General features: G+C 35.3%; 3 protein-coding genes across 5 annotated transcripts; all 3 read left to right on the top strand.

The window, feature by feature from the left end:
- The first annotated feature begins 26,012 nt into the window (after positions 1-26,012).
- On the top strand, positions 26,013-28,392 carry LOC110797385 (cationic peroxidase 2-like). The gene is made up of 4 exons (XM_022002496.2): positions 26,013-26,795; positions 26,907-27,086; positions 27,201-27,366; positions 27,714-28,392. The coding sequence occupies exons 1-4, from the start codon at positions 26,559-26,561 to the stop codon at positions 28,121-28,123; spliced, it is 993 nt and encodes a 330-aa protein (XP_021858188.1). The 5' UTR covers positions 26,013-26,558; the 3' UTR covers positions 28,124-28,392.
- A 640-nt stretch (positions 28,393-29,032) lies between these two features.
- On the top strand, positions 29,033-31,167 carry LOC110797383 (peroxidase 57-like). The gene is made up of 4 exons (XM_022002494.2): positions 29,033-29,442; positions 29,561-29,740; positions 30,179-30,344; positions 30,604-31,167. Exons 1-4 carry the CDS (start codon positions 29,191-29,193, stop codon positions 31,011-31,013), a joined length of 1,008 nt encoding a protein of 335 aa, XP_021858186.2. The 5' UTR covers positions 29,033-29,190; the 3' UTR covers positions 31,014-31,167.
- Positions 31,168-42,779: 11,612 nt separating this feature from the next.
- On the top strand, positions 42,780-49,577 carry LOC110797394 (protein NETWORKED 4A). 3 transcript variants are annotated; one of them, XM_022002506.2, is made up of 5 exons: positions 42,780-43,060; positions 45,293-45,374; positions 46,115-46,223; positions 47,213-49,172; positions 49,264-49,577. In XM_022002506.2, the coding sequence occupies exons 2-4, from the start codon at positions 45,360-45,362 to the stop codon at positions 48,883-48,885; spliced, it is 1,797 nt and encodes a 598-aa protein (XP_021858198.1). In that variant the 5' UTR covers positions 42,780-43,060; positions 45,293-45,359; the 3' UTR covers positions 48,886-49,172; positions 49,264-49,577. The 3 variants fall into 3 exon arrangements, with proteins under 3 accessions (XP_021858198.1, XP_021858200.1, XP_021858199.1); XM_022002508.2 differs by having other exon boundaries at positions 42,844-43,060; positions 46,120-46,223; XM_022002507.2 differs by lacking the exon at positions 42,780-43,060 and adding an exon at positions 43,133-43,839.
- Positions 49,578-72,089: the final 22,512 nt, after the last annotated feature.

The following is a 72,089-nucleotide window of genomic DNA, read 5'->3' as shown; positions in this document are numbered from 1 at the left end:
ATTATGGTTTGGAAAGCCTCCAAATGTGTCTTTTCTTAAGATTTGGGGATGTGAAGTTTACGTCAAACGATTAATTTCAGACAAACTTCATCCAAAATCTGACAAATGTATCCTTGTGGGCTATCCAAAGGAAACAAAGGGGTATTACTTCTACAATACATCTGAGAACAAAGTGTTTGTTGCTCGAGATGGTGTCTTTTTGGAGAAAGATCACATTTCCAAAATGACAAGTGGGAGAAAAGTAGACCTCGAAGAAATTCGAGTCGAACAACAAACTCTAGAGAATGCTCAAGATGACATTCAGGATGAAACTCAGAGATCTTTAGAAGAATCTGGTGAGAATCATGGTCAATCTAGAAATGTTACCCCGCGTAGATCGCAAAGATATAGATCTCAACCGGAAAGGTACTTAGGTATTTTGACGAACGAGAGCTATGACGTTCTATTACTTGAAAGTGATGAACCTGCGACTTACAAGCAAGCTATGACGAGCCCTAGCTCCAAGCAGTGGCAAGAAGCCATGCAATCTGAATTAGACTCCATGTCTGAAAACCAAGTATGGGATTTGGTCGATTTGCCAGATGGCTACCAAGCCATTGGAAGCAAATGGGTTTTCAAACTGAAAAAGGACAAGGATGGGAAACTTGAAGTTTTCAAAGCTAGATTGGTTGCAAAAGGTTACAGGCAAGTCCACGGTGTGGATTACGATGAAACCTTTTCACCAGTTGCAATGCTAAAGTCTATTCGAATAATGTTAGCAATCGCTGCATATTACGATTACGAAATATGGCAGATGGATGTCAAAACTGCTTTCTTAAACGGCGTTTTAACAGAAACTGTGTTTATGACACAGCCTGAAGGTTTTGAGGATCCAAAGAATGCTAAAAAGGTATGCAAGCTAAAGAAATCAATCTACGGATTGAAGCAGGCATCCAGGAGCTGGAATATACGTTTTGATGAAGCGGTCAGTGACTTTGGTTTCATCAAGAACGCAGACGAATCTTGTGTATACAAGAAGGTCAGTGGGAGCAAAATTGCTTTCCTAGTATTATATGTCGACGACATATTGCTTATCGGAAATGACATTCCTATGTTGAACTCTGTCAAGATTTGGCTTGGGAAATGTTTTTCGATGAAGGATCTAGGAGAAGCACAGTACATATTGGGCATCAAGATTTACAGAGATAGATCTAAAAGGATGATTGGACTTAGTCAAAGCGCTTATATCAATAAGGTGCTTGATAGGTTCAAGATGGCGGACTCCAAGCGAGGCTACCTACCCATGTCTCATGGAATGACTCTAAGCAAGACTCAGTGCCCAAAAACACTTGATGAGCGTAGACGAATGAATGGGATTCCATATGCATCATTGATTGGTTCAATAATGTATGCTATGATATGTACACGCCCGGATGTTGCGTACGCACTCAGTGCTACGAGCAGATACCAGTCAGACCCAGGAGAGGCGCATTGGACTGCTGCCAAGAATATTCTGAAGTACCTGAAAAGGCACAAAGATGACTTCCTGGTCTATGGTGGAGATGATGAATTAATTGTTAAAGGCTATACGGACGCAAGTTTCCAAACCGACAAAGATGATTTCAGATCACAGTCTGGGTTTGTCTTCTGCCTCAACGGAGGAGCAGTAAGCTGGAAAAGTGCTAAGCAAAGCACCATTGCGGATTCTACAACTGAAGCGGAGTACATTGCTGCACATGAAGCAGCAAAGGAAGCTATATGGCTAAGGAAGTTCATAGGAGAACTTGGTGTAGTCCCCTCCATTAAAGGACCAATAGCCCTGTATTGTGATAATAACGGAGCTATTGCACAGGCAAAAGAGCCTAGACACCACCAGAGAGTCAAGCATGTACTTCGTAGATTTCACCTTCTACGAGAGTTCGTTGAAAGAAAAGAAGTCGAGATAAGCAAAATTGGAACTGATGACAACATATCAGATCCATTAACTAAACCTCTGCCGCAAGCGAAGCACAACTCGCACACTGCAGCTATGGGAATCAAGCATATTGGAGAATGGCTTTGATGTCTCTGTTTAATGTTTTAAAGTTTTAGAGTTTAAATCTTTGTAAAACATTATTGGTTAATCATTCACAATAAATGAAAGGAATTCATTTTTCCATTTAATTTGTGGTTTATTAAATGATGAGTCCCTTCAACTTGACGATATATTCAAGATAGACTGTCAGGACCAGTCCTGTGACTAAGAAATGTCTATCAAGTGAACTTGAATGTCAAAGGTTGAAAATGGTCCCTAATCGGAGTTTTCTATAAAATTGGACGCATAGAAAACGTTAGACGATTAGAATGCAAGATGACTAGTAGTTCTGTTTCTTGAACTATGTGGACATGGCAATGTCATAATCATTTGCATAGATACTTACTTTGGGAAGACTAGTATCGGACAAGACCTATGAAACTTTACTGTAAGAGATGAAAGTCTGTCATAAGTAAATTTCATTAAATTATTAGACACTAAATCCTCAATACCTGAGTGATTTGAGATTACTTGTTTGAGAACTGGTTGCTTTGACGTTGACCAACCGTCGCACCGTAAAAGGAGGCTATAAAGGCAACGCTCAGGTAATCACCTATCAAACGAAGTCTAATCTCAAGATCGCAAGATTGGGATTGTCCTCCCATAAATCGGGATGAGATGCTTAAAAGTTGTACAAGGCCACTCGGAGAGCTAGAAACTGTGAAATGCATGGCCGTGCTCGGATGAATCATAGGCTATGATTATCTGTTTATTTGATCAGTTGAACTCTGAAACCGAGGAACACCTCTGGACATAATAAGGATGACAACTCTTACCTTATGTTCAAGAGCAAGCATCGAGCGACAAAGGAATTAGGAAATGCACACTTGTCCCTAAGGACAAGTGGGAGACTGAAGGAAATAATGCCCTTGGTCCAAGTATGCATTCTATGTTAAGTCTAATAAATGCGGTTCAGTATTAATTAACAAGTTAATAATTCAGTGAGATCAAGTGAGCTGAATGCCTAGCTAGAGGCCGCTTCAGTTCAAGTGGAATTAATGATATTAATCCACAGCTTACTCTTGACTGAACCCGTAGGGTCACACAAATAGTACGTAAACGGATCAAGTATTTAATGGCATTAAATACTCCATCTATGAATATTCGGAACCGACGGATCTTGGTTTCAGTGGGAGCTAAGATCGTCACAGGCAAGAAATGAATACTCCGGAAACGATGATATTGCCGGAAACGGAAATATGGATCGTATCGGAAATATGAATATTATCCAAGTCGTAGATGTTGCCGGAAACGGAAACATGGTACGTATCGGAAAATATTGTTGGAAATGGAAATATTACCAGAATCGGAAATATTGCCGGAAACGGAAATATTGTCAGAATCGGAAATATTACCGGAATCGGAAAATAATTCCGGAAACGGAAATATTAAATATTTGTTCGAAACGGAAATTAATTCCGGAATCGGAAATATTAAGTATTGTTCGTATCGGAAATAGATTCCGGAAATGGAAATTTAATCGGAAGCGTATCGTACGAATTAGCATCGGACGAGGCCTGCCGGACGAAGGCCCAGCACGAAGCCAGGCCATCGCCCAGCAAGCACGCACGCCACAGCCCAGCGCGCACAAGGCCGCGCATGCGTGGGCCGCGCTGCGTGGGCTGCTGCTCGCATGCATGGGCAGCCCTTGTGGCTGCCGTGTGTGTGTGAGTTTCAGCTCATGCGAGATTCCTGAATCTGCAAGAGTCAGTGTATGATTAAATGTCTATTCCTATTGGATAAATTGATTAAGTAGAATTCATGTAGAATTCTAATTCCAATTAATTCGCATCCTACTAGGATTACGATTCCTTTTCCATAACTCTATAAATAAAGGCCTAGGGGTCATAATTTATACACAAGTTTCAAAGTATTCAAAAGTGAGTTTTTGAGAGAAAATTAAAACACATCTTGCTCATAAAAGTGCCGAATTTTCTAGTACCTTAAGGGCGATTCTAGTTGGTCAATCTTAAGGCGGATCCGGACGTGCTGTGGACTATCTACGGAGGGACGACACTTGGAGTCCTAAAAGACTTGTTCTTGTTCGGTTCGGGCGCAGCTAGGGAAGGCACGCAACAAAGAGTATGCATCTAATTATGCTAAATGATTATGTGTAAATAATATGTTTCCTGGGTTAATGGTTGTTTCCGCATGATTTATGTAAATGTCATATGTATCATAACCTTACAATTATCACAATACAGGGCTATTGGTCCTTTAATGGAGGGGACTACACCAAGTTCACCTATGAACTTCCTTAGCCATATAGCTTCCTTTGCTGCTTCATGTGCAGCAATGTACTCCGCTTCAGTTGTAGAATCCGCAATGGTGCTTTGCTTAGCGCTTTTCCAGCTTACTGCACCTCCGTTGAGGCAGAAGACAAACCCAGACTGTGATCTGAAATCATCTTTGTCGGTTTGGAAACTTGCGTCTGTATAGCCTTTAACAATTAATTCATCATCTCCACCATAGACCAGGAAGTCATCTTTGTGCCTTTTCAGGTACTTCAGAATATTCTTGGCAGCAGTCCAATGCGCCTCTCCTGGGTCTGACTGGTATTTGCTCGTAGCACTGAGTGCGTACGCAACATCCGGGCGTGTACATATCATAGCATACATTATTGAACCAATCAATGATGCATATGGAATCCCATTCATTCGTCTACGCTCATCAAGTGTTTTTGGGCACTGAGTCTTGCTTAGAGTTATTCCATGAGACATGGGTGGGTAGCCTCGCTTGGAGTCTGCCATCTTGAACCTATCAAGCACTTTGTTGATATAAGTTCTTTGACTAAGTACAATCATCTTTTTAGATCTATCTCTGTAAATCTTGATGCCCAATATGTATTGTGCTTCTCCTAGATCTTTCATCGAAAAACATTTCCCAAGCCAAATCTTGACAGAGTTCAACATAGGAATGTCATTTCCGATAAGTAATATGTCGTCGACATATAATACTAGGAAAGCAATTTTGCTCCCACTGACCTTCTTGTATACACAAGATTCGTCTGCGTTCTTGATGAAACCAAAGTCACTGACTGCTTCATCAAAACGTATATTCCAGCTCCTGGATGCCTGCTTCAATCCGTAGATTGACTTCTTTAGCTTGCATACCTTTTTAGCATTCTTTGGATCCTCAAAACCTTCAGGCTGTGTCATAAACACAGTTTCTGTTAAAACACCGTTTAAGAAAGCAGCGATTGCTAACATTATCCATCTGCCATATTTCGTAATCGTAATATGCAGCGATTGCTAACATTATCCGAATAGACTTTAGCATTGCAACTGGTGAAAAGGTTTCATCGTAATCCACACCGTGGACTTGCCTGTAACCTTTTGCAACCAATCTAGCTTTGAAAACTTCAAGTTTCCCATCCTTGTCCTTTTTCAGTTTGAAAACCCATTTGCTTCCAATGGCTTGGTAGCCATCTGGCAAATCGACCAAATCCCATACTTGGTTTTCAGACATGGAGTCTAATTCATATTGCATGGCTTCTTGCCATTGCTTGGAGCTAGGGCTCGTCATAGCTTGTTTGTAAGTCGCAGGTTCATCACTTTCAAGTAATAGAACGTCATAGCTCTCGTTCGTCAAAATACCTAAGTACCTTTCCGGTTGAGATCTATATCTTTGCGATCTACGCGAGGTAACATTTCTAGATTGACCATGATTCTCACCAGATTCTTCTAAAGATCTCTGAGTTTCATCCTGAATGTCATTTTGAGCATTCTCTAGAGTTTGTTGTTCGACTCGAATTTCTTCGAGGTCTACTTTTCTCCCACTTGTCATTTTGGAAATGTGATCTTTCTCCAAAAAGACACCATCTCGAGTAACAAACACCTTGTTCTGAGATGTATTGTAGAAGTAATACCCCTTTGTTTCCTTTGGATAGCCCACAAGGATACATTTGTCAGATTTTGGATGAAGTTTGTCTGAATTTAATCGTTTGACGTATACTTCACATCCCCAAATCTTAAGAAAAGACACATTTGGAGGCTTTCCAAACCATAATTCATATGGAGTCTTTTCGACAGCTTTAGACGGAGCTCTATTTATAGTGAGTGCAGCTGTATTTAGTGCATGTCCCCAAAATTCTAATGGAAGTTTGGCCTGACCCATCATTGACCTGACCATGTCTAGCAAGGTTCTGTTCCTCCGTTCCGACACACCGTTCCATTGTGGTGTTCCAGGAGGAGTCAATTCTGATAGAATTCCACATTCTTTCAGATGGTCATCAAATTCATAGCTCAGATATTCACCGCCTCTGTCAGACCGCAGTGCCTTAATCTTCTTGCCTAATTGATTCTCTACTTCACTCTGAAATTCCTTGAATTTGTCAAAGGATTCAGACTTATGCTTCATTAGGTAGACATAACCATATCTACCGAAGTCATCAGTGAAAGTGATAAAGTAGCTGAAACCACCTCTAGCATTTGTACTCATTGGTCCACATACATCTGTATGGATTAAACCCAATAGTTCATTTGCTCTTTCTCCAACTTTAGAGAAAGGTTGCTTTGTCATTTTGCCAAGTAAACATGATTCGCATTTACCATAATCCTCTAAGTCAAATGGTTCTAGAATTCCTTCCTTTTGAAGTCTTTCTAAACGTTTCAAGTTTATATGGCCTAATCGACAATGCCACAGATAGGTGAGATCTGAATCATCCTTTTTGGCCTTTTTGGTATTTATATACTTGTTTTGTCGTGATCTAATAAATAAAGTCCATTGACTAATCTAGCAGATCCATAAAACATCTCTTTAAAATAAAACGAACAACTATTGTCTTTTATTAAAAAGGAAAATCCCTTAGCATCTAAGCAAGAAACTGAAATGATGTTTTTAGTAAGACTTGGAACATGGAAACACTCTTCCAGTTCCAAAACTAGCCCGGAGGGCAACGACAAATAATAAGTTCCTACAGCTAATGCAGCAATCCGTGCTCCATTTCCCACTCGTAGGTCGACTTCACCCTTGCTTAACTTTCTACTTCTTCTTAGTCCCTGTGGATTGGAACATAAGTGTGAGCCACAACCTGTATCTAATACCCAAGAAGTTGAATTAGCAAGTATACAGTCTATAACGAAAATACCTGAAGATGGAACGACTGTTCCGTTCTTCTGATCTTCCTTTAGCTTTGGACATTCTCTTTTGTAATGGCCTATTCCATCACAATAAAGACAGCTTGATGTGGATTTGTCCTGCTTTGATTTAGCATCGCCCTTGGACTTTCCACTTTTCTTGAACGGTCTCCTTCTAGCCTTGAGTAAATCTTTGGCTTCACAGTCCAGTATTATTTCAGCCTTTCTGACAAGGTGAACAAATTCTGCAACTGTTTCTTCTCTTGGTTCACTTAGGTATAGTTGCTTGAAGCGACCAAACCCACTGTGTAGTGAATTGAGCAAGATAGAGACTGCCATCCTTTCGCTTATTGGTGTTCCTAGTAGACTTAGGCGATCAAAGTATGAACGCATAAGATCCACATGGAACCTCAGTGGGACGCCTACCCTCTGTTTAGTGCGAAGGAGCTGAACATGTGTTTCTTGGACTTCCATCCTATAACACCTGTTGGGAGAACTAACCTTTAGACCAGACATTGATTCAATCGACTCATGGACGTTCAGGTCCCTATCCTTCGTGCTTCCACGACAGATATCCCTCAGATTCTTGATGAGCGTAAAAGGTTCATAAGATACAAACCTTCTAGCCCATTCATCAGGGATATTGTTCAGCATGAGACTCATAACCTTTTTGAGATCCGCATCCCAGGCGGAAAATCTTTCAGGGGTCATGTCTCTGGCATAGTAGCTTGGCATGGGATGTAATAGTACATACTCAAGTCCATTGAGTCTGACTATTTCAACTAGCTTAGCTTCCCATTCAATAAAATTTGTTAGGTTCAGCTTGACCATAAGCTCAGAACCCATGATGATGTTTTGATTGTTGTTTGCCATAGTTAAAACTACAATTGAAAAGAATAAACAAATAAATAACCATTCACAGTTTCTCTTAATAAACTTAAATTCTAGCATACATGCATAATTCAATGTTCATTAAGCATTTTATTCAAGTTATGTGTTCCGGCAGGTGTGAATAAAATGATTCCAAGATCCTAAAACCATTGATGAATTAAGCACATTATGTATTTAGACTCAATTCTAAAATCTTTTAGGTAAGCAAACGCCTTTTGCTAATAGTCTAGAAACTACTCTTGGTTGATAGGTACGTCTAAGAACTTATTAGGTAAACCTATCGATTTTGCCACGACATAAAAGGACTCCTTACTTATATCGTTGAGTTTCACCAAAACTAACGTGTACTCACAATTATTTGTGTACCTTGCCCCTTTAGGACCAATAAGTAACACCTCGCTGAGCGAAAACTATTACTAGATTGATGTAAAGGATATCCAACCAAGTGTATATTTTGGCATGGCACCTTTTAACTCAATTTTTAAGTTTGGAACTTAAGGCTCTTACTATGTTGGTTAGATTTTAAGTGAACTAAAATCCTTAATCATGCAACATAATCAAGCTTTTGATCTCATGCATTTTAAGACATATTTAAAAGCAATAAATAACTTAAAACATGCATAAGATAAATGTGATCTAGTATGGCCCGACTTCATCTTGAAGCTTTAACTTCAAAGTCCGTCTTGAACATCTCCGTGGGAGGCACCATTTTCTTCAAATAGGATAAGCTATAATTAAAAACTAATTACAACTATTTGATGGTACGCAGACCATATTTGAATTGAAAAACAACTTTGGTACTTTAGACCAATTACATTCAAATTAATGGTACGCAGACCATATTTTCTATCCTATTTGGGCCATACTAGTCACTTCATAACCTGCAAAACAGTACATATACAATATATACCATTCACCCATTCATTATCATGAATGGCCCACATAGATGGTTAGTAAAACACATTATGCATCACACAAACATTTGCAGCAATTAATCAAGGGCACCAATAATCTACAAATTATTCAGTCCTTATTAATTCTAATCAAGTTGTTTTAACCTTAAGGATTTGTAGACCTAATCAAGAGTTTATGACTAAAAAGGGCTCCCACTTAAACCAATAAATTCATATGCTTTACTAATTTTAAACATAAAAATGTATTTCTAGTCTAACCGGAAACATACAAATTTAATTAAAATTTAAAGCTCATATAAATTTATAATTGAATCCAAAAAGTTAAATTTAATTTCAGTCGTATTTAAATTAATTCATGATTTTAATTTTAGTAAAATAATTAGAATAAATAAAATTTATTATAATTACAATATTCAAAATTAAAATCCAAGAAAATAATTTAAATTATTAATTTTAAAATTAATTAAAATTACGTAAACTGAAAATTTCAAATTAAAGTTTCAAAACGATGTAATCGCAACGCAACAATCCCACGCAACGCACGCCCATGGGCCACACGCACACAGCCATCGCTGGCCATGTGCGCGCAGCCCATGCGCTGCGTCGCATCGCTGCTGCTCACCATCGCAAGGCATCACGCGAGCTGGTGCACGCTGCGCGCGCCAGCGCTCGACGCAACAAGCATGCTGCCGCAGCCCATCGTTGGGCGCAGCGCTCGTCGCATGTCGCAACAAGTACGCTGCTTGCCATCGCTGGGCACAGCGCTCGTCGCACGTCGCAACAAGCATGCTGCACGCCATCGCTGGGCGCAGCGCTCGTCGCAGGCACAATGGCGCTCGCTGCGCGCGAGCGATCGATGCTGGGCGTAGCACTCGTGGCACGCGAGCTTGCGCTCGCTACGGGCGAGGCTCTGCACGCTTGCGCGAGGCAGTGCGCGCTATGGCGCAGCTCGCTTGCTGCCCACACGCGACTGCTCGTGCCTTGCTCTCGCCCTCGCTCATTCGCCCATGGCACACAGCCCACGACACAAGGCAGGGCTGCTGCCTTGTGCTCGTGCACCATGGCCTTGCTCATTGCATTCGTACCGCATGGGCGACGAGCTCCCTTGCTCGTCGTCACATGCCCGCACTATACAACACCCCTTAAGGGTAACACGTAGCGCCCATTGCTTTGTGCGTGCAAGTTATATGAGCGAATCGCTTAAAATTTTAAAATTTTTATTCAAAATTAATGACAAATTAATAAATAATATTAATTTCATAATTTTAGGGCGAAAAATCGAAAATTTATTATTTAATTGATTTCCGATTAAATGGATTCAAGTCTAGGTCATAAAAAATTTAAAATTTAACATAAATTTACAATTTTTATGGTGGTTTTTAATCATAGGTATCTAATTAAATTATAACTAATTATGAAAATCAAATTAATTCTAAATTATTCCAATTTTCAACAAATTAATCATAATTACAAATTAGATTGCATAATTAACAAGGCTAGGCATTCAAACTTGTTAAACATATACAGTAGGTCAATCAAAAATTCAAGATTTATCAACAAGAATCGCAAATATTTAATTTAACATCTTAAATTTACGAAATTTTGCATTCGAAAAACTAAAACCTCCGAAAAGTCATAGTTAGGCTTCGAATTTGAGAATTCTGGGTTCGGCCGAAAAATATTTTTTTTTTGTCAAAATTTTAGAATGCCTTTTACATGCGGAATTGACACAAAAATCACTCGATTTAGATGAGTAACAAAGAAACTGCCGAAAAACTGCGTACGTATAATTAAATAAACGCAATTTGCAATTAATTAACAATTACGAAAATTAATCACCCTTTTTAATTTTTGCAAATTTGTAATATTTAACCATGTTCATGCAATTTAGATTATGAAAATAATAAGAGGCTCGTGATACCACTGTTAGGTTATGATACATATGACAATTCATAAATCATGCGGAAAAACCATAAAGCCAGGAAAACATATTATTTACACATAATCATTTAGCATAGTTTAGATGCATACACTTTGTTGCGTGCCTTCCCTAGCTGCGCCCGAACCGAACAAGAACAAGTCTTTAGGACTCCAAGTGTCGTCCCTCCGTAGATAGTCCACAGCACGTCCGGATCCGCCTTAAGCTTGACCAACTAGGATCGCCCTTAAGGTACTTCGAATTTTCGGCTAGTATAGGCAATTGTATGACTGAATTTTTGCTCTCAAAAATCACTTTGAATACTTGAATACTCTATGCAAAATAATGACCCTAGGCCTTTATTTATAGAGGTATGGAAAGGGAATCGTAATCCTATTAGGATACGAATTAATTAAACTAGAATCCTATTAGAATTCTTATTTAATTAATTCATCCTTTTAGTTTTAGGAATTTAATCATTAGTTGAAACCTGATTGCTTTAGGATTCGTATAGCACACAAACACACATGCATGCACAGCAGCCCACGAGGGGCGCCATGCGCGCGCGCAGCCCGCGAGCTCGCAGCCCACTGCCACAAGCCCACACGCTGCCGCAGCGTTGGCGCGCGCTGGGCCTACCTTGCGGTGGGCCTGGCGCAGCCTTGGCTGGTGCGTTTGTGGCGCGCTGGCTTGCTGGGCGATGGCCCGGCTTCGTGTTGGGCCTTCGTCTGGCAGGCCTCGTCCGATGCTAATTCGTACGATACGCTTCCGATTAATTTCCCGATTCCGGAATTCATTTCCGATACGAACAATATTTAATATTTCCGATTCCGGAATTAATTTCCGTTTCGAACAAATATTTAATATTTCCGTTTCCGGAATTATTTTCCGATTCCGATAATATTTCCGATTCTGACAATATTTCCGTTTCCGGCAATATTTCCGATTCCGGCAATATTTCCATTTCCGATAATATTTTCCGATACGTACCATGTTTCCGTTTCCGGCAACATCTACGACTTGGATAATATTTATATTTCCGATACGATCCATATTTCCGTTTCCGGCAATATCATCGTTTCCGGAGCATTCATTTCTTGCCTGTGACGATCTCAGCTCCCACTGAAACCAAGATCCGTCGATTCCGAATATCCATGGATGGAGTATTTAATGCCATTAAATACTTGATCCGTTTACGTACTATTTGTGTGACCCTACGGGTTCAGTCAAGAGTAAGCTGTGGATTAATATCATTAATTCCACTTGAACTGAAGCGGCCTCTAGCTAGGCATTCAGCTCACTTGATCTCACTGAATTATTAACTTGTCAATTAATACTGAACCGCATTTATTAGACTTAACATAGAATGCATACTTGGACCAAGGACATTATTTCCTTCACTCTCAATATACACCCGCAAGGTAGAGATTGAGGGTTCGGGGGACTGTAACTACCGAGAGGAGTAATTCGCTCGTCGATAACTTCAGAGGCAGGATATCCTTACTAGCTCAGCATAAATAATTGAAGGGACATGCGTTAACTATTAAACTAATCTGAGTTGATTTTAGCAATATGCAACATATAATACTAATTCGATCGTGATTATCTGATTTAAATAGCATTAAGGGACCTAGCATGATAATCCGATTTCCCAAAAATATTATATTTGTTAGGCGTGATAGAACAATCAGATTAGGTTAGTTTAACAGTTCATAAAAAGGGTGAGGAAAGCAGTTAAATCATCGAAAAGGGACACATTACGACGCACCCTTGAGAGGTGTGTCACGGTTCTCAGAAAACTAACCACTTTGACTTTGCTATTTCTCCTTTTTATTTAACGAATCTCAATTATGGGACAGGATACGTTCTGTTCGATTTATGGATCGATTGCGACAGAACGCGTGAACAGTTTCGCAGCGAGAGCCTTAGGCTAAGGGGTTTAGAGTCAATACTCAGAATATATTATGTGTTGTTGTGTGTTGTTTCACGTCGAAACTAGGGGCCTATTTATAGGGAAGAGTTCGTGGAAAGATAGAATTGCAGAGTTCTAATCCACAAAGAATTAGGAAAAGAGACGTACCCAGGTACTTTCAGCGCCCAGGCCTGGGCGCCGAAGATTTTAGAGCCCAGAGCCAGGCGTTGAAAATAGGATCTGGGCAGTTAAGGAAGAAGGATACCAGATAGATTGAAAAATTCCTAACACGTTGAAATCAAGATCAAGAGATGAAAACGGGAACATAGCAAAGACCAATCAAAATTCTAACTTCTAAGCTCGAACAATCTAGTCTGCAATGTAATTATATTAACCCAAAACATGCAAGGAGATCCTCATTTCCCAATCCTATTATTTCCAAATATATATTTATACCAATATTTATAATCCGATTTTCAATTCCCGACACTTCATTCCCATAAGTCTAAATGAGATTACTCCCAAAACGTATATTTAAAATATCACAATTAATTCCAAATCTTCATATCCACGGTTTGAAATTTCCACAAGGCAACTATCACTACTGAAATCTTTATTTCAATTCCCGATTTCTCTATTGAATACCCAAGACTTTGGCCGCATCATCTTTAACGTAATACGTATGATCATTAATTCTTAGTCTATCTAATAGTACTATATTTTCAACTCATTTTCCATGATATGAAGATCATGGAGAACCCAAAATCAACCATGCTCTGATACCACCTGTAACAGCCCACGATTTTGAGCTGCTATTTAGAATTACTCATCTCCCACTAATTACACTTAGAAGTCAATTTACAAAACAAAACCCGAATTAACACTTATAGTCAACTATAAATACACAAGAGATCTTAACCTATCATAAACTTTGATGGTCTCATAACATTTCAGCAACATTATCCCTTCCTCAATCACATCTGTAATCCACAAACGAGCTTTACACAATACCTGCAAAATCACTAAAAAGGATTCTGCCCCCACCAGGACAGGTTCAAATAACAAAGTCAGGGAAATCGAGTACACATTGCCCAACCTGAAACTCATTTTAGTGGCTTAAAATATAATTTCGTGATTTATTTATTTCAAAGATAAAACTGATTCTATGTGAATCAGATCATATTCAAATTAAACTCGGTAATCACATTACAATGATTTTGAAACATTGAACACAACTTTGATGTTTATAATTGATAAATAAATCAAGAAAAGGTTGCACTCAGTCACCAGGTGTTTTCCAAAGATCGTACGATTTATATTTTCAGAAGTCTTCGGATCTATTTTTCAATATAACTAATCACATATGCTTTGAGAATGAATCCATCACATATTCTCAACTCGTATCTCAAAGTCTACCTTAGCTTAAACACTTAACACGACTTAACTAAGACTAATTATTCAATTCCCAATATAATATGAAGAAAATCTTCTTGCTGAGGCTCACATCCAAATCACACATGTATATTCCTTTTTGGAAACAACGAACTCAAATACGAATTACTCTTGATAATTTATTTTGGAAATTATATCAAATAGTAATATATAAAATATATTTCTTAGAAATCCTTGATAATTTAAAGCTTGCACAAACGCGAAGATTTAAGATATATTTTCTTTTTCTAGCAAATCCTTTACATTTCAAAATCACACACATTGACAACCTTCACAATATTTGCTACTTCTAGCATAATTAACACATTTTATCTTTTAAACATATTTATAAAATCGGGAAGAGAACACGAATAGAGACGGGTTGAAGAACCACTGCCTCCAAACTTTTAGGGGTCGTCACCCACCTTTTTACACATGCTTGCAAGACTTTTAGGACATGTCCACACACAGATGTACATATGTACATTTACACAGATGCACAAAGGCGCATTTACACAGATCACACACAAATACACAAGTGTTGTTCATGGCCGTTGTTAACGGCTTCTTCCCCACTAAAACACATTTGAAAACTCATTTAACAAATTTAAGAAATATATAAATATAATTTTTCAAAGTCTTGTATCACAAACCAAATCACATCTGAATTAAACACAATTAAACATAGTGATACTTATTCAATTTGCCAAATCCATTCAAAATATTTGCTTAAAGATTATAATAGCTTATCCAAAGCTTTTCACAAACTTTGTATACATAAATCTTGAAAAAAGATCACCTAAGCACCTATATGTCATTCGGTTCGCTTCAAAGCACTCGCATGTAGTTAAAATCCAAGATATAGCCGAAATCCTTAAGCTTGTCAGGAATTATACTCACGAATATAAAGTCGTAAACTCAATATTAATCAATTGATATATTCTCGGTCCCAAAACGCAAATATTTAGTTTGTAGCACAAAGATCACCCTTTCAAATTACTCCAACCTTTAGCCACAATTGTATAATAAACTCAAACCCTTATTATACTGTGAAACCTTTATAACTCCAAGTATAAGAACCCAAAACCTTCCTTATAAGTAACTCCAGATGCATATAGGTTATACCCAAGTTAGCTTAATAGCTCAATTAGGACTAGTCAACTAACTTTTATCTTAATCGTACGTGGTTATATACCCAACACTGAAATTAGATCTTAAAAAAAAAATCTCATTAAGAATAAAGTTTAAAATGATGTATAAATACACATTCTAATCGTATAAAAATATATATCATTTATATTATTTCATCTTAGTCAAAGGATAATTTTGGTCTGTTAAATTCAAACATACTCTTTACAGAAACCATATAAATATCTCAATGAAATAATTTAATAAACGTTGAGCTTCACAACTCGATAAAGAATAACTTGGTAGATATAGGCCATAAATCATAATTCGGAAAATCAAAATACATTATATATTGAGTAGCTCAAAACTGGATTTTAGAAGATCAATTAGTTTATTTATATGGTCGCCCAATTCATAAAATTTATTTCAAAAAGCCTTTACGTTGTAACCAATCCTTATCGTCATATCAGAGTTAAAATTATACAATAACTAGTATGTTGGTAAAAATGCCATTTAGTGATACCATTGACTATAACATTAAAAAAAAAAAAAATTATCTGATAAAGATAATTTATAGATCTTATTATAAAATTGTATGGCTAAAATAATAGTTCAAGAAAAACAAAAGAATACAAAGGAACTATATCTGTCGCTTATAATTCAATCGATAGTTCTTGCTAAACCTTATTAATCCCAACATAGGTTAATATATTTGAGTCTCACTCATATTTTCTAATCATGTACTCCATAGGTTATTTCAAAAAATTTCACACCATAGCTCGAATACTTAGAAAGATGCTCAAACACTATTTATCAATCATACCAACATTATAGTTACACTAGCATAGGCTTGCCCATAGCTTTCCATAATGCAAACTAATACCTTCACAACCAATATCATTCTTATGTAGGCATAACTATTTGTAACAAAATCTAACATCAATCGTATATCCAAACACATGACCAACTTTCACAAGTCTCACCTTCAAACTCACAACCGCGGGCATGATCACAAGTCTCATGTTCAAATCAATCAAAATATTTAGATTCAAAATGCAAAACATTGAGTTCATTGAAATTCTAATAATATAAAGATCCCACATATTTTTACGAAATCACAATTTCCAAATCATAATAACGTAACACTTGAAATTAATTCAAAAGTCTTATTCTTAAATGTAAATCACATAATTCACAGAATTCATAAAACCTATGAAACACAAGTAATAAATTTTATAAAGGTGGATGGACAATGTGTACCTTCAATTGCACATCTAACCTCCAAGAATCTCATTTCTCGATCACCATCGATCGCTTTAATCCGAATTCAATCTTCCAGAACACATCCCATACTTTAATCTCCAATGGTAACTCATATTCTTGACTATCAATTTTATCTTGAATTTCATAACGTATTCACCAACAATTTACCTTGTCCTTTAGAAGACAACAACACAACTAAGAAGTTGGGAAAGTGAGAAGTAACAAGGAAGAGGGACTACAACAACAACACGTTGGCAGCAATAACTGTCAACTTCGGAAGACCGTATTTCCTAGCTCAGGGTTCCGATTTTAGTAATTCTTGAGCCTACATTCATCAGGTCAAAGAGATATACAATTCTTATTTAGAGAGTAGAATCTCAAAATGATCAGAAGATCGTTTAAATAGGAGAAACAAAATCTGGTATTGACATCACAACAACAGCAGCAACACTGAATTTCGGAAAGGATTATCTCCTAGAATACGGCTCCAAATTAAGTGATTCTTGAGGTAAAACTGATTAATTTTTCAAGGGCTACAATTTTTGTGAAGGGACTAATAGCTAAAAGCTATTGCATGCTGGAGATATGTTAGCAAAGAGAAACGTCCACCATAGAGGAGATAGAATTTTTATGGTAATACACTCCTCATGATCCTTCTAGAAACCGATTACAATAAACAATAAGAATCTTGATTAAATTCCAAAATCTTGAAAAACCAAATTTGGGTGTGGTGTTTTGATAATCAGCTTGACAACAAAACATTTTATTATCCCAAATCATGACACGCAAGGCATGAGTTATGTGAGACATATTTTTTTTTTTTGGTTTTTTTTTTTTTTATTAAGGGTAAAAGGGTTATTTAACATAAATGGAAGTAAAACCAGATTTACTCTTAATCATTTGAACAACAACAAGATAATAAAATATCTTAGCCTAATCTAAACAGGTTTAAAAAGCAAGGTTATTACATATCCGCCTTAAATAGATTTAATTTGGAATCAGGTCTTGCGTAGTTCTTAGCCTAGAAAATGGTTTCTTAGAATGCCGAATTCGATAAGTATGTTCTGAGGTGAAAACATATTATTTGAAACGGTGGAATAAGTGAAGTCTATTATTTTTTTTAATCTGCTGCCTTGCGTAAGCCAAAAATTTGTTTTATATTTTTTTTTTGAGTACATGTATTTTTTTTTCTTGGTGGTACGTATATCTGAATACGTGTTGTACCCCCCAATTGTTCGTTATTTTTCCGTGTATGTGCGGATAAAATGACGAGCACTTCTGGACAAAATTTGGCAAGCAGAGAGAATCAGCGCCCAGACTGGGGCGCTAAAGATTCCGGCGCCCAGCTCTGGGCGCTGATAATGATATCTGGGCAGATTTTTTGGTTTTGTGCCAAATATTTGTGAATTTTTTTTTTGTGCGCTAAATGTTCTTTTTCTTTTTAAACGAATTTTTTAAGGCGCTTTGCAAAGTTCGCTTTTTTATTATTTATTATTTTTTGTACTTTTCATTTGTTTTCCTTTTTATTCGTGACTCAAGACAGTTTGATAGATGGGTTGAATGAGTTGTGTAGGTATTGGTCAAGCATAAGGATTACATCTTCTAGGACTCGAAATTTGCAGCCTCAAGCTAGTGTCATGAGTTTAAATCAACCAAGGTCAATGAGTAGCATGGGGACGGCTCAAGGGTATATCAACAGGATGTATCTATACAAGTTATATGGTCATTATGTTAATGGTTGTGCAAGAGCAGGTTTTGGAAATAATGGGTATGACGCACGTGTCGATGGTCGTGCGTGGTTTGCGGTTGACAACAAGTTCAAGAACAAGAGTCGAGGTAATGGTTTCTTGGGTTATGGCAATGAGAACATGGATGGGTTAGATGAGCTGAACAGGGGCCCCAGAGCGAAGGTGTCTAAGAACATGAGGATTGGAAAGGGTAGACATCGTAGAATTTTATGATTTAGATTGGTTGACTCAATTCTCTTCCTTCTTTTACTTAGGTAAATTTCGCACTTTGGGAGGTACGGGCTAAGTATTTCATGGCTCGCTCTTTTCGCTTCCCTTTTCTCTTTCTATTTTTTCTTCTTTGCTTGGGATTCCTCCCCAACATAAGTCCTTCAATCAAATTTTTTTTATTTGGGCTAAAAGGTAGATGGTTGTGGTCTTTGAGTCACGAGACGAGACTGAGTGAGCCTCGTTTGGTAGGCCTATAGTGGACCTTTAATTTTAGTAGGCCTAGGGTGGACCTTTTAAATTGTCTTACTTTGCAAGCGTATTTAGTCGTTTCTTAAAAGGTGCAAATAGCGTAGATTCAAAATGTTGTTTTTACCTTATTGAAATTTAACGAAAGAATTACATCGAAAATATTTTTGTTTCTTTTCAGACTCCAGTTTCTGGGATTTAATTGGAAGTTGTGATTTAGACTCAAACTTTCATTAATCTTTCTGATTATAACCCGTGTATGAATATAAGGAGGTGGCCTAGACTCAAAACAATGACGTGGCGTAAGCCTATAATACTTGACCAAGCGACTCTCAGACTTAGGCTAATTGGACCATAACTTTCGTTGGTTGACACTTTAGATTTTAACCCTTGGGTGTTCATTTGTCATGCGCCATTTTGTTTAATGTTGGCAAGGTAGTTAATTGGGGAGATCGAATTTTTATTTTCGCAAGACTAGAATCATTAGTGCGGCTTCTCTCTTAGTGTGTATTGCTTTACCCCAATGGTAGCCCTATTGGTATGCCGATTTGGGTATTTTCATGGTTGGTCATGTTGCATTCATGGAAAATCTTTTAGTCCGTACTTAATAGTATTTCAAGGAGTGAGTGACTCGAGAGGACTATGATAGTCGTGACCCAATGTGATTATAAGCCTTGGGGCCATTAATTTTTTCTTTGACAATGGTATTAACACCTTAGGTTCACTTTGGGGGTTGTGCGACTATGGGGGAATAATTTCCAGAATGTGACCATTTCCATTTTGCAAATACTATAATATATTCTTTTTATTGGTGAGAGAGAGTATTGAGGCCGTGGATTCCTAGCAAGGGATGACAATTACATATGGGTGCTCATTGATTTAAATGTTAGGAAGGGAGACTCAAATATGGTTTAACCTTTTAACTTGCAGAACGACACCAAGCATTAGGACCGATTCTATGGATAAGACAACTAAGACTTAGGATTTGGATTGTACTTTGGCATAGCCTAGTCTAGACTCGGATTTATTTTTTATTCGAACATTACTTTTCCTTAAAAAACTTCATTTGAACATTATTTTTGAATACTTTGCCCATGTGACATTCATAATTATTAGCATGTTCGGTTTTGATGCCGAGCATTGCCGTCGTAGGAGGCCTAACAACGACACAAAGAGTTATTTATTTTTTATAAGTCGCTTCTAGAATCGAGTGCTATTTCATACGCCCTCGTAGCAATTGCTTTTACGAAAAGTTTTTTTTTTGCTACGTATTTCCTTCATGCGTGGGCACCGAGGCTGCTGTGCTTGACCAAAAGGCCTGGCAGCAACTTCAGCGCCCATCTACGGGCGTGAGAAATTTCGGCGACCAGCCAGGGGCGTTGAAAATGCGTCCCTGGCTGGTTCTTGTTTTCTGTTTGCGTCTACTTTTATTTTTTCGACTTCGATTTGCGTGCTTGCCTAATAACGTCCTTTACGCGTTGTGCAGCGTTTGTGGGATTCGTTACAGGCCATCCCGAGCGTCGCTTATTTTTGTGGCGATCATTCGGGTTTGCGGAACACGTATTTCGGTATAACTCTTTGGCGAATTTGTCATGAATGTTTGGGCAATTTTTAAGGTCGTTGGTTTTCTAGCATTATTTGTCTAGCATTATTCGTACGCACAATTATAACATAGTCACATAGTTCGCTACACATAACTACATTACAAACATGGATTTGAAAATTAAATATGTCACGTAGTTTATGATAGGCTTCTATGGGTAGTATTTGCGCCTGGCTTGGTACCGCTTCTATCGTAGATCCAACACATGCCCCGGTCGAGGTAGTGTCTTCAACAGACGAATTTCGCTCAAGAGGCCAACCCGCAAGTGCAAGCCAAGGGAGCATGCAGGCGAGAGGGACCTAATGAGCGAGCGATTGGGTTCGGGATAGGTGTACTACCTGCACAAGTACCGAGTGGGAAACATGCGCGGCGTATGCACCCCCTATTGGCGAAAAAAGGTATCCTTAGTCCCAACTCCCGAGGGAGGCGAGATTCGTTATGCGGTTCTGCCCGTTCACATTAATATGCTGATTTTCAGGTCGTCCCAACTTGATGGGGAAATAAACGCGGGGTAGGATCGTTTCACCCTTCGGCTATTTTGATTACCTACAAGCACGAGTATTTCCTTCACTATCCCCAGTGGAGTCGCCACTGTGAGGGGGTCGAAAAAGCGCGAGGCTAATGCGTGACCTTGTCCCTCGTGGGTGTGACGATTCATTTTATCCAATCAAGTGTAATTGGATTTCCTGTGAGTATGCACCCAATTGACTAGTAATGTAGGAGTCGCCATTCAGTTTTTAACGACAATGAGAAAAACTGACAAAACCCGGTTATCGTGACATAAAGGGAGTGCAATTATGTTTGACCACGACGGCCGTAGGTTCCCATGTGATCCCTGGTGCGGGGATCTCTCAATATACACCCGCAAGGTAGAGATTGAGGGTTCGGGGGACTGTAACTACCGAGAGGAGTAATTCGCTCGTCGATAACTCCAGAGGCAGGATATCCTTACTAGCTCAGCATAAATAATTGAAGGGACATGCGTTAACTATTAAACTAATCTGAGTTGATTTTAGCAATATGCAACATATAATACTAATTCGATCGTGATTATCTGATTTAAATAGCATTAAGGGACCTAGCATGATAATCCGATTTCCCAAAAATATTATGTTTGTTAGGCGTGATAGAACAATCAGATTAGGTTAGTTTAACAGTTCATAAAAAGGGTGAGGAAAGCAGTTAAATCATCGTAAAGGGACACATTACGACGCACCCTTGAGAGGTGCGTCACGGTTCTCAGAAAACTAACCACTTTGACTTTGCTATTTCTCCTTTTTATTTAACGAATCTCAATTATGGGACAGGATACGTTCTGTTCGATTTATGGATCGATTGCGACAGAACGCGTGAACAGTTTCGCAGCGAGAGGCTTAGGCTAAGGGGTTTAGAGTCAATACTCAGAATATATTATGTGTTGTTGTGTGTTGTTTCACGTCGAAACTAGGGGCCTATTTATAGGGAAGAGTTCGTGGAAAGATAGAATTGCAGAGTTCTAATCCGCAAAGAATTAGGAAAAGAGACGTACCCAGGTACTTTCAGCGCCCAGGCCTGGGCGCCGAAGATTTTGGAGCCCAGAGCCAGGCGTTGAAAATAGGATCTGGGCAGTTTTGTTTAGGCAGATTCGGATTCCTAAAATCCGTAGAGTTTGAGATTAATTCGAGTCTTTTAGGGCGTATCAATTTCATGACGGAATGCGTCTGGGCCCGTTATGAACTCTAGGCTCGTTAGGATTTTGATTAATACGTAACTCTTATTTCCGAATCCTATTAGGAATAAGATTCTCGCGGTTTTCTATCTCATTCAGGATTTATGTTGGAGTGCAACACCTAATTCTGACAGGTTTCTATCTTTTATGATTTGCCACTTTTAGAAGCTACCTTTTACGACAGTTACTATTTTTAGCAGGTTTCCATAAATAGCAGGTTTCGGGTGAAATGAAATGGGGAATCGAGATTCGTTTATTTTATAGGAGATGCGTTGTCAAGTGGAGTTTTTATGCTTTCATCATCGTACCTTTCCCTTGCGGGAACGGTGACAAAAGTAGGTGTCTACACTTAGAATTAGAATTTTGATAATGTACTCAGCTTGGCACTAATGAGGTATTTGACTATGCCTAGTGGCTAAGAGACGAAGAATAAGAGTTTGTATGTAATAGGTACGAATCCTTCCTGCCATTGTTCTCCATTTCTGATTTGTAATATACTTAATTGTCGGGTGTAAGTGGATTAAGAAAAGTCCAAAATCCAATCCAATCCAGTCTAAATTTGTCGGACTGAATCGCACTTGAAATTTTTGGATCGGGCTTGGACTTAAAGTACTAAGTCCATTTATTTTTGGATTGGACTTAGACTCAACTTTTTGGAGTCCAAGAATTCAATGAAGTCCAAAGTTTTAATATTTTAATTATAGATAAACATATGTAATTTAAAAACTATTGTGAAATATGTGATTTGTGGGCCTTCATTTACGAGTTAAGCTAATACATGGGGTCCAGCCTTTTGAGATTTTCACTGTTTGGGATCTATAACTTTTTTTCACCGTTTAGGATCTCATCCTCCTTTTCCAGTCAAGTTTAACTAGAGTACTTTAAAAGGTTAGGTCTTTGGGTTAAAAGGTTAGGTCCTTAGGTTAAAAGATTAAAGTACATCAAAAGTTTGAGCACTAACCTTTTCGTTTTTTCACTTTTCAGGACCTGGACTTTCTTTTTTCACCTTTTGATACCTCATACATTTTTTCATGTAATTCCAATTACAATTATTAAACTTCTAATTATTATAAGCTCGAATTGAAATAATATGTAACTTAATTCACAAATTTAGCTCATATATAAGTTGATCGAACAATCTAAAGAGTAAAGAGGAAAATAATTATTTACAAGTTCATTGTATTTATATATATTCAGTAATGACATTCAATTGAGGATCTTAAACATGTTCACGAGGAGGAAAGTAGAAGAATTAAGCTACATAGTGTGAAATCTATACAATTATAGTATTATACTCAAACTAAAAATACATTACAAAATTTTCTGCCTGTGAACCCTGTAAGGAAATCCGCCATATATTGATGGTATATCCTCGCATTTATTTATGGTTTGTTTGAAGAATATTAAAAACGTCTACCGAAAATGTAAAAATAATGAAAATGAGTCAATTTTAAATCAATTATGGTGTTAAGTACAAATCATACTAGTTCTTGGTTGTTTTATGAGAATAAATATATTTGGATTGATGCCCATAATTGATCAACTACTAAAATTATTTATGCTTAAATCGATTAAAATTCATCAACAATTTATGAACTAAAATTTATGACCTGAAATTTTCTATAAAATAATCAAATCAGTTGTTATTGGATTACGTAAATTAAGTTTCAACTATTAAATGTCTTATAAACGAGAGAAGATTCTCTATGAAGTTTGGAGAAGAATGCTACTCCATATATAGTTTTAGTTGTATAATGGTGTTTGGGAAAGATGAATTTATTATTATTATTATTGTTATTATTATTATTATTATTAAATTATTATTAAATTATTACTCCCTCCGTTCCTAAATACGTGTCCAGTTCCCATTTATGGCGTTCCCTTTTATGTGTCCACTTTCCGTTTTTGGATATACACCTTTCCCACTTTTCTATACACTTTTCCCACTTTTTCATACACTTTTCCCACTTTTCTATACATCATTATTATCTTTTCTTACACATTCTACACTTTTCCCACTTTTCAATCACCACCTCCACTTTTATTTATACTTTATCAATAAACAATTATCTACCTTTTCCTTTCCCAAAATAAAAACATTCCCAATCATTACCTCTTACACACCATTCAATTTTATTAATTACCGTGTACATGTCCAAAGTGGACACGTATTTAGGAACGGAGGGAGTATTATTCTTATTATTATTATTATTATTATTATTATTATTATTATTATTATTATTATTATTGAGGTCCCAAGAGGTGAAAAAAATAGTTCTGGTCCTTAAAAGTAAAAAAATCAAAAGTTAAACCCTAACCTTTGGCTTAACTCATCATTTGAATATTTGTATGGTTAACGGTGGGATACACTATGGTTATCTGGCCGGAAAATGGAAATGAGGTCCCAAAAAGTGATAAAAAAAGTTGGGGTCCTTAAAGGTGAAAAATCCAAAAGATTGGACTCCAAACTTTGCCTTAACTCCTTTATTTACTATATATGTGCAACAAAAATAACTAAATATTACACTCCATATAAAACCCACAATCCAAAAGAAATTCTATCAACTTCTTTCTCTTTCGTTTTCTCTCGTTGGTTGTGATGGTTGATTATTGAGCTTTAATATATTTTAAATTTTCATTTTTTAAGAACTATAACCTTTTTGGAAAGTATTTAGATGTATAAGACATATTGTTATTTGCAATTATATCTATTGCTTAATTTCTTTTTGTTTTTCCTTTTATGGAAGAGTGACTTGTAGTTATAGGTTTTAAAGCATTTCATAGCCAATATTTAATACTCGTATATTTTATTTTATGTGTCAGAAAAGTTACTCGGTAACAATAATATTTGAATTTAACTTTTTTTTTAAATAAAATTAGGATCATATTGGACTGGATTCAGACTCAAGAAAAAAATTATGGATCGGACTCGGACTCAAATATCCAAGTCCGAAAATATTTGAATTGGATTTATACTTGTCAAAGTCCAATTCAGTCCATCCAATTTACAACCATACTTGTTGCTCAGTTTGGCCAGAAAAAAATTGTATTTAGCTTGGCCGATGGCTAAGAGATAAACAGGTATAGGGATGGCAATGGGTTCAAGACCCGACCCAGATCCGGTTGGACCCGGTCCATTTTTAAGGGTCTGGATCCAAAAAAATTAGACCCTGTGGATCTGGGGCGGATCTGGGTCTTTATTCAATGGGGCGGGTCTGGGTCCGGGTCCAAGAATTAAAGATCCAGATCCGGTCCAGATCCGACACACAAACCCGTATATATAATTTTTTAAAAATTATTAAAATTTAAATATAATTCAATCTTTACGTGCTAAACTTTATTCAGTTCTTATGATACTAAACTATTTAAAAATTATTTGATGTGACATAAATAATAATATTAGAAACTTTAAATACTTATTGTATCACAAGGCTAATATGATTTTTTTCCTAAACAAAATTAACGAATATTTCATATTTAGTGGTTTTATTAAAGCAAAGCTACGTTTACATACAAAAAATTGGCGGAAATATTACGTAGTATAAGAAAAATGAGAGACAATTTTTTTTAGAAAACAAATACGCTTAGACCCATTTAGGACCCAGATCCGACCCTAGACCCATTAGACCCAGTGGATCTGGGTCTGGATCTGGTTTTTTTGGACCCAACGGATCTGGGTCGGATCTGGATCCACCTCTTAAAAAGCGGGTCTGGGTCTGGATCCTATCGGACCCGATCCAGATCCGACCCATTGCCATCCCTAAACAGGTACCTTAACAAAAAAAGAAGGTAATAAATTGTAATAGTTAATGTAGTTTTGCTCGGAACTTTAATGACACAAGCGTCCATGTGCTGTTTTCGAGTTACGTACGGTGCCCCCGAAGATCTGACGTCCAACTTAATACAATTGAGCGTTTTTAGAGGGAGATAGGGTAGGAAGGGTGGTCTTAGGTTAGAAAGTTGACCTCCTATATCTATAATGGTCATGTTAGGCTTTTTGCCTTATGAGTAATTTTGGGCTTAAATAAATCTAATTAGCTTTAGGCTAAAATAATATTCTTATTTTAGCACCCAAACCAAACAAATTATTTTCCAAAAGGTAATGGCTTGAGAAGAGTTTAGTTTATTTCGAGGTTCCTCCCTCCAAATAACGCTCCATTTGATTTAATTTCCTTTGTATTGTTTTGGGCTTTCCCCTCTTTCACATAAAATAAGCTACTATCACAATGCAATATGCAAGGGAAAGAAAAAAGAAAGTACCAAGTTGCGTTAGCTGAGAGCACGTCAATAGGCACCACTACCCCACTCTTTTGTAGTGATCGTGAGCACAAGTTAATTAACAACAAATGAAAGTCCACTTAAATGAAGCTTAATCCTAATGATTTAGCTATAAATACCCAAAGATTTGATTGGTTTTTCTTCACACAAGCCTTCAACGAAACATAATACTAAAACATGGCTAAGTCAAACTCATCGACAGTGGCATTAGCCCTTGGGCTCCTATTCTTGACCCTTGTTGGTGACTGTTATGGTCAATGCAGTGAGAATTTCCGTGTTGGCTACTACAACGGCAAGTGTGGCAAAGTCGATATTGAGGCCATTGTTTTCCACGTCGTTAAGAAGTATTTTATGGAAAACAAAGATACCGTTGCTGATCTTGTTCGCTTACAGTTTCATGATTGCTTCGTTAGGGTATGTGCTCGGAATTGATCAAGTTATATATCCACGTTAATATAACTTATAAGAAATTCTATATATAGATCATCGGTTTTGACATCTTTAAATTGATTTTTATGTGAAAAGGGATGTGATGCCTCAATTTTACTCGAGGGAGAAGACACGGAGAAAACATCACGTAACAATCTTAGTGTCGATGGTTATGAAATCATTGAAGATGCAAAAGTTGCTCTTGATAAATATTGTCCAGGAGTTGTCTCTTGTGCTGACATTATTGTCTTAGCGGCTAGAGCCGCTGCACATTTGGTAAGCTAGTCTAGTTACCACTATTCCATTTTCATTTTAGGTTCATATTTAAATTAATTCCGATACCAAAATTATTATTAACAAAATCTTTCTTGCATCTGTTATAACATGCAGGGTGGAGCATATTGGTATGACGTAGAAACCGGAAGAAAGGACGGCATGATCTCACTAGCATCTGATGCCCAACGAGATCTTCCAAGACGAAGCATTCCAATCCCTGATGCTGTTAAGTTGTTTGCTGGTTTTGGATTGGACACAAATGACTTTGTTTATCTCTTAGGTAACTTTACCTTTTGGGGGTTTTCTTAAATATCCGTCATTACATTATAATTTTTGGTTACAAGAGTTTGTATCTTAAACGACAACCTAATTATGACGGGTCAAAAATCCCGTCGCAAAAGCCTTTTACGACGGGGCTAACAACCAAACAACGACGGGAACAACTGTCGCAAATGTCTTATACGACGAGATTTTCTATTAACGACGCCCCCTTTTATGACGGGTTCGCGACAGAAAATCTCATCGTTATTGGCCTTTCGCGACGGGATTTCCCGTCGTTAATGGTACAATTTCTTGTAGTGAAATAAATGTATATAAACTAATTCATATACACGTACGTACTTACAGGTTGTCACACTGTTGGAACTGCACATTGTGCGAACTTCCAAGAGCGTCTATACAACTTCAAAAACAGTGGGCAAGCAGACCCTACCATGGACCGTACCTTTGCCTCGTCCTTAGAGAAGACATGTCCAAGAAACGTAAACTCAACGAATGAAGCGTTCCTTGACCAAACAAAAGGAAGTGAATTCGTAATGGATAATGGTTTCTTCAAGAGAATATTGGAAGGCAAGGGTCTTCTTGAAGTTGATCAGCAATTGGCTCTTGATCCTTTGACTAAAGATATTGTTGAACGAGCTGCTTATGACGAGAAGATATTCTTAGCAAAAGTTGGACCAGCTATGCGTAAAATGGGCTTAATCGGAGTTCTTACTCAAGGACAGGTTAGACTTGGAACTTGCAAGAAGGTTCTCTAAGGAGTAAGGATAATTGAGTTCTTCACAAATTAAAATTTACCATTCATTTTATTAATACCTTAATTACGGACTACTTCATTAATATACGTACCGTTGGTGTTGATGAGGGTTTGTTGATATTTTATTTTGCTTTATTATTAAGTTTATCCAATGTCTCCTGTGTAAGGGGACTAAGTTACAAGTTTTTGTGACAAAATGTATGTCAAAGACTCTGCTCTTGCTAACAAGTTACTGTTTGATTATTAATAAAAATTATCTAAATTTAACTACGTTTTTTTCCGTGTGATTTTTTCTTCCATGCTTTATGATTTTTTCAACATTTTTCATTTTGACGTGTTTTATAGTGTGCTACTTATTGAAATTTCTTCACAACACTCTAGATTGTATATATGAATTCCACTTGTTGGGTGTTAAAATGGGCTTACCATTTTAACCCAAAAGCCAATAAAACTCACTCAAGCCCAATATCACTTACAAGACTTCAAATGCCCAACAAGGCACTATATATACCCTTCAAAGGGCAAGGTAAAAGGGGTCATTCTCTAACCCTAGAGAAGCCACCCTACACTCTATCTCCCCTAAACACTCTCATTTTATACCTCAATTGTACTGACTTGAGCGTCGGAGGCTCCGCCTCGGGGACCCCCCCTTAGCCCGGAGTTCATCTTGCAGACATCGTACGTGACCGGGACTCAAGATATCAAGGACGCTCCTACCATCGTTTCAACCCCGAAACACCACCTATAGTTATTGCCCTTAATTAGCACTTTGTATTAGAAATGTAGTATTAAAATTATAATTAAAATTCAATCGATCCGGACTTAATAGATTTATATCTATCCACCTTATATATAAAGTCATGAAAAGAACAATGTGAAATGAACTAGAAATAACCTTTATATAATTGAACTCATATTGGACCGAACTCTTAATAAATTCACCCCTCTCTTGTGTAGTGGAATATGAAAACTAAACTAACACGCTAATTCGATCATTAAGGAATACGTACCTAAAGACCAACTACATTGAACCTGTCAAAAGAATTATCTAAGCATGGATTAACAAAAATGAATACAAGAAGAATTGAGGAGGAAATGGCAAGGGTGAAATGTTGGACAGCAGCACTAGCCATTGGGCTCCTTTTAATGACCCTTGTAGGGGAGTGTTACGGACAACTCCGATTTGGGTACTACAACAACAAATGTCGCAAAGTCGACGTTGAGGCCTTCGTTTTCTTCATTGTCAAGAAGCATTTTATTCAAGAAAAACATACTGTTGCTGCTCTCATCCGCTTGCAGTTCCATGATTGCTTCATCAGGGTACGTGCATGGTGTGATCAATAATCGATGTTCATTGTTTAAATATACTAGCCTTGTTATGTGGTTAACGTACGGCTTGATATCGATGTGTTGGTTTTTTTATGCGTGAAAATTGAAGGGTTGTGATGCATCAATTTTGCTGGAGGGCCAAGGCAGCGAGAAAACAGCACCTCCAAATCAAAGTGTTGATGGTTATGATATCGTCGAAGAGGCAAAGGTTGCTCTCGATAGACAATGCCCCGGAGTTGTCTCTTGTGCTGATATTATTGTCCTAGCTGCTAGAGCTGCTACATTTTTGGTAAATCTTTTTATTTTTATGAGAATAAACTGTTAAATAATGTCGATTGAGATCTGTTATTCTGTATTAGGGTTATCTGTTTTAAGCATATTTTATGGGCTTTTCCGCATCTGTCTAGAGAGTACTATATAAACTCTTTAGTACATAACCTAGTCGTATTCTGTAATTTGTACTCCGCAAGATCAATAAAACTTTCTTTCCCTCTGCCTGTGGACGTTGCTAACACATTGTTAGTGAACCACGTTAAATCTCTACGTTCCTTTATTTACGTTATTTAATCTTTCTTTGCATCTGTTATAACAAAAATAATATCATAAATAACAAGTCATATGATATGATATGGCATATGCAATTGAAATAATTCATATAAAAATAACATACATTATTATTTATTAGTCATTTCCTTAATTTGCTTTTTTCCTACTCCGTACTCCGTAGGGTGGAGCATCTTGGTACTCAGTGGAAACTGGAAGAAAAGATGGTCGCATTTCACGTGCGAACGATGCACTTCAATCGCTTCCAGGGCCAAGTATGCCCATTCCCCAAGCCGTTCAAGTGTTTGCTCAACATGGCCTAAACACAGAGGACTTCGTTTACCTTTTGGGTAATTTTCTTTCCTTTTCTTTTCGGTTCATTAGTACAATTGTTCAATTCAATGGTTGCATTAAGTCTCCCTCGTAAAAAGAATTTCATAATCTTCATTTTTCCTTACTTTTATAAGAAAAAAACAAATACCGTACGATCACGAGGAGAAGTTGACACAAGATGAATATAAGCATGTACTACCTAATTATTTAATTAAGTAGATAAATTGTTACGCTCAAATATTAAGCACAAACTAATGATCACACATTCATAAACAGGTTGCCATACTGTTGGAACTGCACATTGCGCCACATTTCAAGACCGTCTATACAACTTCCGCAACAGCGGGAGATCAGACCCTTCCATGTCTCGCCTCTTGCGCGTTTCCCTACAGAAAACATGTCCCCGCAACTTCATCTCTAGCAAGGAAACATTCCTTGACCAAACCAAAAGAAGTGAATTCAGAATGGACAATGGTTTCTTCAAGAGAATATTGAAAGGTGAAGGTGTTCTTGAAGTTGATCAACAATTAGCTTTTCATCCTTTGACTAGGAACATTGTTATAAGAGCTGCTTCCAACGAAAATATATTTAAGAATAAAATTGGGCCGGCCATGCGCAAATTGGGCTTAGTTGGAGTTATCACTCGTGGTGAGGTTAGACTTGGTACGTGCAAGAAGGTCCGCTAGAAAATTTGTCAACTACTACCTCCGTTTTAAAATAATTCTTCCGTTTTAGTCCGTTTCATAATATTCTTTACATTTTGTTTTATTCTAATTATTGATATGAAAATTGACTACCTTATATTTTTTTAACCCACAATATTTACAATTTTTCACTCAATTTGTCTTACTTTATGAAACGGAGGTAATAATACATTACTATGTATCTTCGTTTTATTGACATCTATTCTCCTATAAGATTGATACTTACTGTATTTAACTTGTTTTTTCTTTTTACGAATGAGTCATAAAAGATATATAAATTACAAATGAGGACGGGGAATCCGAACTTAAAACCTATTGTACACATACTCTAAGTCTTAACCATTAGGCCAAGACATCATTGGTTAATGTATTAGATGTCACACCATGCTTATTATGTCGTCATTAGTATGTCAACTGAATAAGAGGTGAGTGATGTGGCTTATGGTTTGACTATTAACTACTCCCTCCATCCCGGAATATTTGAACCGGTTTGATCGGCACTGAGTTTAATACAAAGTAATTGACTTATTATTTAATTAGATGGTAGTTAATAGTGGGGTATTTTTTAATAATAGATAGGGATATGTGTCAACTTTTTAAAGGGGGTAGGGAGAGGGTGCATGGGACCACAAAGTGACATGTGAAGGGGGTAGTTGATATAATATTAATAAAATTTTACCATTTATAAAAACAGTACAAGTAATCCAGGACGACTTTACAAGGAAAATGGTGCAAATATTCCGGGACAAAGGGAATAAATGTTAGACAATATTTTACAAGAATTTGTATTTTATTGGTAACTTAATTACTTCATTGCCCTAGCTAGTTTCTTAAGGGGGTTGTTGCATGATTTTATATTTATGTAAGAACTATATATTTCTTAGAAGTATACCCTCAATTTCTGATTGTTTTTCCTGTTTGGAATCTTGCAACTATTTAGAATTTACGAGAATCTACTAATTTATTCCCAATATATAAGAAAAAACATAGTCATGTGGTGTATTGTTTGATTCATCTCAATGGGTGCTTTAAGAATATCATTTTTTTATAATTTAAACTAACACTAAATTAAAGATATTAATGGTCATATATATGCATTAGCAAATGTGTACAGTCAAAACAGGAAGATCAATAAGAATCAGAGGAGTATCATTCTTTTTCTTTTTCATGTACGGAGTAGTAACTATGGATCTTAATAGCATTGTTACACTTCTTTTGTTCTTTCTGTTGTAATATTTAGATTATACATTATTTACACTAATCTCGCGTACATGGTTAATTGTTACTTTTATGTAAGGAAAATATAGTTATGGTGGCCTAATTATATTCGTATCTTTATATAATTCAAAATATTAAATTTTGTAATTTTAAATTAAAGATATTAAAAGTCAAAATTTTACATTAGAAACCATGAAAATATGAATACTGCAATATTTACGGAGTACTCCCTCCATTCCCTTTTGTTCTTCCCCTAAAGAATGTTGGGTGTGGTTTAAGAAAACTGAATCTTGGTTTGTATTGGGATATGAGTAATGATTGGGTGTAAGAAATTATATATTTAAAATAAAGTGAAGAGAGAGAAAATATTAAAGAAATAAGATAAATGGAAATTAAACCCAGAATTTGTAAGAAATTAAACCCAGAATTTCGAATACCCAGAAGGCCAGAATACCCAGAATATTCAACCAAAATCAACGAACAAATTGTATCCAGAATATTCAACCAAAATCGACGAACAAATTGTACCCAGAATATTCAACCAAAATCGACAAACTATCTTCATCGACAGCAATCAACCAAGAAAATCGATTTATCAACCCAGAAATCGACAAAATCGACAAATTAACCCAGATTTCAACCAAAATCGAATAAAAAATCGAGCAACATCAACCCAAAATTCAACAAAAATCAACCCAAATTAAACCCAGAAATACGAACAAGTTCAACCCAAATTAAACCGAGAAAATCGAACAACAAATTCAACCCAAATCGAACTATTTCAACCCAGAAAATCGAATAAATTCAACCAAATATCGAGCAAATTCAACCCAAATTCAACACAGAAATGCGAAAAATTTCTACCCAAATTCAACCCAAAATCAACCACCAAATTCGACCAAATTTAACCCAAAAATAGACCAAATACAACCCAAAAAATCTGCCAAAAAATCATCGAAAATCAACCGAAAAAATCGACGAAAATCAACCTAAAACTCGACAAAAACCACCCAGAAAATTCGACAAAAAAATACAAAAAAAATTAATACCCACTTGATCCTTACTATCACTCACGATTTTAAGGATTTAGAGGTCAAATTCGACCATGAAAACTCTAGATCTAGAGTTTTTATAGTCGAATTTCACCATCTAAAGCCATATTTCCGTATTTTACGACTTTAACGGAGAGTGGTTTCGGCGGCGGAGGTTTGGTTGTGGTGGTGGCGGCGACCTCACATCCAAATATGAAGAACAGAGAGATGTTTTGGAGGAGAGAGATTGAAAAACGTAGAGGAGGAGAGAAACAGAGCAAGAAATGAATAGAGAGAAAATGAAGGAGAGAGAAAATGAAGAGAGAGAGAGAAATCAGAGAGGTGGGAGAGGGGGGTGAAGCGAATGAGAGAGAATTGAAAGAGACGGGTAGTGGGTGGGGTTATGGGAAATGGGAAAATAATTAAATAAGGGTGGTGGGGAAAAAGATGGTAGAAAAAGTGTAGAATCTTAGGGTTTTTTGGTAAATAGTGGGGAATCTTAGGGTAAATTGGTAAAAAAACTATGGCCAAAAATAGTAAAGATTCAGTAGGGGAAGAACAAAAAGAAATGCTAAAAAAGGAAATGGGAAGAACAAAAAGGAATGGAGGGAGTAGTATTTATGCAACGCGCAGATGGTGCAGGGGCCTGCACGTAGATCACTAATGTTAAAAAACCAAAGAAAAGGTAAAAAAACGAAAAGAATATATTCTCTCTCCTGATAAACTATAAAAAGAACAACTATTTTTCAAAAAGAACATCATGTGAAAAATGCAACAGAAAAACAACAAAAATTAGAAAGAACATGATAGAGTAAATGAAAAGAACATTAACCAAAACCTGAAAAAAAACACTAATATTAAAAAACCAAAGAACGGGAAAAAACGAAAAGAATATATTCTCTCTCCTGATAAATTATCAAAAAAACAACTATTTTTCAAAAAGAACATCATGTGAAAAATGCAACAAAAAAAAACAACATAAAAAACCAGAAAGAACATAATAAAGTAAATTAAAAGAACATTAACAAAAACCTGAAAAGAACATTAACAAAAACCTGAAAAGAACATATCAAGTAAAACACTAATATTAACAAATCAGACAAAAGGTACAAATATGAAAAGAACATATTCGTTCTCATTTAAAATTTTATAAAAAGAACATCATGAGAAAAATGCAGGACAAATAGAACAAGATAATCAAATATTGATATACGTGAAAAATAAAAAATAAAAACGTCAAAAAACCTAAAAAGAACATAAACCGTTAAAAATAAAAGAACAAAAAACTCAAATTAATAAAAACAGAAAACTACAGGTGCGTTTTGTTCAACTTATTTAACCTGAACTTATCTGAACTTATCTGAACTTATCTGATCTTATCTGAACTTATCTGATCTTATCTGAACTAATCTGATTTGAACTTATCAGATCTGAACTTATCTGAACTTATTGGAACTTATTGAAACTTATTGGAACTTACCTGAACTTATCAGAACTTATTGAAACTTATTGGAACTTCGTGAAACATATTATTAATAATTAATAATTAATAATTAACAATTAATAATTGACAATTAATAATTAACAATTAACAATTAATAATTCATAATTAATAACTAATAACTAATAATTAATAATTAATAATTAATAATTAATAATTAATAATTATTAATTAATAATTAATAATAAATAATAAATAATTAATAATAAATAATAAATAATAAATAATAAATAATAAATAATAAATAATAAATAATAAATAATAAATAATAAATAATAAATAATAAATAATAAATAATAAATAATAAATAATAATTAATAATTAATAATTAACAATTAACAATTAACAATTAACAATAATAATAATAATTAATAATTAATAATTAATAATTAATAATAAATAATAAATAATAAATAATAAATAATAAATAATAAATAATAATAATAAATAATAAATAATAAATAATAAATAATAAATAATAAATAATAAATAATAAATAATAAATAATAAATAATAAATAATAAATAATAAATAATAAATAATAATAAATAATAAATAATAAATAATAATAATAAATAATAAATAATAAATAATAAATAATAAATAATAAATAATAAATAATAAATAATAAATAATAAATAATAAATAATAAATAATAAATAATAAATAATAAATAATAAATAATAAATAATAAATAATAAATAATAAATAATAAATAATAAATAATAAATAATAAATAATAAATAATAAATAATAAATAATAATAATAAATAATAAATAATAAATAATAAATAATAATAATAAATAATAAATAATAAATAATAAATAATAATAATAATAATAATAATAATAATAAATAATACAATAATAAATATAACTAATAATAATAAACAATAAAATAAATAATAATATAAATAATAATAATAATAATAAACAATAAACAAGAAACAATAAACAATAACAATAATAATAAATAATAAACCATAAACAATAAACAATAAACAATAAACAAATAAATTAATAAACAATAAACAATAAATAATATAAATAACAATAAACAATAAACATAAACAATAAACAATAAACAATAACAATAATTATTAATTATAATAATTAATAATTAATAATTAATAATTAATAATTATAATTAATAATAATAATTAATAATTAAGAATTAATAATTAATAATTAATAATTAATAATTAATAATTAATTAATTAATATTAATAATTAATAATGAATATTTAATAATTAATAATTAATAATGAAATAATTATAATTAATAATTAATAATTATCATAAATAATTAATAATTAATAATTAATAATTAATAATTGATAATTGATAATTGATAATTGATAATTGATAATTGATAATTGATAATTGATAATTGATAATTGATAATTGATAATTGATAATTGATAATTAATAATTAATAATTAATAATTAATAATTAATAATTAATAATTAATAATTAATAATTAATAATAATAATTAATAATTAATAATTAATAATTAATAATTAATAATTAATAATTAATAATTAATAATTAATTAATTAATAATTAATAATTAATAATTAATAATTAATAATTAATAATTAATAATTAATAATTAATAATTAATAATTAATAATTAATAATTAATAATTAATAATTAATAATTAATAATTAATAATTAATAATTAATAATTAATAATTAATAATTAATAATTAATAATTAATAATTAATAATTAATAATTAATAATTAATAATTAATAATTAATAATTAATAATTAATAATTAATAATTAATAATTAATAATTAATAATTAATAATTAATAATTAATAATTAATAATTAATAATTAATAATTAATAATTAATAATTAATAATTAATAATTAATAATTGATAATTAATAATTAATAATCAATAATAATATTAATAATAATAATTAATAATAATAAATAATATTATTATTAATATTGGAACTTATTGGAACTTATTGAAACTTATTGAAATTTATCTGAACTTATCTGAACTTATTGGAACTTATCTGAACTTATCTGAACTTATTGAAACTTATTGGAACTTATCTGAACTTATCTGAACTTATTGGCCCTGAAACTTATTTTTTCAAGGTGAACAGAACGTACCCTACATTGGGAAAAAGTAACATATGAGAAAGAACAACAAAAGTAACAGAAAAGAACAATAAACAAAAGTAAAATAACAACAAAAGAACAATTTTATTTAAAGAATGTAAATGAAAAAGAACCACAAAGTTTGGAAAAAAGAACAACATTATTTTTAAGATTAATGTTCTTTTAAAAGGTCTTTTTGTTCTTTTAATAAAACGACGATACTTGAAAGGATGAAAATTATATTTCAAAGAAAGAATTATATGTATTTTCTTTTAAAAGTTGTTATTGTACTTCTAATACAATTTATTTTTAAGATTAAAAATATGTTTTAATTTCTTTTTTTTATAAAAAATAACTCAACACAACACTGTAAATATGTAAAAGAACAATTACTGATGATATAAAAGAACAAACAATGCTGATGACACATAAACAATATGTTATAAAAAAGAACATTAGAATTTAAAAAGAACATAGAAATAAGAACAAGGAAGTGTACCTCAATCACTCGATGCACATTCATTAGCAGCATCGATATCTTTGAATTGATAAAAAAAATACAAAAACTAGCGAAAATAAACTACTATTTTGCTTAATTAGCTAGTTTTCGATAAACGAAATTCAATTAAAATCATATGTTAGAGAGAGAAGGAGGAGAAAATGTATTTCGAACTTTCTCTCTCATAAAATCTCTCTTTTGTTGAGAGAAAATAAAACCTCTCCTCTTTCTCTCTCTAAAATATTTTTCTAAAATAAGAAATGATTGAATTCAATAGGAGAAATATTATATCTATAGAAAATGAAAAATAAAAAAAAATAAAAAATAAAAAAAGAGGAGGAAGGAGAAGAAATATAAGCAGGGTTCATAATCAGAACGGTGCACTTGTTTTTTTGGTACAAATATGAAAAGAACATATTCGTTCTCATTTAAAATTTTATAAAAAAAACATCATGAGAAAAATGCAGGATAAATAGAACAAGATAATCAAATATTGATAATAATACTTGAAAAATTAAAAAAAAACGTTAAAAAACCTAAAAAGAACATAAACCATAAATAAAAAACAAGAAACTCAAAATTAATAAAAACAGAAAACTACATGGGGGAAAAAGCAACAAATGAGAAAGAACAACAAAAGTTAAAGAAAAGAACATTCAAAATCTGCATGAATACTAATAAAAGACACAAAGAACATTACCAGTACATAAAAGAACAACAACAAAGCCTAAACGAACATATTAATATAGAGAAACGAACAACTATAAAGAATTTCAAAACAGTACCAAAAGAACTGCGAAATAATTGCGAAGTAATTGCGAAATCATAATCATCAAAATCATCAAAATATATAATCTAAATACATTAATCAAAGTAATTGAGAAATCAGATAACTGCGAAATCAAAATCATCAAAACATGTAATTCGTTATTAAAAAAAATTGAAAAATGACCTTCACAAATCTGATTATCAGCTGAGGAATTCAAATTTGAAAAGGAAGAATCAATAGAATTTGATATTGAAGTAGAAAAATCAACCAATGTCTGAGAATTTTCCATTACTTTCTCTCTCAAAAATCAAATTTACAATTTATCATAGTTTCTCTCTCCTCTTCACAGTTTCTCTCTCCTCTTCACAAATTCTGATTTCAAAATTATGAAAAATACAGGAATATATACCCGCAAAAAGAAGCGAAAATAAAATAACATAATAAAACACAGCGGAATAGAACAAAGCATTCTTTAGTTATTTATTTTAACAAAAAAAATTCGTTTGTTCTTTTGTTCAACAAAAGATGTTCTTTTCTTCTCCAGATTTAATAAAAAACGCGCGTTTTGTATTTAATGGCTGTCGTTTTAATACCAGTGCACCAAGAGCACGATGCACACGCCTGCACCATCAAATTTGCGGTATTTATGGAGTAGGATTAATAAAATGTTATTATAATAATATTGTATTGAGTAGTATTTATGCACGTAATGAAAGCTTGAAAGTCCGTTCTCGATTATTATATGAACAATCATAATCATATAAATTTCTTTAGAATGCAGAAGTGGTGGAATACGAGATGTGCTTTAGAATGCAGAATAATAATTGTTTTGATTGTAACAGTTATATGTATTTTCTTTGAATCTGTGGTATGCATGCAGATCATATGTATCTTTGTAGATGCCGTATGGCTAATTACTAATGATATTATTCTTCCCCGTCAAAAATAATAATCATATAAATTTCAAGTGGTATTATAATACTTTATGCTAGTCTTATATGCACACGATATGTGCCAATGTAGAAGCAGAGTTGTGTTATTGCATACTTTTTTTTTTTTTGATAATCGTTGCATACTTTAACTTGAAATAATATGTTAGAAAATTATATGGACAAAATGCATGAGAATATAAGAAGAAGATTTGTGTTATTACAATTAAACCTGAAATACTATGTAAAAAAATTATTCAAAAGCTAAAGAAATTTGACGCTTGCATATTTTGCAAACATCGAACCAGTGCAGTAATGTAATAATAAAGTGAAACACAATATTTTCTCATATTCACACGATGTGTGCGATTATAAGGGTTTCAAATTAAAGTGACGTTTGCCTAATCTGTTTTATTTTTCACAATAAACTTGATCAGCAGTTGTTTATGTATCGTTCTTTTTTCCCAAATTATTAGCATTAACAAACATATGTTGTGGAATTCCCTCAAAAAAGTATATGTTATGGTGGAGAGGATGAAGGAGTAATTGTTTGACTTTTTTTTTTTTTTTTCTCTTTTATTACTTATTTTCCTTTCATGTTATTTGACTAATTATCCCAAATAAGTTTTTATTTTTTATTTATTAAATACAATTTTGACTTATTTATTTGTCATTGTGGGTATTATACTTTATTCTATACGGGACCCTAAAAGATCATATACGTTAATAACTTCATGAGTCCCCTTATAAAATAGAGATCAATACATATGTACTACTATATAATAGCAGGAAACTTTGCAAGAAATATAGAGTGACATTTGTCGCTCTTTGAAAACATCTTCACATTTTATTTTCTTTTAATTTCATGTGTCTTTGCTATATACCAAAAAAATTCTGCCTCTTCACCTCCAATAAATTCCATACTTCTTCATCTTCTAATTCACACTATATATTAATATCCTTATTTTCATTCTTCCATTATATTCAATCCAAAAAAATAGTAGGCTCCTTCACCTCCAATAAATTCTAAGCCCCTTCATCTTCTAATTTCATACTGTATAACCATGCCCTTGATTTTATTCTTCAATTCAACGATTTTCTCTCTCTCTTTTTCTCATTGGAACCATTTTCCAGGCTCGTTTTGCAAATTTATCCAGGTAACGAGTTGTTGTTTCCTTATTTTTATTTTAAATTACAGTTTTTTATTTCTTTTAATTTTCAAATACTATACCAACTTATATTACAATATTTTTATTATTTCTTAGTAAAAGACGAAATAAAATACATATACTCTTTTAGTCATATGATGAATTGGAAAACTCATTTGGACACATCTCAGGTAAGTGGTGTGTCATTAATATCACTTCACAGTGAATTGAAAAATTAAAGTCACCATGCATAACAAAAGTCGTGTATATAGATCAATACTAATTACTCATATTCATTTCTCCTATAATGATAAAACATAATTAATACTTTTCATTGTTATTTAGGGATTAAAAAAAAAATAAGTTGTCTCTTTAAAAGTTTCACATTTATGTCAACATATAAGCATAACTTATACTCCTTAACATAATCATATTTCATAATAAGTGACAAACTAATTGATTAACATGTGACAAATAAAGTAGTCACGAAGTACTCTGCAGTACTCTCTCCGTATTTTATTAGGAGACACATGTTGATCGACAAGCGTATTAAGGAAAGAGAGTTAAATCTAATAAAAATAATAAAATAAGCGGGAGAGGGAGTCATAAACAAATAGGAAAAATGTGATGGGAAAAAGTATTTTGATCAAAGTAGAGAGAGTTTATTACAGTGGTGATTCCTAGAGGAAATTGATATATTAAATAATTAGAAGATGATATAGAAAAGTTACTAAAAATGAAAGTGTGACTCCTAATAAAATACGGCCAAAAATTATAAGTGTAACTCCTAAAACGGAGGGAGTAAATATCCATTTTCGTAACTCTATAATGTGGGATAAGTCATTTGTGAACTGACATGGTTCAATTATCAATATTCACTAAAAATAAAAAGAATTTTATAAACTTTGATTCAGTCTTATACAATTGTTACTAATTTGATCTACTTACTGGACTTTGATTACTTTTATTCTTGTTAGTTAAAATTAAAACATACCAGATTAAATAAGAAAAAATCAAACCAGCTCTAGCTAGGTCATAACAAATCCATATTTTTCTTAAAAAAAAAGCCCTTATACCAAAATAATCAAAACAGATCAACTGCAGTACTATAAATCTATAATAGAGTAATAAACCAGAAAAAATTATATCAGATTAAACCAGGTGAAGATCAAGAACTTAATATAGTTTAGACTTTAGAGCTTATGTAAATGGCCGGTGTGGTATGTCAATTAGTCAATTGGTGTAATGGTGAGCAAGTAGCAAATGAATGCGATGCACAAATGCAGAATTTTGGTGTTATAATGACACCCCAACTGGTCACAAGTAACTACAGACAGAACAAGTCACATGGACAACGATACTCACATACTCATTCATTCCCATTTTTTTAAACTTTTTTATTTTTATTTTCCTATTCATTTTTATATACTCTTTATCAATTAATATGATTTTTTTCTTTTTTAGTTTTTATGGGACAAACTTATTTACGTTTGGTTGTGGGGAATTTTTAGTACCAATACTTGGCAAAATCCGACTTAGAATAAAACAAACGAAACACTGATTCAACTATTACTTAATAATTAATATATACTCTATGAGTCTATTCTTTCGCATGAACCCTTTTTCTATGTTGCTTCTCTTCTACTTCGTACCTTCACAAGGACACAAGGTTTATTTCAATCCAAAACTAATTTAAGTACTTTTTCACGTGGTTCTATTTTACTTCGTGTTATTTATCGGCTCAACATTCATAATTAGACATGGTAAAATTGTAAAATTTGATCATATCACCATTCTCATATTCAAGCATCGCCATACTCATATTCAAAAAGTGACAAAGTTCCACTTAATATGAAATTAGCCCATTCTGAATTAATCTTTCACTTCAATTTTTTTTTTTTTTAAATTATAAAACAAACTAATAACTTTTTGTGTTTCTTTGAAAGTAACTAATTGAATATTAGTTACTCCCTCCGTCTCTTTTTGTTTTTTACGTTTTCCTTTTTGGATATTTTAAAATGTTCTTTACATTTCCTTTTATATTATCACATAAATGACTTAGTATTTTATCAAAAATTGTGTCCAATTATTATTTTAACCAATTAAATTCATTGGGTCATTAACTTTTCTCATTTCCCAATATCAGAATTTTGATAAAAGTGAAAATATTATAAATAAACGTAATTTATCTTGTTAATTTAAATAAAAAAATTAAGGAATCTCGATGCAAATTAATTAATCGTTAAAACGCGTGAAAAATACTAAACGTAAAAACAAAAAGAGACGGAGGGAGTACTTGATTCGAATATGACTAGATCTTAACTCAAACTAAATGACTTAACTGTCACCTAAAAACCTCTAATTACTAATTCAACCAAAAGGTTAAGTGATGATGACATGAGAATAATTCATATACCATATAGAAAAAAAATAAAAGAATATCAAATTGGTTTTTATTTGTCAATTCATTATTCTTCCCTTATTAATTTTTTTATCTTAAAGAAACAACATAAAATGGTGGGAAAAAACAGGAAAACGAGTAAAGTTGACCGAGTGAAAAAGGGCTCTTGAATTTTAAATATCTTTTCCGTAAGAAAGGGCCAAATTCAGAAAGGGTGACAGACAAGAGAAGAGGGAGAGTCTCTTACAAAAAGGAAAGCTAATTAAGCGCGGAACCCTCTTCCTCTCTCCTCTTTCTCTCTCTTCTCCTCAAAGTTTGATTTGAAGAGCTTCTATCTGATTATCTATCCCTATTTTCATCCCAGAATGCAACTACTAACCAAGCTTCGCAACTGATTTTGAATTTTCCAGGTTCTTTTTTCTATTTATAAAATCTTCTATTCCGCACTTTTCTCCTTTTTGTTATCATTATGCTCTTATTTTGTCATTATAATTCGAATTATTGGACTTTTGTTTCTTTCCTTTTGTTTTTTTAAACATATAATTCCACTAAAACCCATCATTTTTGTGTTTTTTCTGGGTTTAATTTTGCAACTTCGGAATTACCCTCTAGATTTTAGGACGGTTGCAATACAATGCTCTACTTTTTAGGACTTTTGGGGTATTTTTTAGCTAATTTCTTACCATTTTGATAGGGAAATTCGTTGATTTCTTTCATCAATTACTTTTTTTTAATTATTATTTTAATGTATGGAATTGCATTTCTCTTAATTTTGACATTTACATAAGCAAGTTCTCGTCTTTTGTTTTTGACATTTTTCTGTTCGGTGAACTAAACATACCCTTGTCTACAGTTCCAGTAATTTTCTGAGATCGGAATTTTTTCAGAAATGTGAAATTAATTAATTGTGGGGTGGTTGTCATTGACAAATTCTAGGAAGGAATCACATTGCATTGAGTTGACCGTGCACGTTCTTTTCTTGATTGAGATTATACTTTCTATTTTTTAATTATGAATTAAGATACAATTAAGTTAATTATTGTTTGTATGAGGAATATGAAAACTGATTGTGGACGGACATGGTCACACGCTTCTGTTTGGAGGCCACGCATGTAGCAGTCGGCGACGTTGCCAAGAGTTTAATTGGACCTGTTCTCTACGTGTTTCACCGTATTATTATTTTAATTAGGTTGTTATTATTATTTAATTACTCCCTCCGTCTTAATTTAGTTGTCGCATTTCTACATTAGTAGTTTGGGTTACACTATCAACGTGATTATTGATTCTAGACGGAGGGAGTATGAAGGGAAAAATGGGTAGTGGGAGGATATTGCATAATGAGTATAGCAAGCCAAGATGGAAAGCATATGTGCAATTGTAGGAGGAAATTGATTTTCGTCGGAAGCTTGAGATTATACAGGCACCATTGCTTTTCATTCAGAAGTTTGAAAGTTAACAACAATGAGAACCAAACGAAAATTATCGAAGTAAATGAATCGATTATACATGCACCAACGAATTAGAGAAAGTTATATACATGCACCAACCATTTAGTTAAAATTATTAGGTAATTTGATGAATATTTGAAGGAGAAAATACAGCACCAGCCTGCAACCCCCTATGTCCTGTAGATTGTAGATTGCACATATTCTTGGATATACATATACCTAATGTTATGTTCTAAAGTCTGTGTAGGCGACTAGCATTTCTCGCCAAAAGTATAGGGTTTCTGGTAGTAAAACTCATATTTGGTTGGGTTTACAAATATTTTGGCGATACAGTTAACTAATGAATATGTACAATCGTGCATGTATAGTTTGCAAGTAAGCTTTGGGTGAGCTCTATAACTCGTTATTTCTTAGCAACAACAAAAAAAGTTTTATTATGAATGTAAATTATCTTTGAAGTTTATATACTCTTGAGAGCATCATTGCTTAAATGTGGGAGTTTTTTTTTGAACTCTGTAAAAGCTTGAACACATTTGCTTAATACTTGGAAGAGTTGGAACATATGTTGAACTGGAATTTTTTACTTACAACCTCTAGATCTTTTGTAGTGCGCCAATCTACATGAAAGAATATGAATAGCTGAATTCTGGACTAGTTTCATTAAAGGAGGGTAAAGAAACAGTGTTGATCTGCTACTGCTTCTTTTATTATTTCAGTGACTGCTGAGGGGTTTTGATTTTAGTCGTTTTCTACCAGCTTTTGTTTTAGTTGTTTGTAGATTCCATTCTTTAATGTAGCTTTGTGCTGCAAAATATATGTAAATCTCTTTGGTGATGATAGGTTTGTTCTTGCCAAAAAAAGAAAGAATGAATATCAGTTCTGATTATGTGAGAATCAGATTGCAACAATATACACGTGAAGATTGTTCAAAAATATCTTTGAGAAGCTAATGCTACATATTACAAACTACTTAGTATTCTATTTACAGTCAAAGTTTGCATTGGAAGATTTGGAACTTGGGAAGAGTGAGAGTGGCTCGCTGAAAGGTTGATAGCATGTACCACTGTTTTCTATTTATGTTAATGTAGGTGTTATGGGGTGATGGTGCTACATTGCGACCTTTCTTATTCTTTCTGTCTTCCTGTGTAAAGCTCAGTAATTGAAATGCTTATTTGCTGTTAAATCTATTTGCAGGTGAAAGTTCCGATTTGACATACTCCCATTTTTGGATCTTCTTCTCCCTAGTAGCAAGTTGAAAAAGATGGCTTCTTCATCGGTAAGGACGTATACTTTCTATTGTCTTGCTTGTATAAACTCTTTAATGTATACGGAGATTATGGTGTTATTACTTGACTAATTGGTGAGAAAATAGATTACATGACAATTAGGTAGTAATTTGCATCAATAATTAATGATATAGGTAGTAATTCACTACTTTTAAAGATGTAGGTAGTAATTCACAAACTCACAAACAACCAAGGTAGTAATTTGCAAATTTTCCTATCAAATGATAGCTCAGTCCATTAGACCATCTTACATTAGTTTCTTTTAACCTCTAAATGATTGAGTCAAGACTACCAAATTAGTAGATCGGAAGATAGTCCATTCTAATACACTGCCCATGATTTCAAGAGTATGTTCTGCCTACGCTATGATGCTACCATACTACTCTTCTTTGACCAGTTACTATTATGGGAATCTACAAGACCACAACGTAATTATTAGCTTTTACGGTTACATGTATGTGTTGATCGTACTACTATTTCTCATCGAATGCTCTTTCTTATGTTCCATAGTTCTAGAAAGTGAAACACTGTATTTATGAGATGTCTCTTTTAAATATTTGATATCCATTCGTCATTCAGAGCTTTCTTTGATCATAAATATTTTCGAACAACCATCATAAACATTTTGGAACAAAAGCATAGTTTGCTTCTTTTGTGCGTTGAATTTTTAATGTCAGCTTTACATAGTGCTCATATGAATAGCCATGATATTGATGACTATTGATCTTAGGTAAGCTCAAAGAGTCCTTTTAAAGGACCGGAATCAAGGAAAGCAAATTCCTGGTGGTGGGACAGTCATGTTGGAAGGAACACGAAATGGCTTGCAGAAAATTTAGAAGGTGAGTTACTTATGCACTTGCCTGTAAGCATTTTTTTTATCACCCACTTCTGCTAGTTATACCAGCTGATTTACTACACAATACTGGCTTATCTAGAATCGAATTCTTTATTTTTTTATTTTTAATGTTGCATAAAATATGGTGGAAAAGATATGTACATCCATGAAAATTGGGACGTAGGTCATGTTCTGTTCACCTTATATCCACTTATTCAAGAAAATAAGTTCAGGAAAAATAAAGCTACCCATGTACAATTGACAACTAAATAAGTTCAGATAAGTTAGGTTAATTCCAGATAAGTGAATAGAACGCACCCTTAATGTCTCAAAATAAAATGCTTTGACGATATTTTTTAGGTATCGGAGTGGAGGGCCAGCTAGCCCATCCCCAAGACTGATGTGGTCTATGAGGAATGCCAGGCAAGGGCTTAGTTTGCACTTTGCAACCCAAGCACCACTTAAAACCTTCCCTACCATGAGATTTGGGATCTTTGAGATTTGAGCCATCATCTTCATGTTTTCCTTTTTCTCCGCTTTCCTGAACAAACTGTCACGAGAAATGTGTTAGCTAGATACTGAGGTGCTGTCAAAAAATTTGGATGGCCAGATTGCAAATATGCAATTGATTTCTATGTCTAAAGAACCGTCCTAACCCAGCAACATTTGCCTCTGTTTACGGAAGACTTCATAGCATCTTAATGCTTTTGAATCTGCATTTTGTATGTATTACAATACTTGAACCCTTTTAATGGAAAATCATTGTTATATGACCTCTAAAGACATAACACTTTCAATGGTATGCTCCTGGTCCTGGTGTTTAGATAAATGAGCTTATAACTGAATGATGGTTTATGTATTGTGCTCAGTGAATTACCAAAATAATTGCAATTCTGGTTTTGATTTTGGTGGATGAATTCATTTGCAACTCACTGCATGGTGAGAACCAAACAATTGAGATAATTAATATGATGACAAGATCTTTTTCTGCAGAGATGGATCAACATTATAAACGTATGCAAAAGTTGATTGAAGGGGATGGAGACTCATTAGCAAAAAAGGCTGACATGTATTATCAGAAGAGGCCTGAATTACTATCTCATGTAGAAGAGTTCTACCGGATGTACAAGTCGTTGGCTGAGCGTTACGAACATTTGACTGGAGAAGTGCGGAAAAACCTTCAACCAGACCTTCAATCACAGGGGTCCGTGGGGTCAGACACCAGTGCTGATGTGTTTTCTGTATGGTCCTCTCAGGAACAAAAGATTATTCATCGGAAAACTGGTCCTCGAGCTGCTGGATTTGACTTTTTTCTTGGTCCTAAGAAAAGTAACTTTGATCAATCTGCGAAAGGAGATGAAACACCTTCGATATCAGATTCTGAGACAGAATTTTCAGAATCTGATGTGTCCTCTCTTTATAGTTATACTGGAATGTCAGTGAATACTGCCTACACTGGTGAAGAAGAGGTGCAGTCGAGGCCTTTGGAATCAGAAACTGAGAGTTGTGAGGTGGATAAGATGCAGGTACAACACCATGAGAATCGTAATGGGTCCTTGAGAAAAAGCACAAGTGGAAATTTTGATGATGTGCATCCTAAGACTGCAGATTATGAAGAAGAACTGAAAATGGCAAAGGTTAAAATCCACCAATCAGAAGAAGAAATTGCTAAATTGAAAATAGAGCTCCTGAAGTTTACAACCTCAGAGTTCACCAGCAATTCGCTGCATGAGTATCCCGGGGTAGAAAATAGTACTTCCACAGAGGAGGTTGAGCTGGAAACTGATGAAAGTACATTAGAAGTAGATATTTCTCAACCCGAACAAAAGATCCGGGCACTGTCAGAAGAGTTGAGAATCACAAAGGGGAGACTCCAAGCTTTAGACAAAGAGATTGCGCAATTAAGAAAGGAAAACAGGGATTCCTCTGACAATATGCGGAAAATGCAGGATCTACTTAAATTGGCTCAGAAGGAAGCTGTTACATGGAAAGCAAGGATTGAGTCTGAGAAACGACAGGCAGCCAAGATGCAAGAAAGGATCGCAAGGTACAAAACCAGTTTAAATGATCGCGAAAATGAGGTTCGGGATCTGAAAGAAGTGATCTCTGATGCGAATCGCAAGTATCAGCTCCATGCTGAAATAACTAGATTGACTGACGAAAAGACTCGCTTGGAGGAGAACCTTAGGGAATGGGAAATGAATTGTCATTCTCTGGAATCTCAGCATGCGGCCTTGGAAAATAAATTAAATGATGAAATTGAACAGCTGAAAGGAGATATTACTGAAAAGAGACATAGGCTAGAAATTATGGAAAGTGACCTCGATGCATTCAAGCTAAAATATGATAACCTATCAAGTGAAAAAGAAAAGATCAATACTGAATTAAGTGCAAGAAATGACCGAGTTGCTGAAATGGAAAAGCATCTGCAACAGTTGGTTTCTGAAAAAGATGAGACAAGTAAAGTGGTGCAGGAATTAAGGTCAAGAGATGAGGAACTTAGAGAAGAGGTTGAGAGACAGAAAGTCTTGACGTTGGAAGCCTCTGAAGGAAAAAGGGAGGCAATCAGGCAGTTATGTTTCTCCCTCGAGCATTACAGGAATAATTATCTGGAGATTCGACAAGCTTTCACAGTGCACAAGCAGCTTCATGTTTTTGCTACCTAATAATCTTTTCTTTTCGGGATAGAGATGTCAAAACCTCGATTTTCCTGAGGTTTCGAAGGTCTATAGGATGAATTTCCATTTCTTCATTGAGTCATGTATATATGTCATCAAGTTGTCGGCTTTAGATTTGTTCTAGTTCTTTTCTTGTTGGGGTTGAAGAATCAGGACATGTCATGACTCATGAGCATGGTGCTTTTTTAGTCACGATCAGAATGCTGAATGTCATCTTGATGAACTCGATTTAGCGTGGACACTAAAGTAGTTCCCGGCAGTTTTTAACTTTTAAGGTTAGTACTTTTGTCACTGATGCATTGTATATCAGGTGTTTTGATATTTAACTTAAATCAGATCTTGGATTAATTTTGTTTCTTCTTGCAGGACATTTTTACTCTTTGTACACTGAATTTCTGAGAGGTGAAGTAGAGCTGTGGAAGTCCGTACCCACCGATGGACGGTGCGGAAGCGGTCTACTTAGTTTGGAGCCTCTGCAATACGTTGAAATTCAGATATAATTTGACAATAACCTCATTGTTGAACATCAACACTGTACATATTTTCACCCACTTTGTTTGGTTTGCTCCTGTTTGTAAATGGAGGTACTTTGTTGTGTGAGATTTATTGAACTTGTAAAAGTTTGGTTTGTGAATCGGACTTTAACATAATATGAATAGAAATGATTTTCACGCATGTTACGTATCTGGTGTATTAATATTTGAAAAGAGTGCATCAACATTTGCATAAAAAACCTTGTGTGGCTCTATGACTATCTGTACATGTATCTGTTTTCGGTTGTCTTAACTTTGTTGGAAATGTGATCCCTTATAAATTTGACCATGAATCACAACCATTACACAAAACTAGCATTGAATGAGATTTAGGGCAAGTCTGGTTTGATTTCGGCGTGGAAGATGATTAGTACCTACTGGCTACTGCCGAAGACCATGAAATAGGAAAAGAGGGAAGCTGATACATATACCCCTTGTGTATAGAATAGTTTCATACCTTGGGCTCTAATTGGTTGTTTCACAAAAGCAACCCCACATGTGATTTAAATTTAAATCTAAATTAGCAACCCCACATGGAATTATTCAATCTAAACCAATCAAATTCCACGGTATGGAACTATTCCATACCCAAATACAAACTTTTATATAAAGTGGTCTAAAAGACCGTTTTGGTGTCATACAAGTTAAGCAATGGAATCAATTAATTAAGCACTAGAACTAATTAGTTAAGCACTACAACCAATTAGTACAATTAAACCAATTAGTTAAACAATTAAACTAATTAGGTACATACTAAAATTAATTAATTAAGCATTGAAACCAATTAGTTAAGCAATAAAAGTGGTCTTACACAAAAGTTGTCATACCCAAAGGGTATAGGACTATAGGTAGTGTCAAATTTTCATGATAAAACCACACGTCCACACCGCACTCTTTGAAAGGTAAAACTAGTCGCAATACGCACGTGCATACGTCTTCGTACTCTGCCAAAGTTTCACCACCTGCTTTGCGTCATTTACTGATGTTTTGTTGGCGTCATGCCTCTAATAGTCTCTAATTATAGACACCAAATTGTGAAGAATCATCTCATTTCAAATACGGAGTACATAATTCCTAATACTACTAGTCCATGTCAAATACCCTTTGGTACATGATAGAGCTGTCAAAAACTGAACCGACCCGAAAAATCGACCTGAACCGACCTGTATTTTTAAGGACCCGGACCCGACCTGAGACCCGAAATTTTGTTAAAATAGGAAACCCGTAACCCGACCGTAGCCAACCCGTTAAAACCGACGACCGATTTCGACATGTTAATGCATGACCCGGACCCGAACCTGATACCCGACCGAAAAATAACCGATAACAAAATCGAGTTAGCTTACCCGACCGAAAAATGACCCGAACCCGATTCAACACCCGACCTGATGTCAATCCGAAACCGATTATAACCCGACGAAACATGTTATTGACTCAATTCGTGACAACCCGTTACCTGAATTTACGCGACCTGTTGACAACTCGATTTGTTATTGACCTAACTAAATAATAACTTAAATCAAGTTAATATATTTTTTATGATTACCTAATCTAGAACAAGTGAAAAGCGTTAAACCAAATTTAACCAAATTTATAAAAGTTAATTATAAGGTTAAAACTTGACTATTCCTGATAGCTATCGTACCCGTTCTTAACCCGTGTCCGATAGTGAACCCGACCTGAATTTTCAGCGACCCGGTATTTATCCGATTCGAACTTGACCCGACTTGTTAAGACCCGAACCCATAATGGTACCCGACTAGAAAAAGACCCGACCCGAACCCGAACCGAACCCGACCTAAACCGAAATAGAAAAATAACCCGACATGACCCGACAAATTTTCAACCTGACCGAACCCGATCCGAACCCGACCTGCACCCGGTGATAAAATGACCCGACACGACCCGACCAGTTCATGACCCGAGACCCGAGATGACCAGACCCGAACCCGACTCGAGTAACCGTTTTGACAGCTCTAGTACGTGGTAGAGTCATACTCTCTCCCTCCGTCCCTTTCTTTAGTGCTCCGTAAAAGAAATTTTACTTTATTAAGAACTAAGTTTAAATAATGCACATGGAATAACAAAATGGTCTCATGAAAAGAGAGATAAATACATACCAAATGGAAAATTTACCATTTTAGGGTATGGTGCAATATTAAGGCACTGTTCTGTTAACCTTATTTCCACTTTTCAGGAAAAATAAGTCCATATATGTTCAGATAAGATAAATTCATGAAAAATAAGGGTTGACCAAGTACAACTTATAACTAAACTAAGTTTTGATAAGTTTAGTTAAGTTTAGATAAGTTCAGAAAAAATAAGTGAAAACCAGATGAATAGAACACACCCCTCAAAGGGACATCAAAAAAAGGAAAATAGGGCAAACAAAAAGGGACGGAAGGAGTACTAACAAGTAACAAGTGGTAAGAATAAAATAGATATTTCGTATACTATATGAGTTAATAAAAGTTCTTCTTTATACTCATTATTGAACGGACTCTAATACAATATTTAAACAATTAACTAGTTTTGGGTCCGGGCGATGCCCGGGTTACTATGTTAATGATATTTGCATTTCAAAAATTTTATTTTCACAATGATAACATGAAACATGTCATGTCTTAGTGGTAAATGCTCTATTGTTTAAACACAAGGTTAGGAGTTTAAACCTTATGCAAACAATATTTCACGTTTTTTTAGGTATGTGAAAATCGCATAGACTGAGTAACTAATATGCAGAGCGCCACGTGTCATGTAAACTTATTTCGAAACGCCTTTTAATATATAGTATAGATAGATATAAATCTATAATATATAGTATAGATAGCTATATATAGATATATCCAGGGCCGGTTCTGGGGGTGTGCGGGGTGAGCGACGGAACAGGGCCCCCAATTTAAATTTTAAATATAGGGTATTTAGCTTCCTAAATGTATACAAATACTAAAATTGGAGTATTGATTAAGGTGATGAGCAAATATGGCAACAACTATGGTTCGAATCCCATAACTAATAAATTCTATTTTGATTTTCCCAAATATGACAGCTTGCTTCGACTACTTTTGTTTTTGGTTTTTTACAGTAAATTATTTTTAAGATTCCCATGTACAATGGAATACAAAAACCACCAATACATTCATGATTCATCCATTCTTCATTATTTCTCATCCAAATATCGAAAAACCTTTCATATTCAAATTGCTTATCAAATCTCGTTTTCAACGACTAAATTTTTAATGTTACCCTGATATGTTGATAATATTATAGAGTTGTTTCTCTCTCTAATTTCATTGTATTTTCAATTTAATTTTGCCAAAATTTTAATTAAATTATGCAAATTTTCATTAGCTTTTATCCATATTTTTCTTAATTTATTGTTGAAATTTTCATTAGTGTTTTTCTTTTTTATGTTTATCATTTCCGCAAATTTTATTAATCTAGTGAAGGTTTTTTGTTTAATAAAAACTGAATATTCATTAAAGTAATAAATACAGGGCCCTATTTTGAAAAATTGCACAGGGCCCATTATCATATTGGAATCGTAGCCCCGGCACTGGATATATCCAAGTTCATATAAAATAAAATTAAAAAAAGTTGATATTTTATAAGTATATATTTTGAGACAAATCTTAGATGTTAATGATTTGATATGTATAATAATAATTTACGGACATAATTTTCATATTTTGGACAAAACAGGTAGTAGTATATAATTGAAGAAATAACACCTTTGTGTCAAACCTTTACATTATGTACTGTTTCAATGTTTCATCGATCTATTATATGAACAACATGGTCTATGGACTATGGGAAACCAGTTAACAATGTCAAAGAACCACTTAGGTAGGATAACTAATTGTTTCAAATAAAAAATATTCACTTTTAAGTTTTTTTTTTTATAAACAAATTAATTCATTGATAAAAAAAGTCATACGACATCTACATAAAGATTTAAATCTAACAAATACATAACAATTGAATCAAATAAAAACTTTCTTTTACCATAGCTACGATCGTAGTATATCAAACATTCTGTATACCCTCTTTTATATCGCTGCGATTTACAACCTTCGTTGACGAGAGGGTCTATAGATCTGTTGTAGCCGTGACAAATATGATTTCCGTCTGATTCGTCTGATTGTAGTCGAAAGATTGACATCCTCTTCGATCCCGCATAAATCTTTACCAAAGAAACAACTTGAAATAAACTAAGCACACAAAACTTAACTAAAAACAAACCCACCATAGGGTACTTACTACACCGAAACAATCAAACCCACTATAGTGGTACTTACCACACTGAAACTATGTAGTTTATTGAGATCTAACGCAAAAACACAACAGAATAGAAAGAGAAGGGGCGGAAATAACCAAGTTTTCTTCGAAAACTTGGTTATTTCCGTCCTAGAAAACCCTAATTTTTATAAACCCTAAAAAGAGAGAGAAAAGAGAGAGAGAGAGGGGAGAAGCGGCAAATATTCACTTTTAAGTAAAGGTGTGATTTATGAGATATTTCCTCCCTTCTTTTATAGATGACATAATTTGACTTTTAACACTATTTATATAATCTACTTTGACTATTAAATGTGATTTATACTTAAGAATATATATAGTAATGTGGGTCTTGTTATAATCGTCTCATTGTAGGGGCGGATCTTGAACAACTTTACGAGGTGGGCCGGTAATAAAAAATTAAGCAACATACTATGTAATTACACAATTATACACAAATTTTAGGGGGGGCCGTAACTAAAAATACACTATAAAATTTTTCGGCCGGGGGGGCCAGGCCCACCCCACCCCTAACAAAGATCCGCCATTGATTGTATAGATTTATAATATTAACTTTTAATAATTTTACTCATTGATAACTATAGATATTAATGACTTAAATATTACATTGGCAAAACGTGATAAAAAAATTACGTCATCTTAAAAAGAAAGGAGAAAGTATTGGTTATACGAGTCACAGAGACTAACAGAGTACACGTAGAGTTAAGTAGAGCTGGCAATGGGTTGGGTTGGGTCGAAATCAGGTCGACCCATTTATAAACGGGTTGAGATTTTCCCAACCCAACCCGACCTGTTTAATTAAACGGGTTGAGATTTTCAACCCAACCCAACCCAACTATAAACGGGTTGACCTGAAGTTGACCCGTTTAATTTTTTTTTTCCCACTTTTAATTGTAAATTGATTTGACTATAGAATTGCGAGGTGATTTTGTTATGGCATATCTCATTGCAAAAAGTAATTTTTCAATATGTATTTGACATGAATCAAAACGTCAAATAATTATTCAATGTTGAAGGGAAAATGAGAAATAAAATCTTTCAAATCACATTATACATATATATATATATTACATACTTGCTTGCACTTAAACGGGTTAGACGGGTTGTTTTCGGGTTGAAAATTTCAACCTGACCCAACCCATTTAATTAAACGGGTTGGGTTGGGTTGACCCATTTAATTAAACGGGTTGAAAATCTTGACCCAACCCTTTATTATTGGGTTGGGTTCGGGTTGGGTTGGTGGGTTGGGTCAATTTTTGCCAGCTCTAGAGTTAAGTATGGTTTCTCCATATCTAAAAACAACGGAAAATTTGGAGGGAGAGAATAACATTGTTGAATCCTATACCAATACGGGTGAACACGACCTATTTGGTTTATGGTTCATGCTTTATTGACAAATTTTAAACGTTTAATTTTCATTAGAAGGTACCAGAGGAAATGGGAGATTAAAAACCCAATTTCTATTCATGTTAATTTCTCAAACTTAAAAAAAAAAAAAGGAAAGAAAAGGGTATTTAATTAATTATGATAATTTTTTAAAATTATATGTTACATTTTTAACACAAAAGGTCTTGCGCGCACAATGTATACAATAAATTTATTGTATACCAAGATAACTTTTATACAGTTTTTTGTAACTTTAACCTATTTTTTTTAGTAACTTTTATATTATAAAAATAAAAAGTTGATAGATAAAATTTTTAAAGGATTAAATGATTAATTTATACATTATCAGTGATTTTGAAGAAATAATTTTTATTCAAATGAAAAAAATTACCATTAAAAAGTACGGAGTAGATAACTTTTACATACATAAATGTAACTTTTAAGTATTTTAAGTCAATTTTTACTCCGGTGTACAATATTTATTGTACACCACTTATAAATAAGAATTTGTGTTTTTAACAGGGTTTAGTTTGATTTACGCGTGACAATTTGAACGTAAATTATACTAGTAATATGGTTGGTTTTATGATTTTTTTTTTGTTGTCAACTGAAACTACTAATCGTATTTGGCTAAAATTATTAACCAACCAGTAATTTCTAAACCATTAAAATACGATTTAATTTACGGTTTGATAGGGTTTAAACCAAACTCTTAACACCCCTATATATCATGGGTCATGTCCACGTGGGAGGAATGGAAATGTTTGATCAGTTCTGAACTTCTGAAGTATGAATTTTATAAGAACTAGCTTGTGAGTCCGTTTAAAGAACGGGCGGTTGTATATTGGTTGTTTATATGTCTTTTGAATTTTTAATTAGTGAGTACTTGTGATTTTTGGTAACATATGAATTAAATAGAGGTGTAATTTAAAGGTTGGAAAAATATAAAAATTATAATGATGAATAAATATTGGATGTTAAAGTGGTGGAGTGGCAGAGACTAATAAGTATAGTAGACTATTAATAAATTGATGTTGAATAAGAAAAATGGAGTGCAAGAGGTATTAGAAGTTGTAAAACATAGAAACAATAAAGAAAAATTGAAAAAAAAAAACAAAATGATGGATTAAATGAGAGATGCCACATGGCTAATAATAACCTATGGTAAAATTTATAATGATGAATAAATATTGAATGTTAAAGTGGTGGAGTGAAAAAGACTAATGAGTATAGTAGACTATTAATAACTTGATGTTGAATAAGGAAAATGGAATGGAAGAGGCATTATAAGTTGTAAAACATAGAAACAATAAAGAAAAATTGAAAAAAAAAAACAAAATAATGGATGAAAGAAGAGATGCCATATAGCTTCTAATTACCTATGATTTTCCTTTATAAATACTACTCCCTCCGTCTCTTTTTGTTTTTTACGTTTTTCTTTTTGGGTATTCCTAAATGTTCTTTACATTTCTTTTTATATTATGACATAAATGAATTAGTATTCTATCAAAATTTGTGTCCAATTATTATTTGAACCAATTAAATTCATTGGGTAATTTAATCTCTCACACTTTTTCATTGGGACATTAAAATTTTCTCATTTCCCAATATCAGAATTTTGATAAAAGTGAAAACATTATAAATAAACGCAATTTATCTTGTTTAAATAAAAAATTGAGGAATCTCGATGTAAATTAATTAATCGTTAAAACGCGTGAAAAATACCAAACGTAAAAAACAAAAAGAGACGGAGGAAGTAGATATAGAAAGTATGGATGAGATGGGCATAATTAAGTTTGTTTGACCAGGGAACTTAATTAGGTAAGCGACTAAGCGGTAGTCACAGAAAAGCAACGTTCATGAAACTTTTGAAGTTTGGATCATTAAAAATGAGAAATGTGTCTCCAAATTTTTATGTCACTAATCACTATTAACTATTAAGGGTGGTAGGTAAAATCAGGAAATGCGTCCTTTATTAGCAAGTATGTTTACATAACTTTTCCCACAACTTTGTCGTCCCTTCTTTTCTTTTACCTAATTTTAAGAATGTCATCGTCATACTAGGGACTAAACTTGGGATTTTAGATCACAGATTTTGTTTGGCGCGTCTGATTTTGAAGGTTGGTGCTGTTATAATTGGTCCGCATTTGGAAAGTTATTTTGATAGTCTTCAATATGGTGTCGGGGTATTTGCGGGTGGTGAGACAATTTTTCACGCTGTGAACCGGTTGATTGAAGATCGGAGTTCTGATGTGGGCCTTTCAATGTTGTTGGTGGATTTTTAAAATGCCTTCAATTTAGTTGATCGAGCGGTCATGTTACGTGAAGTTCGTTTACGTTGTCCGGGCATTTCGCGATGGGTTGAATTCTGCTACTCTACTCCAGCCAGGTTGTATTATGGGGAGCACACCTTATGGTCGTCTCAGGAGGTGCAGCAGGGTGATCCCCTTGGTCCTCTGCTTTTCGCTTTAGTTTTACAACCTCTGGTTTGTAAAATCAGAGATGCTTTTGATGTATGTCTTCAGGCATGGTATTTGGATGACTGCACTATTATTGGTGACACCTGGTGGGGGGAAGGTTCTGCAGTTGATTATGGAGGAAGGGTCTTGTCTCGGGTTACATCTTAACGTGGAGAAGACTGAGGTTTTCTGGCCTAGAGGACCCTCGAAGTAGGCTTGTGAGAGTCTTTCCCCCTGATATTGCTCGTCCTTTGCATGGTGTTAAGTTGCTTGGTAGTCCCGCTAGTTCCAATCCAGTTTTTAGTGGTGAGCTTGTGATGCAGGGGGTGACCAAGACCATTGGGCTTATGGATAAGGTTGCTCAGCTTGATGATCCTCAGTGTGAATTGTTGTTACTTAGGGCATGTACCGGAGTTTTTAAACTCTACTTTGCTTTGCGTACTTGACCTCCTGGCATTTTGAGGCGGCTCAACGCACATTCGATGAGGCTCTTCGATCTTCCTTAGAGCGTATTGATAATGCTCCGGGGTCTGGTTTGGCGATTGGCAGTGGCGACTTTCCACCTTGCCTTTTTCTTTTGGCGGGCTTGGTGTTTATTCCGCAGGTGATGTTCGACATTATGATTTTCTTGTTTCTCGTTTGCAGTCTTTTGGTTTGCAGACAAAGCTTCTACGACATGTTGACATTGTTGTTCTTGGTCGAGCATTTGAGGATGCGTTGAGTCTATTTAACAGAACGGTGGAGTATGACATTCTGAGTAACCCTAGTGAGGTCGCTGCCCCTAAACTTATGAAGAAATTGGCAGATTTATATTTCACAAAGGTTACTGCATCTGCAGAATTCACCTTCTTTTTATCTCCTTGGCAGTCGGCATTGTGGAAATCACAACAGGGAGATCACACCTCTGCTTGGCTTCGTGCGGTCCCCATATCAGGTTTCGGACAGACAATAAATTCTAAGACTTACCGATGTGTGTTGTGTTACTTGGTGGGGGTTCCTTTGTTCTCTGTTACGACGCCTTGTTCTGCTTGCTCGAGGGTCTTTGCGGGTGATATCTTTGGTGGTCATGCGGTGTCATGTGCTGGCATTGTGGATATTAAACATCGGCATAATGTGGTTCGGGATACCTTTGTTGATGTTTGTTATCGGTCTGGGATTTCGGCGCGGAAAGAGGTTGATATTGGCCTATCTGGAGAAAACGATGGAGCTCTCCGACCTGCAGATGTGTTGCTCTACTCTTGGGATCGGGGTTGTGATGTGAAGGAAATAATGCCCTTGGTCCAAGTATGCATTCAATGTTAAGTCTAATAAATGCGGTTCAGTATTAATTAACAAGTTAATAATTCAGTGAGATCAAGTGAGCTGAATGCCTAGCTAGAGGCCGCTTCAGTTCAAGTGGAATTAATGATATTAATCCACAGCTTACTCTTGACTGAACCCGTAGGGTCACACAAATAGTACGTAAACGGATCAAGTATTTAATGGCATTAAATACTCCATCTATGGATATTCGGAATCGACGGATCTTGGTTTCAATGGGAGCTGAGATCGTCACAGGCAAGAAATGAATACTCCGGAAACGATGATATTGCCGAAAACGGAAATATGGATCGTATCGGAAATATAAATATTATCCAAGTCGTAGATGTTGCCGGAAACGGAAACATGGTACGTATCGGAAAATATTATCGGAAATGGAAATATTGCCAGAATCGGAAATATTGCCGGAAACGGAAATATTGTCAGAATCGGAAATATTATCGGAATCGGAAAATAATTCCGGAAACGGAAATATTAAATATTTGTTCGAAACGGAAATTGATTCCGGAATCAGAAATATTAAATATTGTTCGTATCGGAAATGAATTCCGGAATCGGGAATTTAATCGGAAGCGTATCGTACGAATTAGCATCGGACGAGGCCCGCTAGACGAAGGCCCATCACGAAGCCAGGCCGTCGCCCAGCGAGCCAACGCACACCAGCGCACGCCAAGCCTCGACCAGGCCCAGCGCAAGGCCAGGCCCAGCCAAGGCCTTGGGCGCGCGCGCAAGAGCACAACAATGGGTCGAGCGCTGTGCACCTAGCGTGGGCCGCAAGGCTTGCGCGGGTGTACGGTGCTCGTGCAATGCTTGTGCGGGAATCCTGAAGCAATCGGGATTCGAAGTGTGATTAAATCCTAAAACTATTAGATAATGATTATTTAATTAGAGTCCTAGTAGGGTTATAATTAAATAAATTAGTATCCTAATATGATTCCAAAACCCTTTCCATAACTCTATAAATAGGTGCCTAGGGTCACATATTTTCATAGATTATTCAAGTATTCAAAGTGAGTTTTTGAGAGAAAATTCAGACACATTCCTTGACTATAAGTGCCGAAAATCTTTAGTACCTTAAGGGCGATTCTAGTTGGTCAATCTTAAGGCGGATCCGGACGTGCTGTGGACTATCTACGGAGGGACGACACTTGGAGTCCTAAAGACTTGTTCTTGTTCGGTTCGGGCGCAGCTAGGGAAGGCACGCAACAAAGAGTATGCATCTAAACTATGCTATATGATTATGTGTAAATAATATGTATTCTTGGCTAAATGGTTTTTCCGCATGATTTATGAATTGTCATATGTATCATAACCTAACAGTGGTATCACGAGCCTCTTATTATTTTCATAATCTAAATTGCATGAACATGGTTAAATATTACAAATTTGCAAGAATTAAAAGGGGTGAATAATTTTCGTAATTGTTAATTAATTGCAAATTGCGTTTATTTAATTATACGTACGCAGTTTTTCGGCAGTTTCTTCGTTACTCATCCAAATCGAGTGATTTTTGTGTCAATTCCGCATGTAAAAGGCATTCTAAAATTTTGACAAAAAGAGTATTTTTCTCCCGAACCCAGAATTCTCAAATTCGAAGCCTAACTATGACTTTTCGAAGGTTTTAGTTTTTCGAATGCAAAATTTCGTAAATTTAAGATGTTAAATTAAATATTTGCGATTCTTGTTGATAAATCTTGAATTTTTGATTGACCTACTGTATATGTTTAACAAGTTTGAATGCCTAGCCTTGTTAATTATGCAATCTAATTTGTAGTTATGATTAATTTGTTGAAAATTAGAATAATTTAGAATTAATTTGATTTTCATAATTAATTATAATTTAATTAGAAACCTATGATTAAAAACCACCATAAAATTGTAAATTTATGTTAAATTTTAAATTTTTATGACCTAGGCTTGAATCCATAATAATCGGAAATCAATTGAATAATAAATTTTCGATTTTTCGCCCTAAAATTATGAAATTAATATTATTTATTAATTTGTCATTAATTTTAAATATAAATTTTAAAATTTTATGCGATTCATTCATATAACTTGCACGCACAAAGCAATGGACGCTTCGTGTTACCCTTAAGGGGTGTTGTATAGTGCGGGCATGCGACGACGAGCAAGGGAGCTCGTCGCCCGTGCGGCACGAATGCAATGAGCAGGGGCATGGTGCACGAGCACAAGGCAGCAGCCCTGCCTTGTGTCGTGGGCCACGAGCTATGGATGAATGGGCATGGGCGAAGGCAAGGCATGGCAGTCGCGTGTGGGCAGCAAACGAGCTGCGCCACAACGCGCACTGCCTCGCGCGCAGCGAGCGCAAGCTCGCGTGCCACGAGCGTTGCGCCCAGCGTTGATCGGGCGCAATTGCTCGTGCACAGCGAGCGATGGCTCGCGTGCATCAAGCGCTGGAGCGCGCGCAGCAAGCGCTGGCGAGCGCGCACAGCGAGCGATGGCTCGCGTGCGTCGAGCGCTGGCGCGCGCGCAGCGAGCACCACTTGTGCGATGGCTTGCGATGGGAAGATGCAGCAGCTATGCGACGAGCGCATGGGCTGCGCGCACATGGCCAGCGATGGCACATGGCCAGTAGGATAGAAAATATGGTCTGCGTACCATTAATTTGAATGTAATTGGTCTAAAGTACCAAAGTTGTTTTTCAATTCAAATATGGTCTGCGTACCATCAAATAGTTGTAATTAGTTTTAATTATAGCTTATCCTATTTGAAGAAAATGGTGCCTCCCACGGAGATTTTCAAGACGGACTTTGAAGTCAAAGCTTCAAGATGAAGTCGGGCCATACTAGATCACATTTATCTTATGCATGCTTTAAGTTATTTATTGCTTTAAATATGTCTTAATTATGCATGAGATTGTGGCTTGATTATGTTGCATGATTAAGGATTTTAGTTCACTTAAAATCTAACCAACATAGTAAGAGCCTTAAGTTCCAAACTTAAAAATTGAGTTAAAAGGTGCCATGCCAAAATATACACTTGCTTGGATATCCTTTACATCAATCTAGTAATAGTTTTCGCTCAGCGAGGTGTTACTTATTGGTCCTAAAGGGGAAAGGTACACAAATAATTGTGAGTACATGTTAGTTTTGGTGAAACTCAACGATATAAGTAAGGAGTCCTTTTATGTCGTGGCAAAATCGATAGGTTTACCTAATAAGTTCTTAGACGTACCTATCAACCAAGAATAGTTTCTAGACTATTAGCAAAAGGCTTTTGCTTACCTAAGATGTTTTAGGATTAAGTCGACAAACTGTGCTTAGTTCTTCAATGATTTTAGGATCTTGGAATCATTTTATTCACACCTGCCGGAACACATAACTTGAATAAAATGCTTAATAAACATTGAATTATGCATGTATGCTAGAATTTAAGTTTATTAAGAGAAACTGTGAATGATTATTTATTTGTTTATTCTTTTCAATTGTAGTTTTTAATATGGCAAACAACAATTCATTCAACATTCGATCAATTCTCGAAAAGGAGAAGTTGAACGGGAAAAACTTCCTTGACTGGAAAAGGAACTTGCAAATAGTTCTTATGCAGGAAGAAAAGGAGTATGTCCTAGATGAGGCGATGCCCGAAGCCGCAGGCGACGGGGTCACTCAGGCAGCCCTCAATCGTTGGATTGATGCCAACAAGGATGTGAAATGTCTAATGCTCGCCACCATGAGTGCGGATATGCAGAAAACGTTCATCAACTCAGATGCTTTCACAATCATCAGTGAGTTGAAGAACATGTTCCAAGATCTGGCTCGAGTCGAAAGATTCGAGACTCATTGGCAAATTCTTGAGACCAAGCTCAAGAAAGGCGAGCCCGTAAGTCCACATGTTCTCAAAATGATTGGACTCATTGAGAATATGAGTCGGCTGGATCAGCAATTTTCTCAGGAAATGGCTATAGACACCATCCTCCATTCTCTTCATAGCGGGTATGATCAATTCAAACTGAACTACAGTATGAATAGTCTGGACAAAACGCTCACTGAGCTTCACGGTATGCTGAAGACCGCTGAAAAGACGCTCAAAAGTGATAAGCAGGATGTGCTTATGGTGCGTGGGGGCAAGTTCAAGAAATCTGGAAAGAAGAGGAATGCTAAGAAAGGTGGCGACAAGGCCAGCCCAACTAAGCAAACTGGCGCCAAATCTGTAAAGAGGAAGGTCAGTCAACCCACTTCTGAATCCGAATGCTTCTACTGCAAGAAGAAGGGGCATTGGAAGAGAGATTGCTTGAAGCTAAAGGAAGATCAGAAGAACGGAACAGTCGTTCCATCGTCAGGTATTTTCGTTATAGACTGTATACTTGCTAATTCAACTTCTTGGGTATTAGATACAGGTTGTGGCTCACACTTATGTTCCAATCCACAGGGACTAAGAAGAAGTAGAAAGTTAAGCAAGGGTGAAGTCGACCTACGAGTGGGAAATGGAGCACGGATTGCTGCATTAGCTGTAGGAACTTACTATTTGTCGTTGCCCTCCGGGCTAGTTTTGGAACTGGAAGAATGTTTCCATGTTCCAAGTCTTACTAAAAACATCATTTCAGTTTCTTGCTTAGATGCTAAGGGATTTTCCTTTTTAATAAAAGACAATAGTTGTTCGTTTTATTTTAAAGAGATGTTTTATGGATCTGCTAGATTAGTCAATGGACTTTATTTATTAGATCACGACAAACAAGTATATAACATAAATACCAAAAAGGCCAAAAAGGATGATTCAGATCTCACCTATCTGTGGCATTGTCGATTAGGCCATATAAACTTGAAACGCTTAAAAAGACTTCAAAAGGAAGGAATTCTAGAACCATTTGACTTAGAGGATTATGGTAAATGCGAATCATGTTTACTTGGCAAAATGACAAAGCAACCTTTCTCTAAAGTTGGAGAAAGAGCAAATGAACTATTGGGTTTAATCCATACAGATGTATGTGGACCAATGAGTACAAATGCTAGAGGTGGTTTCAGCTACTTTATCACTTTCACTGATGACTTCAGTAGGTATGGTTATGTCTACCTAATGAAGCATAAGTCTGAATCCTTTGACAAATTCAAGGAATTTCAGAGTGAAGTAGAGAATCAATTAGGCAAGAAGATTAAGGCACTGCGGTCTGATAGAGGCGGTGAATATCTGAGCTATGAATTTGATGACCATCTGAAAGAATGTGGAATTCTATCAGAATTGACTCCTCCTGGAACACCACAATGGAACGGTGTGTCGGAACGGAGGAACAGAACCTTGCTAGACATGGTCAGGTCAATGATGGGTCAGGCCGAACTTCCATTAGAATTTTGGGGACATGCACTAAATACAGCTGCACTCACTATAAATAGAGCTCCGTCTAAAGCTGTCGAAAAGACTCCATACCAATTATGGTTTGGAAAGCCTCCAAATGTGTCTTTTCTTAAGATTTGGGGATGTGAAGTATACGTCAAACGATTAATTTCAGACAAACTTCATCCAAAATCTGACAAATGTATCCTTGTGGGCTATCCAAAGGAAACAAAGGGGTATTACTTCTACAATACATCTGAGAACAAGGTGTTTGTTGCTCGAGAGGGTGTCTTTTTGGAGAAAGATCACATTTCCAAAATGACAAGTGGGAGAAAAGTAGACCTCGAAGAAATTCGAGCCGAACAACAAACTCTAGAGAATGCTCAAGATGACATTCAGGATGAAACTCAGAGATCTTTAGAAGAATCTGGTGAGAATCATGGTCAAACTAGAAATGTTACCCCGCGTAGATCGCAAAGATATAGATCTCAACCGGAAAGGTACTTAGGTATTTTGACGAACGAGAGCTATGACGTTCTATTACTTGAAAGTGATGAACCTGCGACTTACAAACAAGCTATGACGAGCCCTAGCTCCAAGCAATGGCAAGAAGCCATGCAATCTGAATTAGACTCCATGTCTGAAAACCAAGTATGGGATTTGGTCGATTTGCCAGATGGCTACCAAGCCATTGGAAGCAAATGGGTTTTCAAACTGAAAAAGGACAAGGATGGGAAACTTGAAGTTTTCAAAGCTAGATTGGTTGCAAAAGGTTACAGGCAAGTCCACGGTGTGGATTACGATGAAACCTTTTCACCAGTTGCAATGCTAAAGTCTATTCGGATAATGTTAGCAATCGCTGCATATTACGATTACGAAATATGGCAGATGGATGTCAAAACTGCTTTCTTAAACGGCGTTTTAACAGAAACTGTGTTTATGACACAGCCTGAAGGTTTTGAGGATCCAAAGAATGCTAAAAAGGTATGCAAGCTAAAGAAGTCAATCTACGGATTGAAGCAGGGATCCAGAAGCTGGAATATATGTTTTGATGAAGCAGTCAGTGACTTTGGTTTCATCAAGAACGCGGACGAATCTTGTGTATACAAGAAGGTCAGTGGGAGCAAAATTGCTTTCCTAGTATTATATGTCGACGACATATTACTTATCGGAAATGACATTCCTATGTTGAACTCTGTCAAGATTTGGCTTGGGAAATGTTTTTCGATGAAAGATCTAGGAGAAGCACAGTACATATTGGGCATCAAGATTTACAGAGATAGATCTAAAAAGATGATTGGACTTAGTCAAAGCACTTATATCAATAAGGTGCTTGATAGGTTCAAGATGGCGGACTCCAAGCGAGGCTACCTACCCATGTCTCATGGAATGACTCTAAGCAAGACTCAGTGCCCAAAAACACTTGATGAGCGTAGACGAATGAATGGGATTCCATATGCATCATTGATTGGTTCAATAATGTATGCTATGATATGTACACGCCCGGATGTTGCGTACGCACTCAGTGCTACGAGTAGATACCAGTCAGACCCAGGAGAGGCGCATTGGACTGCTGCCAAGAACATTCTGAAGTACCTGAAAAGGCACAAAGATGACTTCCTGGTCTATGGTGGAGATGATGAATTAATTGTTAAAGGCTATACGGACGCAAGTTTCCAAACCGACAAAGATGATTTCAGATCACAGTCTGGGTTTGTCTTCTGCCTCAACGGAGGAGCAGTAAGCTGGAAAAGTGCTAAGCAAAGCACCATTGCGGATTCTACAACTGAAGCGGAGTACATTGCTGCACATGAAGCAGCAAAGGAAGCTATATGGCTAAGGAAGTTCATAGGTGAACTCGGTGTAGTCCCCTCCATTAAAGGACCAATAGCCCTGTATTGTGATAATAACGGAGCTATTGCACAGGCAAAGGAGGCTAGACACCACCAGAGAGTCAAGCATGTACTTCGTAGATTTCACCTTCTACGAGAGTTCGTTGAAAGAAAAGAAGTCGAGATAAGCAAAATTGGTACTGATGACAACATATCAGATCCATTAACTAAACCTCTGCCGCAGGCGAAGCACAACTCGCACACTGCAGCTATGGGAATCAAGCATATTGGAGAATGGCTTTGATGTCTCTGTTTAATGTTTTAAAGTTTTAGAGTTTAAATCTTTATAAAACATTATTGGTTAATCATTCACAATAAATGAAAAGAATTCATTTTTCCATTTAATTTGTGGTTTATTAAATGATGAGTCCCTTCAATTTGACGATATATTCAAGATAGACTGTCAGGACCAGTCCTGTGACTAAGAAATGTCTATCAAGTGAACTTGAATGTCAAAGGTTGAAAATGGTCCCTAGTCGGAGTTTTCTATAAAATTGGACGCATAGAAAACGTTAGACGATTAGAATGCAAGATGACTAGTAGTTCTGTTTCTTGAACTATGTGGACATGGCAATGTCATAATCATTTGCATAGATACTTAATTTGGGAAGACTAGTATCGGACAAGACCTATGAAACTTTACTGTAAGAGATGAAAATCTGTCATAAGTAAATTTCATTAAAATTATTAGACACTAAATCCTCAATACCTGAGTGATTTGAGATTACTTGTTTGAGAACTGGTTGCTTTGACGTTGACCAACCGTCGCACCGTAAAAGGAGGCTATAAAGGCAACGCTCAGGTAATCACCTATCAAACGAAGTCTAATCTCAAGATCACAAGATTGGGATTGTCCTCCCATAAATCGGGATGAGATGCTTAAAAGTTGTACAAGGCCACTCGGAGAGCTAGAAACTGTGAAATGCATGGCCGTGCTCGGATGAATCATAGGCTATGATTATCTGTTTATTTGATCAGTTGAACTCTGAAACCGAGGAACACCTCTGGACATAATAAGGATGACAACTCTTACCTTATGTTCAAGAGCAAGCATCGAGCGACAAAGGAATTAGGAAATGCACACTTGTCCCTAAGGACAAGTGGGAGACTGAAGGAAATAATGCCCTTGGTCCAAGTATGCATTCTATGTTAAGTCTAATAAATGCGGTTCAGTATTAATTAACAAGTTAATAATTCAGTGAGATCAAGTGAGCTGAATGCCTAGCTAGAGGCCGCTTCAGTTCAAGTGGAATTAATGATATTAATCCACAGCTTACTCTTGACTGAACCCGTAGGGTCACACAAATAGTACGTAAACGGATCAAGTATTTAATGGCATTAAATACTCCAACTATGGATATTCGGAATCGACGGATCTTGGTTTCAGTGGGAGCTGAGATCGTCACAGGCAAGAAATGAATACTCCAGAAACGATGATATTGCCGGAAACGGAAATATGGATCGTATCGGAAATATAAATATTATCCAAGTCGTAGATGTTGCCGGAAACGGAAACATGGTACGTATCGGAAAATATTATCGGAAATAGAAATATTGCCGGAATCGGAAATATTGCCGGAAACGGAAATATTGTCTGAAACGGAAATATTATCGGAATCGGAAAATAATTCCGGAAACGGAAATATTAAATATTTGTTCGAAACGGAAATTAATTCCGGAATCGAAAATATTAAATATTGTTCGTATCGGAAATAAATTCCGGAATCGGGAATTTAATCGGAAGCGTATCGTACGAATAAGCATCGGACGAGGCCTGCCGGACGAGGGCCCAGCACGAAGCCAGGCCATCGCCCAGCAAGCCAAGCGCGCCACACGAACAGCCAAGGCCACGCCAGGCCCAGCGCAAGGCCAGGCCTAGCAGGCCGTGGCAGCGCGCGCAGCTGCGAGCAGTGGGCTGCGAGCATTGCTGCAGCTCGCGTGGGCTTGTAGCTCGCGTGGGCCATGCGGCCGTGTGGGCTGTGCGCGGGCATGGCCTGCACGCTTGCGGGTCATGCTCGCGTAAGTGTTTGTGTTCTCATACGAAACCTAAAACGTGCAGAATTCGTTTAATGATTAAATTCCTAATTCTATTTGATAAATTAATTAAATAAGAGTTTTATTATAATTCTAATTTAATTAATTCGTATCCTAATAGGATTCCAATTCTCTTTCCATACCCCTATAAATATGTGGCCTGGGTTCACAATTTATAACGAGTTATTCAAGTAATCAAAGTGAGTTTTTGAGAGAAAAATTCAGTCACACATCTTGCTCAAAAGTTCCGAAAATTTATAGTAGCTTAGGGGCGATTCTAGTTGGTCAATCTTAAGGCGGATCCGGACGTGCTGTGGACTATCTACGGAGGGACGACACTTGGAGTCCTAAAGACTTGTTCTTGTTCGGTTCGGGCGCAGCTAGGGAAGGCACGCAACAAAGAGTATGCATCTAAATTATGCTATATGATTATGTGTAAATAATATGTATATTTGGCTTAATGGTTGTTTCCGCATGATTTATGAATTGTCATATGTATCATAACCTAACACTACCTCGACCGGGGCATGTGTTGGATCTACGATAGAAGCGGTACCAAGCCAGGCGCAAATAACTACCCATAGAAGCCTATCATAAACTACGTGACATATTTAATTTTCAAATCCATGTTTGTAATGTAGTTATGTGTAGCGAACTATGTGACTATGTTATGATTGTGCATACGAATAATGCTAGACAAATAATCCTAGAAAAACCAACGATCTTAAAAATTGCCCAAACATTCATAAACTAATTTGCCAAAGAGTTATACTGAAATACGTGTTCCGCAAACCCAAACGATCGCCACAAAAAAAAGCGACATTCGGGGTGGCCTGTAACGAATCCCACAAACGCTGCACAACGCGTAAAGGACGTTATAAGGCAAGCACGCAAAATTAAAGTCGCAAAAACAAAAGTATACGCAAACAGAAAACGAGAACCAGTCAGGGACGCATTTTCAACGCCCATGGCTGGGCGCTGAAATTTCTCACGCCCACTGCTGGGCGCTGAAGTTGCTGCCTGGCCTTTTGGTCAGGCACAGCAGCCTCGGTGCCCGCGCAAAAAAAAATACGTAGCAAAAAAAAACTTTTCGAAAAAATTGCTGCGAGGGCGTATGAAAAGGCACTCGATTCTAAAAGCGACTAAAAAAATAAAAATAAATAACTCTTTGTGTCGTTGTTAGGCCTCCTACGACGACAATGTTCGGCACCAAAACCGAGCATGCTAATTAAAATAACTTTGAATGTCACACGGGCAAAGTATTCAAAAAAATAAATGTTCGAATAAAGTCTTCAAAAAATAAATGTTCAAATAAAACCGAGTCTAGACTAGGCTATGCCAAAGTACAGTCTAAATCCTAAGTCTTAGTTGTCTTATCCATAGAATCGGTCCTAATACTTGGTGTCGTTCTGCAAGTTAAAAGGTTAAACCATATTGAGTCTCCCTTCCTAACATTTAAATCAATAAGCACCCATATGTAATTGTCATCCCTTGCTAAGAGTCTACGGCCTCAATACTCTCTCACCAATAAAAAGAATATATTATAGTATTTGCAAAATGGAAACGGTCACATTCTGAAAATCATTCCCCCATAGTCGCACAACCCCCAAAGTGAACCTAAGGTATCAATACCATTGGCAAAATTAATGGCCTCAAGGCTTATGATCACATTGGGTCACGACTATCATAGTCCTCTCGAGTCACTCACTCCTTGAAATACTACTAAGTACAGACTAAAAGATTTTCCATGAATGCAACATGACCAACCATGAAAATACCCAAATCGGCATACCATAAGGCTACCATTGGGGTAAAGCAATACACACTAAGAGAGAAGCCGCACTAATGATTATAGTCTTGCAAAAATAAAAATTCGATCTCCCCAACTAACTACCTTGCCAACATTAAGCAAAATGGCGCCTGACAAGTGAACACCCAAGAGTTAAAATCTAAAGTGTCAACCAACGAAAGTTATGGTCCAATTAGCCTAAGTCTGAGAGCCGCTTGGTCAAGTATTATAGGCTTACGCCATGTCATTATTTTGAGTCTAGGCCACCTCCTTGTATTCATACACGGGTTATAATCAGAAAGATTAATGAAAGTTTGAGTCTAAATCACAACTTCCAATTAAATTCCAGAAACTGGAATCTGAAAAGAAGCAAAAAATTATTTTCGATGTAATTCTTTCGTTAAAATTCAATAAGGTAAAAACAACATTTTGAATCTACGCTATTTGCACATTTTAAGAAATGACTAAATACGCTTGCAAAGTAAGACAATTTATAAGGTCCACCCTAGGCCTACGAAAATTAAAAGGTCCACTATAGGCCCACCAAACGAGGCTCACTCAGTCTCCCCTCGTGACTCAAAGACCACAACCTTCTACCCTTTAGCCCAAATTGATTGAAGGATTTATGTTGGGGAGAAATCCCAAGCAAAAAGAAAAAAATAGAAAGAGAAAAGGGAGAGCGAAAAGAGCGAGCCATGAAATACTTAGCCCGTACCTCCCAAAGTACGAAATTTACCCAAGTAAACGAAGGAAGAGAATTGAGTCAACCAATCCAAATCATAAAATTCTACGATGTCTACCCTTTCCAATCCTTATGCTCTTAGACGCATTCGCTCTGGGGTCCCTGTTCAGCTCATCTAACCCATCCATGTTCTCATTGCCATAACCCAAGAAACCATTACCTCGACTCTTGTTCTTGAACTTGTTGTCAACCGCAAACCACGCACGGCCATTGACACGTGCGTCATACCCATTATTTCCAAAGCCCAAAACCTGTTCTTACACCACCATTAGCATAATAACCATATAACTTGTGTGGATACATACTGTTGATATACCCTTAAGCCGTCCCCATACTACTCATCGACCTTGGTTAATTTAAACTCACGACACTAGTTCGAGGCTGCAAATTGTGAGCCCTAGCTAATATAATCCTCATGCTTGACCAATACCTATACAAATTATCCTATCTCATTCAACCCGCCTTTCAAACCGTCTTGAGTCACGAATATAAAAAAAAAAGACAAATGAAAAGTACAAAAAATATAAATAATACAAAAGCAAACTTTGCAAAGCGCCTCTAAAGTTAGTCTAAAAAGAAAAAGAAGCATTTAGCGCACCAAAAAAAGATCCGCCCAGAAGTCATTTTCAGCGCCCAGAGCTGGGCGCCGAAATCTTTAGCGCCCCTTCCTGGGCGCCGAATCTCTCTGCCTGCTAAAATTTGTCCTGAAGTGCTCGTCATTTTATCCGCACATACACGGAAAAATAACGAACACTTGGAGGGGTACAACACGTATTCAGATATACGTACCATCAAGAAATACATGTACTCAAAAAAAATATATAAAACAATTTTTGGCTTACGGCAAAGTTGCAGATTAAAATAATAATAACCTTCACTTATTCTACCGTTTCAAATAATATGTTTCCACCTCGGAACGTACGTGTTTAAAATCGGCATTCTAAGAAACCATTTTCTAGCTAAGAACTACGCCAGACCTGATTCCAAATTAAATCTATTTAAGGCGGATACGTAGGCAATCCATGATTCGGTCCAACCAATTTACAAAAGCCTATAGAAAAACAAGAATAAGAAATAGAGTCCCTTATTGAAATTTAATTACTTGCAATCCAAGTCGAAAGAAAAATTTAAGTCAAAGCAAGAATCCAAGCCATCAATATGCCAAAATAAGCACACATCGAAAAATAATAAGGGCACGTACCCTTGCCAGAAGGAGCACTCACACTCCTAGGCACTTAGCCAAGACTCAAAAGATCGCTTTGCCTCAATTGAATGGGGGCTAGCGCAAGCGTCCATGACCTCTAAAGTACTCAACTTGACCCTCCCTAAAGCGAACCAACTCACTTAAAGACTTTCTTTCACCACTAGACATAGTCATTCGCTTAAAGACCCTCTTTCACCACTAGACACAGTCATAATCGCCAACAAGTAGTAAAGGCAGTAAGCTTG

The sequence above is a fragment of the Spinacia oleracea genome, chromosome 6 (assembly GCF_020520425.1).
Source record: "Spinacia oleracea cultivar Varoflay chromosome 6, BTI_SOV_V1, whole genome shotgun sequence".
Taxonomy (NCBI): domain Eukaryota; kingdom Viridiplantae; phylum Streptophyta; class Magnoliopsida; order Caryophyllales; family Amaranthaceae; genus Spinacia; species Spinacia oleracea.
Note: the sequence above shows the minus strand (reverse complement) of the source record. Positions and strands in the feature narration are given on the sequence as shown.

Bases quoted from the DNA above. Each gene is read 5' to 3' on its own strand.
- LOC110797385 (XM_022002496.2), top strand. From the start codon at position 26,559: ATGGCTAAGTCAAACTCATCGACAGTGGCATTAGCCCTTGGGCTCCTA. The intron at 27,087-27,200 runs GTAAGCTAGTCT...TATAACATGCAG, and splicing joins CTAGAGCCGCTGCACATTTG to GGTGGAGCATATTGGTATGA. The intron at 27,367-27,713 runs GTAACTTTACCT...ACGTACTTACAG, and splicing joins TGACTTTGTTTATCTCTTAG to GTTGTCACACTGTTGGAACT.
- LOC110797383 (XM_022002494.2), top strand. From the start codon at position 29,191: ATGAATACAAGAAGAATTGAGGAGGAAATGGCAAGGGTGAAATGTTGG. The intron at 29,443-29,560 runs GTACGTGCATGG...TGAAAATTGAAG, and splicing joins TCCATGATTGCTTCATCAGG to GGTTGTGATGCATCAATTTT. The intron at 29,741-30,178 runs GTAAATCTTTTT...CGTACTCCGTAG, and splicing joins CTAGAGCTGCTACATTTTTG to GGTGGAGCATCTTGGTACTC.
- LOC110797394 (XM_022002506.2), top strand. The intron at 46,224-47,212 runs GTGAGTTACTTA...CTTTTTCTGCAG, and splicing joins GCTTGCAGAAAATTTAGAAG to AGATGGATCAACATTATAAA.